The sequence below is a fragment of the Colias eurytheme genome, chromosome 15 (assembly GCF_061535395.1).
Source record: "Colias eurytheme isolate Ceu_HAF_F1 chromosome 15, ilColEury1 Martin Lab GWU primary, whole genome shotgun sequence".
Lineage (NCBI taxonomy): Eukaryota > Metazoa > Arthropoda > Insecta > Lepidoptera > Pieridae > Colias > Colias eurytheme.
In genome coordinates this window covers 12,327,115-12,399,203 of record NC_142994.1, presented here as the reverse complement: position 1 = coordinate 12,399,203, position 72,089 = coordinate 12,327,115, and the positions used below count along the sequence as shown (strand labels likewise).

Genomic DNA, 72,089 nt, shown 5'->3' with positions numbered 1-72,089 from the left:
TCGGCAGCTATATTGTCTTTTCTGTCCGTATTGAACAAACGTTCTACTTTCGTATGAATAAGTATCAGTAGGAAACATATTATAAAATTAATGTTATGTTCATTCGCCTAATTTCAGAACTTCCCACGGCCTTGCCGTATGCTCACAACGTATTTAACTATTTTCATGTATTCCTATTACAAAAGCAGTATTATCGTGACAGTGCAGTCTAATTGCATCTTAAATGGTCGTACAGAGCCCACTAAAAACTAATGTTGAAAGGTTCAAGCGATGCAGTGTGCAACGAGTCCCCTTTTAGTTGTTACATGTACGAACTTTTAGCAGTTTCAATGTAACTCCTGAACTTTGAAGTGCAGTTTGATGATGTTTACCGGATCACATGTGTGGAAGGTATCAGGTAAGTAATTCAAGTTCAATGAAATTTAATACGAAATGGCTGTAACATGGCTACATATTACGTAACAAACCACGTTATAATACTCGATTCTGTATTAGATTATAAGTTGTTTCTACGCAAAAGTTCAGAAATTTTGTAAAACATAATCAATTTTTATTAGCTTATTTAATCTAATATTAATCAACCTTGTCCTTATTATCAACGTAACACAAACTTTTGTACAGTTACACAAGACTCTTCAATGTACGCGCTTGAGCCCGTAATGAAATTTAATTCCAATATTCAACCCTCTTGACGGAGCGACCCGACGTTTTGACAATAATTCGCGGGCTGACGCGCAAAGTTACTTTAACGAGCGGCCATCGAGTTACCAAACAACGCCAATTCCGAAGTTCCAGCGGCCTCGCACTGCAGCGTCCACTAATGTCCGATGTACTGCGTCATCAGCATATAAATGTTTAGAAGCGCCTAAACGGAACGCGCTAATCGCAGACGTGTGCCGGAACGAGTTTAATTTTAAGCCCTATGGTAATTAGCAGAGAGCCGAATTTGCCGTAATGGCCGCTCGCTGCCAAATGAACCCGCATTAACTCCGATACCACACCCTCTCTATCTTACGTAATAAAAGTTTATGCATTATTAAAGCCTTAATCCAGTTTAATTTTGTCAGAATGTTATAACGGTAACGAGAATTTTATTTGCTCTACTTTGTACGTAGTTAAAGATGCAGAAATGTTCTTTGTTTAAGGTCTCTCGCGTAAGGGCGGGGGCACATAACTTATTCGTGAGGCCCTTGGACGTCCATTTATGTCTCCTGAGGCACCGTAGCTGTACACATAGCAACACTATTTTTTTCATCATATTAAATTTATACATTCTTCTAAAGTTTTACCAGGTGTTTTTGTACTTGTTCAGTTCATTAAATAGTTATTAGAGAAATAGCAATTAGGTACTCTGTGTTATAACTCTACTACAATGATCAAACCGAAACAGTAATTCATGGTATCTCTATAATAATATATTTCATGTTATATATTTCATAAAATAAACGAATGTTATTAGTTATAAAGCAACAACAATTGGCAGAGGAATGTCTGAGCAAGGTAATCCTATTTATTGGATCGCTCCGAACGTAATGTTAATCAATGTACCTGATCTCGTTTCGGAAAGCTATTAGGTCTTAGGTATTCTATAATTAAATTGTACCTTTATCAAAAAGCCTGACATGCGATACACAAAGGCTCTTTGTGACTTTGTCTCGATAGCGATACATAGGGAACCAATCTAATTCCGCTGGAGCGTCTCATACGGGCGGGGCCGCACAATGCCGCGACTACAAACAGAATAATCTCCTTTACTTTTATACATTTGTAAAAACGCTGATTCAATATACACAATATATACCTTATTCAAATATTGCGGTGACTCTAACCGCGAAACTGGAGCTACTATTGATCCCTTTCTTCAAATATCACGTTTTGATGAGAAAAGTTTTCACTGTGGTTTTTCAAGTTTAATAGCGTTATTTTCGACTTTGGAAACGGTGCACGTTTCATAAAGTTAATGTAACGAACTCCAGACTTTTTTATTTCATTTCTTGTAGGGTTTTAAGCACCCATTTAAAAACTCTTTTAATTAATGATAAGACTAATCTTTACTTTGTTTTAAGTCAAAGAGTTCTTCTATGTGTCTCTATAATTTAAATCAATGTTTCACATGACGAAGCTTAGTCATTTAAAGGTATATTATTTGAAACCAAAGTCACGTTTCGTGGTTAGTGTAGCAGTATGCAGGTGGGTCGCACATAATATATATAGAACGCTTACAGCATCACGGTTCCGTAATTTAAAGCCAAATCTCCTTACCGTAGATCCGGTCAGGTCCGTCGGTCGCTACTCGCTAGTCGAACCCATTTATTTCCGGAGCTGCTAAGCTTGACTTGAAATTCGATACAGTTTAGATTTATAACTGGGATCTAGGTTCATGGTTGGGTCATGGATATTGAGGTAGAACTAAACAATGAAGTGATTTTACTTTACAACTATTGTAAAGCTATTGTAAGCACTAGCTTAGTGATAGTATGTACCTAATTTCTAATTGTGTTTAAATATTACCATAATAAGCACGTGAATAGCAGACATTCAACTGGTTCGCATGCTTTATATTCTAATATTTTCCAACAGATAAATCTTTGAGTAGGTATCATTTCAGTAGGTATAAAAAACACGCATACTATATTTTTCTATGCTCAAAGTCAGTGTTTCAGTGATACAATGTTAGCTGGACCAGTATTAACATTGCCATGTTTCTGTCAATTAATCTAATTAACATTGCTGATATAATTAAATACGTTCCCACAGTGAATGCTATGAAATGTAATGTGTAATTGTAACGATATTTGCTTCAACAAATAAAGTAATAAAGACTCCTTCGAAAATAATTTGAGAAAATTTCCCAGGCCGTAGTCTTATTTCGGGCAATCTTGCTTGTTTTCGTGTTCGGAATAAATGAGATTTGCTGATGTCAGCTATGGATGTTTTGAGAAAAGTAGTCGTGTGTAATATTACGTTACTTACTTACTGGCGACTTATTTCTGGTTAAATGGAACGAAAAACTTTTCACATTTAATTGTATAATAAAAATATACTAGCGTTGAATAACTTTTGTTATTTGTCGTGCATGCTGTAGCGTTTTGCTAGACTGTAACCAAATAATATAATATCATACGACAAAGTAAACTGGTTTATGTTAATTAAATCAATTTTTTCATTCTGACTGTTCTTTGTTGAGTAATTTTACACTCATTTTGTAAATTGATTGGCTTCATAAGATTAGTAACATGAGCCCAGTCCGTTCTTCTAGATGACCAATTTATGCAGCATTTTTTTAAAATCTCAAAAATAAAGAAGCAATGTTGATGAAAATATGCAAACGGCACGGCCTCTACGTAAAGTCGCGGGATACAGGCAGTATTACTTTACGAACGTACACCTTTAGTATAAAAATAATTTTTCAACAGTGGACAAAAGCTTCCTTACATTTCTTAGCTATTTCTTTTCACGATACACACTATACAGTACATATATTTCGTTTTTGAACAAGAATTGGGGAACAGTTCGTGAACTCGATCGACCTCTTTAAATGGCGGCTTTTTCTTTTTCTCGTCGAGATAAAGTGACTTATGACGTTCACACTTTATGCCCGTGCTAATGGCCTGCTCCATATCACACGTGGCGTTATTTGTTGCTGATTGTTATCTAAGTTTCTACCTTGTCGCAAATTAGCGATCCCGAGTTAGGATAGGTTAGGAATATAATACCTACCTATAGGAACCGTCTGTTTGAAGTTTAATAATACTTAAGTACCTCCCTAATCTTAATGTGCGTCATAGTGTACCTACGTAGAAAGTAGAAACTACACTTGAGTCTTGAGAAATGGCTTTTATATTTCAATTTAGCAAACGGATAAAAATACAATTAAGTACTCCTTATATCCAAGGAACAATTCACTTTTTTGGAAATTATAGCGGTATCAAATGAAAGTTAAAATGCTTCCATTTTAATAATTATATAGAAGTCATAACGATTGAATTACTCGAGCAAAAACTCTACATAATATAATATAGATAATAATTGAAGCCGTAATGGACATGACTGGATAGATTTACTATTGCAAATGGCAAAAAGGCACAAAAACTTAATTCATGTATTAATATGATCGGGAACTTTAAACATAAAGAGGACCTAACTGTACCTATAAAAAATATAACAGGCGATATAATAAATAATATTATTAACAAAATATCTGGGAATATTTTCTATTTGTCTTTGCTTTTTTGACTCTATTTTTTTTCTACTTTTTTAACCTGAAAAAAATCATATTATGATGTTAAAAGCCTCAGATTACAGATATATTGTTTTAATCACCACTCTGAATTATAAAATAGCTTTCCACCCGCGGCTTCGCAAGCGTTTTCAAAGAAAAACCCACATAGTTCCCGTTTCCGTGGGATTTCCGGGACAAAACCTATCCTATGTGTTAATCCAAGTTACCGTATAGAATTTTGTGTGCTAAATTTCATTGTAATCGGTTCAGTAGTATTTGCGTGAGAGAGTAAAAACATACACACTGTGTTGGTCCATCACATCCATCATCACAAACTTTCGCATTTAAGTAGGATAATTCTAAAAACTGCTATACGTCAAGCCAATGAAAGATAATGAGCTCCATGTCTCAGTCTTAGTCCGGGATACATCGCCCATTTTTGCAAGTGATTACTATCAAGCTAATTTTTCGTGAGTAGGTAGCTTTATTTTGATGAGATGCCCAATAATTTCATGTACGAAACTCTCGATTGTGGTAGCTTACAGAGGTAACAAGGATAAAAATTTTTGATTTGACGGTTCTCAAATATTTATTACGCAATTTGTAGGACAATATGTCTGTTGAATTATATAAGTATTAAATAAGTGAAAATAAAAAAATCAGCTGGTTAGTAATCATTTATGATGACTTCGTTATCGATACACATTGGAAAGGGGGACTCTTTGATCAAACCATAGATTTTGTAGGACAAATATTTTTTCGAATAATTTAGATAATTATCTTGAGATTGAACAAAAAAAAAAACATTCAGTTAATAATTAATATTTGAGAACCATCAAATCAAAATATTTTATCCTTTTTTCCTCTGGTAGCTACCACAATCGAGAGTTTTGTACATGAAATTATTGGGCATCTCATCAAAATAAAGCTACTCACGAAAAATTAGCTTGATAGTAATCACTTGCAAAAATGGGCGATGTATCCCGGACTATCTGGACATTCGGGTCCAATACTAGCAATGTATTCATTCGAAGTGAATGTTCCGGCATTAATACATAGGTAATAGTAATTGCAACGCACACAGCACCTGCGGAAATGGAAGACATATACACACATACGGATATACTAGATTGTATGTATTATAGGGGTCATTTGAATTTGGCAATTTCCTTAGTAATATAATTATAATTCGAAAGTGTGTTTGTTTGTCCTTCTCTTACGTCGCAACGGAACGATTGTATGATATGGTTTTTATTTCTGAAGGTAATTAGGAGATTAGGGAATGACAGGCTACTGTTTACCGAAATGGAATATCTCATTGCTATGGTAATTTACTCTAAATATGCGGGCAAAACCGCGGGTCGTAAGCTAGTACTACAATAAAACACGGTAGGTGACTTTTCACCTTTGTCCTTACCAATTTATAGCATTTCGTTTATCAGGTTAAATCAAATGATTGGTTTTCGGAACTGAAAATGAAATAGCATACCTTTATAAACAATGAAATAAAAATGACTAATTTAGTATGGTATATATTTTTAGGTTTAATATCATTACAAATCTTAATACTTATTATAGAGGCGAAAGTTTGTATGGATGTATGGATGTATGGATGTTTGTTACTCTTTCACGTAAAAACTACTGAACCGATTACAATGAAATTTAGCACACATAATATAGAGGGTAACTTGGATTAACACATAGGATAGGTTTTATCCCGGAAATCCCACGGGAACGGGAACTATGCGGGTTTTCCTTTGAAAACGCGGGCGAAGCCGCGGGCGGAAATCTAGTGTATTATAAATCTACACTTCGAGCTCATGATATTAAAAATAATAACTTTAACATGACGATGATATTGATTTACAATCTGATTACTACGAATTTTCCTAGAAGGGGAAATTTATTTTTTTAATAAAATAACATCTCCCTTCCTGGCGATTTTTCGTGATAATAATTAAATTATGTTATTCATTTCGTTTTTATTGCGTAGAAACATGAACAAGGGTTTGAGGTAATAAACGTTTGTCATGCTTATGAACCAAATAAAACCAATGTTTTGGGCACACCCGATAAATTATAAAATTCATAAGTACTACAAACCCTGGGAGGGTATCAATATATTCACAATGTTATAATCTTGGTAACTTGTGAGAGCTCATAAAAGGACAAGTAGGAATAGGTTATAGCTTAGGGTTATACGCAAGTACTTTTCAAAAGTATCACATTGTGCAAGCGTTTATTTTCTTACTAAAATTACGTCGTCTCTGAATAAAATGCCACTTTTACCTTTACGTGAACAAATTAGCACAAGCTGGTGAAAAATATATTATCTCGTAATTGTACGTAAACGCAAAGATTAGCTTTCAGCTAGTTTAATGTCAAAATTGATTCGTAATTCACTTCGAAGAAATGGATTGGCATGTGTTGGAACATAGCGTGACCGGCGCACTCGAGCTGCAAGTTAAATTAACTCTTATTATCATGCGATAAGAGCTATAAAACGCGTTGCACAGTAATTGTATCGTCAGAGAATAACGTTCGCACTTAATTGTTCCTATTCTCCTGATTGGTGCTCCAACATTCTTGACTGGTGAGGCCGGAGCTCGCTGGCCTCTGTTTGTATACTATTATATCATCAGAACATGGCCAGATGGGTTGGTAAGTCTAAATACTATTAAAAATGTAGCTGTGTGAACTCATGTGTGCATGTTTTTGTTTGAGCAAGAAGTTATGTGATAGGTACTAAATATTATGACGTGGTAAATGTTAAAAATATGTTATGACGATTCAAAAGTGCTTCTAGAAGAAGTCTAATTGAATAAATAAATGTTTGAGTTGGAGTTTGAGTTAGAATTAATATTAATAATTGTACATTTGTTTGGGTATACAGGGTGTCCCACTGTTGGTATACTAAGCTCAAAGTAGGTTATAGTTTTGCATACGCGGAGTACGTAAAAATTACTTATAAAATTCCAGACGCATTTTTTTTTAAATATGTTTTCATAGACAAAATGCTCACATTAGAGAAGCGGTATATGCCGGCTGCGCGAAGCTAGAGAAGAAAACATGGATTTACAGGAAAAATTTAGCAAAAAAATTTTGACATAATTTTGTTGTTTAAGTATTTTTTACGTGATCAGTGTATGCAAAACTACAAGTCCCTTCGCGCTTAGTATACCAATAGTGGGACACCCTGTATATAACATCGAATCATCTGAAAAAAAAATTCATCCATTTATAAAAATCTCTTTATTCCAGTATTATACAAACGTCACGAACACCCATACCAAGTTTCTTTAACCCTTTTTACAGGCGACTTGTCCCGACTCCCGTAGGCGGAAACGTGCTAGTTTTGACAAATTTCCCGATGTTTCACAAACGTAGATCTGAAACGTCAAAGTTTCACTTCTCGCTTAGAAATTTAAACGCTCTTTCAGAAGAAATTCACCTTCAATACTGTTTAATTTACACGTAAGTGTGTGTTACGACCCAGTTTTATAGTGAACAGGGAACTTATAACAACGCTTTGTTTAGAAAATGTTCTTGTTTAACATTATAAGTGTGAGCGTATTTCTTAGTTAGTTGTTGTTTAGTCTGTTACTTGAGAAGAACATTTTATTTCAATTTTCAATCATTACACAATAAAAACTTAATAAGGAATAGTAGGGTCTTACTTACACACAAAACATGTGAAATAAGAGCTATAAATTGCACTATCCCTTCACTTCAATATGTTAAATTTAACCTTGGCTGAAGGGATCCTTTTTATACAAAAGCAATCGATATATCCTGAGTCCTTACCATCCTTACCACCACAACATGTGACCGAATGCGATTACACCCCTGTACAAGTGTACATGCATGTACATGTACAACTGTACGCCTGTTTCGGCCGGACGGATGTGGTTAAATGTCGACAAGGCTTACGATGTTCTAATATATTTAATACAGACTGATTTACACAGTACATTATTGTAGAAGTTATATTACTTATACAAATCATAATATTTTATTATAATGCATTACAAGCTTAATTTGTTAAAAGGTATCAATTATGATTTGTCGACATGTTAACATTTTAAATGGATATGTCACCGGAATATAACAAGATCCGCAAGTTTACAAATTTCCTAGGAAATTTATAAACCTTCGTAGGTTTATAAAGGAACGATAAATTGTATTATTTACTTGTTATTATTCGGTGATAGCTATATAACTATAATAATACACACTAATCATATGCTATTTTACGTTGAATGGAAACTTTTTTAAAGGTCGTTTAAGCTGACATATTACACTTTCATTTCTGAAATGTTACGATTTCCTCCAAGCGAAAACCAAAGCGACATCATTACACAAACGTCAAAACAATTGAAGGAACCAATAAGAAAATGTCAATAGATTTAAGCGAAAAGTCCTAAGTTAATTCCGAGCGGTGAGGAAAACATTCGGCAGTAAGATGTAGGTCGAGAGACGTCAAGTGGATGCTCGGAGTGTCTCCTGAATCACAAGCGACGTCGAAGCTTGGCTAACAATTATATTTTTGTTTTGTATGAGACGCTTGTAGAGTTTTTTAGAGATGCCATATACCTACGTATATACGTATTTTAGTGATTTATGAGCAAATAACCAAATCAGAAGACATAAACGGTAACATTCATGATATTAAGGTTCGATGGTTTGAATTTATAAAAGTCTTTTATATAATATATAGAGTCAAGAGTCATAAGTTGACCCGCATGCTCTTTTGTTAGCTGAGCTATAAAAGCCAACGCCTATGTCAGAGAGATAAAAGGAGGAGGAGAGGGTTAAACGATCTTCCGCAACGTGTGAGAAAAGATACTTGACTTCAACAATAATTATATTCTTGAGATTGACTTAGAGATTTTAAATAATAATAATTTTAAAATCATAGTTTTTACTGTACATAATTTGACGAATCCTAAACGGCGCGCGTGAAGACCGAGCTACGTATAAACAAAAAAACTAGCTAATAGATAATCCTTTTTAACATATATCGTATGCCCTATCTAATTTTAAACTATATTAAAATCATAGTGATTCGTCATATCTTTCAAGCAGGTAGTTCGGAATTTCAAGTGATGTAAATCAGAATGTACGCAACGTCGCGTGGCGTGGCGTGGGGTGGGACGGGACGTGGGTCGCGACGTTTGAGTTCAAGCGATTGAAACTATTTTCCTGAATTACGTACAAGATTTAGAGACACGTGGATTGAATGGCAATATTGAATGTGTTATTTATTTGATAGTAAATGGGGTACATGGATTTGTGTTCAGTGCAGAGGCGGCTCGCCCTAAGGAGCGCTGGTGCAGTGAACTCCCATAAATAATTATAATAAAATCATACTCCTTAATTTAATTATTAACATTAATTATTACTATTTAAAATCAATCGTAATCTTTAAAACTACTGTTAATACCCATGAATATATCCATCGTTCCATCATCCCATACACCTGTATAATACCTACTGTATTATGTAACGCGCGAAGCGGAGCGCTCACGATTGCGCTCCAATGAAAAAAGATTTAGTACATTTCCTAATACGAAATCCAATAGGAGTGAAAGAGAGGGTTTTGCCAGAGCCCTGCGCGTGAAACAGAAGATTTTCTATGAAAAAGGAGCAAAATTCGGAGCGCCGCACCCGCAAACGTTGCCGGTTCGTTTTTATCGCCCGGCAGGACAGCGATTGCGACGTTGCAAGTTGCCACTTCTATAATATAAACAAACACTCGAGTCAACTTCAATGCACGCGCGCGATTCATGCAATTTTCTAATTAAAATTATAAAATACGTGTTGAAATAGCCTGTAGTTATCAGTATTACTTGTGAGTGTTAAAATGAACAATAATTATAATGTGGCGTTCATTAAAAAGTGTGATAAAACGTTACAAATTCGGCTTGAATGTAAAGCTAAGGGACCGCCACGGCCTGAACTTGATCACGCAAAAATGTACGACAAAAACGAAAACATAATAATATACGCGTGTGTTTAAATCCGAACAATATTATGTGAAAACACCGTGGTTGTGTGGTTGTGATGAAAGCAACAACAGACATTTACGAATGTCTTGTCGCTTTAAGTTATAGATATTTTTGCACACCAAAAAGAAAGACGTATGTATTTCCTTTGTAATTTTTTTGATAAATGTACTGCTTTACACCATGTATTTTCAGTGTAGATTATCAAGCAAGTAAGTTACCTGAAAAGTACTCGAAACATTTTTATTTACAGGAAAAAATACGAGGACTTTTATACTTAGAATATCTTCGATATTGCTTCACGGAAGAAAAGTGGAATGCTATAAATATTTCCACAGTATTTTAAATAGTTGATAAAAAGCGAGGCGATTAACGGAGACGCTTCTGGAGATGAATGGGATAGCGGAGTATCGGTTACATTCCACTTGTAAGAAGTCTAAATGGCTATAAGAGGTTCGTTTAAATATTATGTTTATTTAAAAATATAGAATAAGGAATCTGATGGTTTACACCTGAAAAGACGGGATTTAGGTTAATTTAGAGACCCTAATTCATGGAAAATGGAAATTGTAGAGCTCAACAGAATGTTACCTTTTGACATATTATTATACCTTTCTCCCAAAATATAATATAATTTCCCGCTTTTTTAATTACTATCTAATGAAAACACAAATTATTTTTGCTTGGACGAGAAGCAACTTTTTAATAAGAGTGTACCTATATTATATATATAGCTATATTTAGCATACTACAAAAACATAATAATTCGCCGAATTTCAAAGTAAAAGCTGAAAATATACTCAACGTAGGTATTTCCCTCGTCTACTGCTCTCACGAGAATTGTTATATTAATTATGTTTTAATAAAACTAAGAAATAACGGACTAAGCGGAGGAAGTTTTCTCAAAATGCAAATTATATTCAACTCTCTGTAAGAAAGTTTATTCTCAAAACTAACACGTACACCGTTTCCTTCTTTATTGATTCTTTACTGATACTTCCAACGTTTATACACAGCGTTTTCTTAATTAAATGTTCACCTCTTGCTTAAAATAATTAAAATGAGTTCTTCGCTGGATCCGACCGTTAGACCCCAGTGGATATTATTTGTAACTTGTACATATTATAGCAGAGGGATTGTAGGATTATGGTCCGAAGCCTTTTCCAGTATTCGGTTGATAATTAATTGGGTTTGATTCATATTTATATTTATTATTAGAGGATTACACATAAACAAACTGCTTTATAGAATTACTGAAAGAGCAATAAATTTTATAAAATTCTGTGAAAAGGTCAAATAAAGGCTAACTAACCAATTAACCATTGCTGCTTAATTAGTAAACTGAAAACAATGATAGTTAGTGCGCTATAGTGGTTTGAACATACTCATAATAAAAACAGCGGTTTACTTGTCACCTTGCACCTTGACGTACATTACATACGTATATTGTATATGTAATAAATTGACCCTTATCAATGACAAAGGTTTTGAAGGTACGGCTCATAAGGGTTCGATGTAAATGGACACCAATGGAGCGATGTCAGAAAGGTTGCGATTTAAACTGACGTTTTATTTAGCCCGCGTAATTTTGTTATAAAAAAGAGATAAATAATATAATACAAAATAAGTATATTTAAGTGTAGAGCTATCTCTACAATTGAATATTTTTATTTTTATGAATGAAAATAAAATTATATCGACATACCTAATTTATGAATTTGATTGTCAATGTTGAAAATATAATATTACCATAAATAAATAAGACTAATTTGGAAGAATTTAAAACAGTTGCTAAACATTAAGTTATAACATGCTAATTTATCTTTTCTATAAATTTAAACAGTGAGAGACAAGTTGACAGCACAAATGATTACATTCATTATTATCTCACTCATTACCACTTCCTTAACTTTTATAGTCAGTTATATAAACCACAGCTTCTCAATAAATCTCGCACTAGAGTAATGATAGCGTTGATGTGTTTTTTCACGATAGTTGAACTTTCCTCGCTATGGGAACGGCGCCCGCGCCCGTGACGCAGCGCTCCAAGTGCTAATGGTAAGCTCGTGACGACAACAGATACACTGGGAATAGGGCTACCTCTTTATAGTATTAATGGATAATAAATAAATGAATATTTATTTAGGGCTTTTTTAGTTTTAGGAGTTTGAGTTGTTGTTGACTTTAATAAGACTTAGAATAAATATTATAATTTCAAGAAATGAAACATGAACAGAGATGAAATATTTATATTTAAACAAATTGATTATAAATAAACCACTGCAGCACAAATATTGCAGCTCATTATCCTTAATAAAGATATTTTTTAAATAACTTTTTTATTTACGTAGCATATATTATTCAGGGTCATAAAAGGTTCGCTTTTAATATAAATTTTAAAGCGATATCATGACAAAATTCCTGACATTTTTTTAACACATGCAGTTTCATCGCAAATTATTATTGTGGTTTCATGAAACTTAATTAGTATTTTGTTATAAATGCATTATTATAAAACCACTGTACTTAGTTACTTGTGGCAGCCCTACTCAAACGTAACTAAGTTTCTTAGCGGGTTCATTAGAGGCGAGATGACAGGCAAACTAATGTTTGAATATAAATTAACGAAAATCTTTTGTTTCGACATAACTCCAAGTTATTTCTTACTTTTAATTTCTGTGAATCTCCAGGGATGGGTATTATAATTTGAAAAAGTTGTTCTATCAAAATATTCAAAACTTTTCAAGAGAATAAACCAATTAAGTATTTAACCTGAACCACAGAATACATAATAGTAGCTAAACGCTACAGAACGGACACTCTCCACCTCCCGCCAAAATTAAACTTACCTCACCCCCGCGCGATCAGACATAAAATGGGACATATTTTTCTGCAAGGACGATACGCAACGAAGATTGACAACATTAATCAAATTGACTTAAAGTAATTTTATTATTTTGGATTTGTGATTATCGTTTTTCGTAGAAAATGGTTAGATATTGTTCTGTTTACGGATGTATTTCATCAGAAAAACGCGAATTTTTTTTTACGCTAGTCAAAAATTTGCCAACCATAAAGCGTTAACACACACATTTGCAGTCTCTACAGTGTGACTGTCAAAACGATCATTTTGTATGGAGTGTCCGGGGTGTGCCTGAACTGTGGTCATGTCAAAATAAATTCATTGATATTATGATTCAATATAAAGTTTCATTTAAAAATAAAATTTCTGAAATAAATTGACTAACAAAATAAGCTTTTATTAAATGTGTGTCAGGCTAATAAATAGGATGATAATTTAAATGAATTCAATTAAATGTGCTCGAAAGTTAATTAAACGTTTGGTAAATTGATTTTTCTGTGAATGATATTAATATTCAATGGAATCTTAAATGTATACAAAAATGATAGGAGTACCCAACATAACTTAGAATACAGCCATAATTCCATTGTTCATGAAAAACAAAATGAAAATTCGAAGCATCCAAATAATTAGAATTTAACGAATTGCCATTTTAATTTGAAATATTCCTAGCTTGAACCGGCACTAGAATGCGCGGGCAAATAGAACGCAAATTAATCTATCAAAATATTTTATTCAAAATTTCAGTGCAATATTAAAATGTACCGTTTAGCGAAAACAAAAAGCTCGGCATAATGAGTGTTTTCCTACAAACGCAGATAGCCTAATGAATGTGGAACGTTTACATCGTATTATTTGCATGCAAAGTGAAATTCACATTTTTAATATCCACTTTGCATGTTGGTTTGTTGGACTGCGGACCCAACTCGCTTGTAAGCGCTGCGACGCTGACGGCTGTAGCTCCGGCTTTTGCGATACCAGCTGTTAATGAATTTAGTATATTTTTTTGAGTATTTACCGTTGTTCATTGAAAAAATGTTTTCTTTGAAGTATTGGAGTAGTAGCAAGTTAGATCTTTGTATAAATCTCAAGTAGACTTTTTTTAGGTAAGTATAAGACTTGTGCATAAATACACATGATCTGGAAATTCTAAATATTTACATTAAAACTAGCATAAAGTCATACACATAAAAAAGTAACAAGTTCAAATTCAGATAAGCGTAACCGAAACGTTATAATTGAATAGCAAGCGTGACCCAATTGAGGCTAATATTCTCTCTAAATTTCCAACAGTACCTAAACTTAGTTCAGTACATTTTTCAGCAGTAAGCCGGCGCGGATTATGACGCGCTGCATAATGCTCGCAAACTCAACTTGGAACAATTTATTTACCTGCTCGTGGCAGTTCCGAGCTAGATGCATTCTAGTGCATTTGCTCTAAGTGTGTTAGAGACAATGGCAGATGTGTGGGTTTTTATACTCTGTATCGTCTTTGTGATCATTTCTATGTTAGATGACATGGCGTTGCTGCTTTTTAGTAAAGTGGGTAATCAGTATGTTTCCTTAACAAAGAAAGGCTTTTGATTTTATACAGTAGGTTACTTCGCGGATCAGACCCAACGCCTCTATGATAAAACGTGTTAAAAGTAAAATGTAGAGCTATTTATTCAATTTTGCTATTGTATTGTTGTATTATGTTGCTATTTATTTACATTTACTGCTGATTATACGTTTACGACTTATATAGAGTTTATGAAACAATTGTTGTGGTAAAACTGAAAGGGCGGTTAGTTAAATATTAATATTAATAAAGAATGTTTAATATCCTAAGAAAGTTGATGCTAAGGCAAAACAAATAACCTCGATACAGAAAGACCCTTTATCCGGAAAGTTCCAGACGTTATTTACGTTTTTATATAATTATCATAACAATTTGCCAGAACTTTTTCATTTCGCCATTAATCATTTTGAACGGCCGAAAACAAAAACAACTTTTACCATCTTGCCTTTAAGACTAAATTGACTATTCTTTTGCACTTAGCCGATGTATTTGGAGTTAGAAAGTTGATGAAATTATTTTATGATTATGAGAAATATGGTAACAGTAATGTGAGATACAACTAACGGGATTATCGAACGCTTGGTAATGTGATAAACTAGCTGTTACAGGTATGTCTTGTGTGGAAAGTGTATTCCTTTTAGTTTTCTCTAAAACATGAATAATATTAAACTCATGATAGAGTTTAGGATGCGGTATACCGGAGCATTTTCCTGAACAGTAGGTGGTGGATACCATTTTAAAATTACATAGGTATATTATATATGTTTAAAACTTTTACATTTATTACTCATAAGAACGTTGACATAACTTTAAATCAATCTAAAAATACTCAGCACGACCCACTTAAAAGTTAAAACATTAACATTAAAGAAAATTTCGACGTAAACATTTTTCATAAGGTCACATAAAATTACTTCTCGACCCAATTTATAAGTGTATAAATAAGTCGTTTGCAAATATGTGCTGCTTCAAGTGCACCTGACCGATGGTATTAGCTAAAAGCAAGCTCTCGCGTGTTCTGACAGCCTGGTACCTAGTACCTATTGTCTCGCACTTAGATTATAAATTGTTCTAGACTAGAAACGATATTTTAACGTTATTTTCTGAGAGAATCTAATAAAATTTTAACGCGAAGCCGGGTGTGTTAATTGGATTCAATTTACCACAAAAATACTCCACGATATTTTATTATTAAAAGAAAACTACGGTACAATCTGATATTTTCAATTTATTTGTTCAATTTAATATTGACTATAAAATCTGCGAATATATTTTTTTCAGGTTTGAAATAATAGAGAAGTGAACATAAAACCAATAGTATTAAATATTCAAACCCGTACTGAACCTTTTCCAGTATTAGGTATTATATACCGAATCATATTACTCATACATTATTGTGTTGAGATCAAACACGCTCTTGTTTATGCGAATAAAAACAAAAATTAATGTGTATGACAGCTGTTGTGCTCTCTCTTTCTAATTTAAAAGTTTCAATGAAATACAATTATAATTACTAATTTAATTTCACTAAACACAACACATTCGAAGTTAACAAAAGTCATTAAAACATTTGATTGCTCAAGCTACGTACACAAGCACATTGGTATATTCTAGCGAATCTAGCGGAGTCTGTGCCAACGCTCCATTCATCTTTACCGCTCGTCGCTTGACATTTGCGAGTAACGAGACAGCTCGCCTGTCGCCTGTAGCCGTAAATACACAGCTAAATAGACCGAACATTATTATTGCTTTACTAATTCAGTATTAATAACTGACTCCTTGTTTGCGATTGGCGCCTGACCGATGTCATTTTAGATTATACAATCTACAAGAGTTTTTAAAAAGATATATAATTATTAAAAGTTCGAGTTTAATAAATTGTAAAGGCTAGGCAGGATGTGTAATCATATGGTTAATAGAGCAAATTATGCTTTATATTATGTGTACTCTTCGTCTGGAAGAATTGTCGTGATGATGTAAAAAATAATCACGTTAATGTAACAATTTCGTGCTTCCTTGTAAATCAAGACATTTTTTATACCAAGTTACTAACGAAGTAATATCATTTCAAAAATCGTATTACATTCTTTTCTCATCCTATTCAGTCTTAATAATGTCTAAAATAACCATCGCTAAATGTTAAAAGCCTGTAGATAGAGCGGTAACACGGACTAATTCAAGTGAAGGTCAAGCATTCGTGACAGCGCCCGCGTCTCCGACCTTTTTTACTGAGCGGGGTTGTATGGCATTATCGTGGGGCAAGTCCCGCAAATGGCCCTTAAGCCGGGACCTTGACTTTGACCCGGCACACATTGGGGGACTTAGCGCGAGGTCCCAGTAATCTTATGATTTATCTCGCTGTCTTATGGAGTGTTCTAAATGAATTATTGCGATGCTATCGATTTATGTATCGTTCGGGGGTAAAAATTTACGGTGGAATAGATTTTTATAGGTAACTAGCGGTCCGCCCCGGCTTCGCCCGTGGTACATATGAAAAATAGATGTTGGCCGATTCTCAGACTTACCCGACATGCACAGAAAATTTCATGAGAATCGGTCCACCCGTTTCGGAGGAGTATGCAGACTAACATTGTGACACGAGAATTTTATATATAAGATTTACTAAATTACTATTCGTTAATACTTGAAATTTTCAAAAGTTTGCATAAAGCATGAATTGAAAAGTTTTAATTAATTTGACTTGCATGAATATGAATTAGTTACAAAATAATTTAATAATTTATTCTTTAGGTTTTATAATAATCACACATGCATTAAAATATTCCTAAATCATTAATCACTTCTTGCCATATCGAAGGGGATGTCTCTTTGGTAAGAGATGTGAAAGTACAGGCAAAAAACTAAAATTTAAAACGCAAATAACCTTCATAATCACATATACATAGTTAAAAATTTCACGACAAGAAAGTTTTCCCGCAGCACGAAGATTAGGTAATTTTTGTAGCCAGAATTAATTACATTTTAAAACAATTCCGGGGACCTACATTTGGGCATCTCATAACTAAGCCTTAGGGGAAGTGACGTAATCGTATGAAGCACTCCTGAGCACTATTTTAGACCTCTAAGTACTGGAGCGGGCGACAGCTTTATAGCCTAGGGCTTAAAAACGCGCTGACACGAAATGTACTGCGATAAAATTAATGGTAACATAAAGAAAAACCGCTTTTTTTAACAATGCCGCTGTTAATGACAGGTAGCTTTCTGTTTAATTCGTAAACCTTTTGTTTTCTGAAAATATAATTTTCAAATTTCTGTAGAAAATGTTACATGTTTAATTTATGTTGAAGTTTTATTCCGTTCTTTCAAGTACCTATTGATTTTAAACTATAACTGATATAAAATTGAGAGCTCCGTTTAAGTGAGAATTTGAAAGAATATTATTTTAAAAACAATTTCAAAACATAGGTATTCTGTGCTAACAATTCTAATCCTATTATAAATGCAAAAGTATCTCTATCTGTCTGCCTCTTAAGATTTTACGCCTCAACCACTGAACTAGTATAGGCTATAAGCCAATTAGAATAGAGCACCAATTAAACAAAATACACGCTATAATATCACATAAGGGTACAAGTTCCACAATCAGCAAGCCCTTCGTATGTTTGTTCGCGCAGCTTCATTACTGACGCAACCTAAACGCCATCAATTGTTGTCGCGTTAACATCTTCATGAATTTCAACGAGACTACCCCCCCCTCCCCTCTCTAGCCAACCTCCCCCCTCCCCCCTCCGCCCACTCGCTACTGTTCAATATTGAACTGTGTACTTAGTGTTTGGGAATCAAATGTTACATTTCCAATCGCCACGCCGTTTGTCTTTAGCTTCTGTGTCAAATGTTAAGGGAAGTGAAAGCAAATACGTTTGTATAGAGGATAGAGTATCTGTAATATGTTGGATAATAATGAACTTTGAGTAGGTACACCGTATATTATTATATATTTCCACGTAAAAGTGGAATTAGTAGAAAAAGTTATAACGAATTTCAGTTACCTACATTCGTCATGTTTGTTATTTACAAAACACAACTCAAACTTTTCTATTTTTATTCAAATGCCCGTTTACAAAATAGGTACCTACATGAGTTTATTTATATTTCACTGTCAATCAATCACATTCATCTGAAAGATTTTTATTCATTTATAAAGTATTTAAGGAAAAAAGCTCCATAAATAAATACGCCTGGCTATAACGACCTTCATGTAGATTACGTGTATGTAATTTCATTTTTCGATAATCATTTTAACGAACATCGATTTTTAAAACAATATTCCTTGAAAACAAACATATCATTTAAATGAAATCACATTTCTTTTTTTAATCAAACAATAGCCACATCAGAATGCAGATAGTATACAAGAACCACGCGTAACAACACTGCCACTGTTCTAGATATATTCTAACGTATTGTTTAAAACAATGACTTATAAATACTAGAAAACAAAGAGCTTCGTGAGCTAGGTGCTGTCAAAGTTACAACTCGTAAGCGGATCATAGAACTTGGCACAAAGTGAAGATGTACGAACTAACTAATGCTGTTACAAATTTAACGGGGCACGTAGTCTGCTTGTATAGATCTTTGAAATTACTAAATAATCATAATAGGAGTCATTAAAAATCTATACGATCTAACGATAAAATATTTAAAATTATTACAACAAATATAATTGATATTTAACGATTATAAATTTGATTTTGGTCATTCAAAAATGTATATGTAGGTATAGACAGTAGACATGCCAACCATTATGTTTAGATTATATATTCTCCTGTTTTACCTTAAAATATATTTTAAAAGAAACTTAAATCGCTCAATAGAGAGATACTTAATCCAAATGATGCGAGAACATTGAGCTGAAGTCAAGCTTAGTTTCTAGGCCATACAAGTTTAAGCCTAGGTAACCTTTAGCAAATTGTGCCTGAGTGCATCCGACTGTCTGAGAGGCTTAAGAGCAGCTCCAAATAGATACATATTTAAATGTACTACTTCGACTTTTCTTGTGGATTTTGTACTTCTTATCTTTAAAATTTAAAGTCCTGTTTTATACGTGTGTTTACATACTGAAATAAACGAAAGAGCTGGTTAGAATGGGTTGAAAGTGATAAAAATATATTGTGGTTGTTAACAAGTGACATCCAGTCGCTATGTTTTAATTTGCATATGTATTAGCTTGTTTGTCTAGCTTTGATGCGAAATATTAAACCATCGTACATTAGAAAAATAATGGTATTATTTTCTCTACCTAATTATATTTTGGTAGGATAATCATACAGACAGTGACTAAAAATTTTGTTTACCGATTACAGATTTATTAAGATGCTAATTACAAAAGAAATACTGCATAAAAGGTAGAAATAAATATCTTACCCTTTATATTATAATATCCTAAATTATCCGCACATTCCTATTGCTTTTCATCTCAATGTTAACGATTAACTCAGAATAACGTAGGAAAATATTTTGCTGCGAATTCATTTGAACATGAAGTAATTATAATTCGTGTACGTTATCTACGTGTAAGTAAATGAAGTTCGCGTGTTCCCCAAATTTGAGATGGGTCTCTAAATTATCAGTAGAGTCGTAACGTAATGAAGTCGTGTTTTACAAGGATGGTAAAGTATATGCAAACGAGTCGACCGTCAAGATGTTTCAGAGCAATCGCGGCGAGCGTTCCGCGGTCCCCAAATCTCGAATTGGGCGAATCGTACTGAATTCTTGCCCATCTATTTGTTACGAAATGAGTTTTTTATGCGAAGGGCCTGTCCTATCCGCGGATCTCCATTGAAGAATGATCCTCCCCTCGTAAATTCACTTGATTACGTTTCCCGAAACAACCCTTGTGCCGGCGAAAAAATTGTTACTTAATTTATCATGAAATTCGGCGACGCTTTTATGAATAATAAACGAACACTATAAAATGGGAATAAATATTTTTAATTCAATTTGCCGACGCGGAGAGACAGGCAATGCAACTCTAGAGTAATCAAAAACAAAATAAAAAGCTTACGGTAGGGCTCCGGCACCCGGGCTTGCAAAACGCTACGATTGCTATGCAGAAATGTAAATTTATTGAAAATTTTAATAAAAATTATTGTCAATTAGGGGAATGTAATTACATATACATTCTGTCTATTGCGTGACTTTTAGTTTAAGGATAAATGGAATCGCAGAAGGGTACTCGTAGAGGCTTTTGGTCACGAAAAGAAAACTTGAGCTTGAAAGGGGAAAGGAAAGGTTATCTCGAGATAACGTCGAGTGAAGGTTCTACATAATTAACTTAGTTTAAGGTCAGTGTGTGTGTTGAACCGAGTAACTCTATTATCTCTATTGCAAGTTTCTACCCGCCACACGATCATATTTTTCTATCCTGTAAAAGTTTAAAAATAACTAGAATAAAATAATTTTTTTTTCATGAAATATCAGCATATTTTGCGGCGTACTTTAAGTTAATTTTCATTGATACACTAGATTGTTTTTGTAAACATAATGTACCAATGTTTTTATTGGTAAAAATGGTTAAATTTTGAACGCATAGTGTATAAAAAGCTTAACCTTCATACGCAACGGGACTCAACTGCGACAGCTGAAAATGCGCTTTAATTGAAATGTTTTTGTGTTTACATTCGACCCTATTTCATTCAAAAGCATTGTTAACTTCTTTTCATATATTATGAACATTAATTCTCTATTGCATTCGAAGTTAGAGCCACAAGATAATTATCCTAAAAGTTCTTTTGTTATATTATTTTGTGACTAAAAATTGCGAACATGTTATGTGTATGTCGAAACTTTGTTTTCTTTTCTGGCCCTGAGTTTCGCACATGAAATGAATTTGCAGGGAAGCATTTCTTGTTTTAAATTACTTAAATTCATGGATTAGATTTTAGATTTCCATCGATACTACTATCGAATCAACGCTTAGGTAGTTAATTTTAGTAGGATATAAATTTACGGAAATGTTTATTTTTACCATATTTTTACCCAAACTTCATTCACCACATATTATGTACTACAATAGAAGACATTTATTTCCTTGCCAATTAATATCCATTGCAAACAGTATCTGTGCTAATGACGTCATAACCCAGAAAGACTGTTAGTTCCAAATAATATCCGAGCCGATTTGTTTGCGGAGCCCTTTACGATTAATTGCTCCAAGTTCCGACCGCCGTAATAAGCTGAACGTGATTCGTTTGATCATTTTAATTGAAGCAAACTTATAATCAAGCAGTTAGTTGGAGACACCTCGGCTTTCACGGACTTAACGAATCGAATTCATTATCTTATCTACCGCTTACCACTTACCGCTTACCGCTTACATCGCTGGTTGGCAGATGGACTGGGTCTGCGCTAAATGTTATACGAGGTTGTAATGACTCATCACTCAAGAGTTCGGAACTTTGGAGTTTGAACGTTAGATTAATATCTGCGGAAAACTAATGCATTGTTTGGCGGCCATCTGCTATTCGTTACGTTGTTTGTTTGATATTTTAAATTAGATACTTACATACAAAGCTTCATCGGTAATGACATCTAGTTCGTTTAGTTGATAACTTACTCAATAAACACAAATGTTATTATTTATTTCGAATATTTGTGTACTTAAATCACCAAAAACTACATTAACTCTGTCGATTACTAAAGAGAATATTATAACGTCCATTGTAAGTTGGTTAGTACATTATATAACAGTTAGAAAAATTACCATACGTTTATTCCAAGAAAAAATGACATTAATTAAAAAATACATATTGTATGTAAAAGTGTAATTAGAAACGGGTCCATTCAGGTACGCACCGCTACGTTTGTCGAGATCTAGATTATAAAAACTTGCCTGTGACCTAACTACGACTAGCATCCTAGTACAGAGTTTAATTATGCAACTGTATCATCAGAACCTGTTTTACTGATAAGGTAGATAATATTATGTTTTATATGATTGTATTATTAAAAGTAATAGTGTATGTGTTTTAATAAATTATAACACTTTCATCGTGTTAAATTTAATATAAATAGAGAACAAGTAACAATATTACCTACTCATGAACAGTTAGAATAATAAAATTATCTTATTTTGATTTTCTATTTTTTAATAAAAGTCCGATTTACAAAAATGTAATAGAAATAGAACTATGTCAAGAAAAATTTTAACAAACAGCAATACCACTTTCAAAGCGAATTTCGAGGTTTGGAATATTGTGTTGGTTTTAGAAGGAAAGTGTAGTTGAAGTAACAATACGGTTAATAAATGATAAAAAGCGGGGAATTGAAAAGCAACATAAACACTGCGAGGCGGGCTGGGGGCAAATATTTGGGTTTTATGGCGAGCGGCCGGCGCGAGGCGCTGGCGGAAAGGCATGTTATAGACCAGCGACTATGTCGAATGTAAATCTACAATTAAACGAACTTGCTTGAAGTGCAGTGGCACACAATGCGAAGGAAGCCGAACTGTGAAGTTAATTTAGAAGAATAATGTATTATATTGTTATACCATAGCATACAATTAAACGAACTTTCTTGAAGTGCAGTGGCACACAATGCGAAGGAAGCCGAACTGTGAAGTTAATTTAGAAGAATAATGTATAATATTGTTATAACAATATTTCTTCTAAATAGTGGTGACAATTAATTATGCAAAATATTATGTATAGTAAAGTATATCAATAATTATAGTGAGAGTACTGGGATGATTAATATTAAGAGGTTTCAAGATAACGAGCCGTGTAGTTCTAATTCTTCATTGCATTTTTCTGTTTTAATAAACTACTGAAGTAAGAACGTGTTAAAATATTGTCATAAAATATTTAGAATTGAGTTATAGATTACTTTAGGATTAAGCTTAGATTTAGGAGTTATTTCACTACTCAGTCGCGTCTTCATTCGTGTATCGTGGGCCTTAGCATCAGAGGCGAATTTCCCAAATATTCGCTCACTGATACAACTTCAAGCTTTCATGAAAAGTACTGAAGTTTGTAGCTTTCTACGTTTCTACAATGAAATAATTTATCTTGTAAACAAAAATACTTTATATTTAAAAAAAAAATATCAAAATTTCGATTGATAAGATAAGTAACTACACAGATCTATAAAAAAAATTAAGTTCATTGTCAATTTTAATATTTAAAGGTACCTATACAGGATGAAAGGTAAGACGTTTGACGAATTTAGACAGGAGCTTCTACTCATGAAACTGAACAACTTTTGTTCTACAACTTTGCTGAATTCGTAAAAAAAAATTGGACTTTGTAAGGAAACTTCGCTAATCAGCTGACCGATTTCCATACAAAGTCCAATTTTTTTTCTACGAATTCAGCAAAGTTGTAGAACAAAAGTTGTTCAGATTCATGAGTAAAATCTCCTGTCTAAATTCGTCAAACGTCTTACCTTTCACCCTGTATGTATACAAGTGTTGTATCTTCGGACACATACAGTATTCACATCAAGAAAAAGCTTAGAACCAATAAGTCAGTTTCGAAGCACTTATAATATGAGCTAACGTGTGTCTAAACTATGAATATCGCCAGTCGGGTAAACCTCTGGTGTAAAGTTGAACATGATAAGGGAACCGGGTTCACCTAACTGAGACACGGCTGAAGTTAGACAATACATGATATTTATGATGTGCTGGAATAATCTGTCGTTTTGTTTTAGGAAGCTGTGAAGAAAAAGAAAAGAGACTATGAGAAGAATTAATACATTTTTTTTGTGAAATTACATATTCCGAACACGAATGCATTCATTGATATAAATTATCTGAAATCTATATAAGTGTCAAAAGCCGCTATCTCTACATAAAGTACCTTATTAGAGTTTACCGGAGATTTAAACACTATATTTTTATCTAGTTATTTACGCAAATTTATTTGGTCATGATATTGCCCATAAACAAAATATTTTTTGTAAAACATATTGTGGTTTTGCACGAATACTGAGAGCATGACTAAAAATTGTTATATATCCTTGAAATTGACGCAATTTGAAAACGAAATTTCACGCTTCAATAATAAAAAAAAAAAAACTATTGTTTCGTCAACAATACGTCAACCATTTCACATTGAATGAATTGTCGTTAGTTCAAAAAATTGGATATGACGATTGAATACGTCGCATTTGTTTGGAAATGAGTAATATTCTAAAATATTCGAGATAGCTGAACGCACCTTGATGTGGCTTCTGATGCGGTTGGCAATAGCTTGAACCTCCTGACACCGCAAAATAGCGGTCTAGTGTTTGAAATATTTTTGGTATGATAGATGCAAGAAATCTATCGTAATATTTGGTAAGAAAAGTTTAAAGGTAGTACCTACTCAATGTGAGCGTTTTCTAGAATGTTTATAAATAAATAAACAAATATGTATTATAATAATTATGTTCACGTGTTAATTAAATTTTCATGAGATATTTAAATAATTTAATATTAACAAATATCTCATCATTATGAAATCATAAAAGACGTTAAAACTCAATATTTAATGATCACTCACAATGTTTAATTAAAATAATTCGTATCAGCGATAATTTATTTCTCGATTCACATTTAAAACGATACAAAGTTAAATTCCATTATGTTCGTAATACGCTATTAATCCTCGCCAAGGGCTTATAAATGAGAGATTTCGATGGACCGAAGCTTTTCATCATTGATACACGAACATGAATATTATTTTAAATAAGTAATAATCATAATTACTACTGACTTATATTTTAATTCATATCGACATACATACGTACGATACATAAGACATAGGTACGACCTTTTAATATTATTATTAAGATGCTTTGTTTTGACCTCGATGTTATGGTGATTGCCAGGCAAATATTTCGTCTATGTTTCTGAACGTCCAATCTCGATTTCCGATAATTTATTTTATCTATTATGACATTTTTTTTAGATTGACATGGTGAATATCCGTTGCATATTTCAGAGCTTTCACTAATCTTAAATAACAGTCCTATTTTCACACCAAGCTCGAGCCCCTCAAAGCCTCGTCATTGTAATTCCGACTCGGACTGCACTCTTCCTCATCTTACTTTGTGAACAGATAAACCTCACGAACTTTCAGCGTTGTCTACTTTGGAATACGATTTTATTCTAAACTTAGTGTCTTCCGAGTTACGGATGTTTCCTTTGCAGATAAATTCGAAAATCCTTTTAGTTCAATGTGTCAATGTTGTTTATGTTTAACGTTTGAGTGTAATAAAATATTGATGACTATAGTAGAGATCTCGTAAAGGTAATAAAAGATGTATCTTATGTCATACTTTTTCATCTTAATATAACGATATCATAATATTATGATGTGAACTGGCAAACTGTGCCTAATACAGTCACAAAAATTTTTGGGCGAATGACTAATTCACGTTGCTAATTGGCATAAAAATTAAGCCCCATAGACAGAGTATGTGATATTTTAAACAATTTTAGTGAATCACTGAGAGGACTCATCGCATTACCGTTTTTACTATGTCGCGTAAATTATATGATGATGCACCTTGTGGGGCAAAACTGGGCAAAATTTTTAATAAGTTAAATCACTAATAAGAAAGTATATTTGAAAAATTATATACACAATTAAATAACAATTTGTACACTAAAATATACCAATTTGAATATTCAATATGAGTTTACATTCTTCCTTTTATTAAATTGTTTTCATAGATATCCAACTACTGTAACTTTAAACTATTGTCTATCAAATTGAATAATATGAACTTTACAGATCAATTTCAATATCCAAGTAGCCATTATAAATTCTATGTATTTCACTATAAATACCAAGAACGTTAATTATAAAACGCTTGAAGCAATTCAATAAACAAACGATTGAACAAAACCCTTTCATTTCATTCGAAGCATCACAGAATTGGTTTGAATGAAAGCTAAATAAAATAAGTGTAGCTTCGAACAGCGTATAGCGCGTACCTTTTAGAAGTGAAACTGCAAATTTGTTTGTAGCTCGTTATACCGGGACCAGCTAACTCTGCATTCACGGCTTGTAACTCGCCGTCGCGTTGTTAGGCTCAAATGCTAAATATATTATTTCATTTCAACCTTGCTCGAGGCTTTTACCAATTATATACGTTTCTGATTACTTTTTCTTTGAGGGGAATGAAGATGAATTTTGATAATTGGCTTGCTTTTGGCGTGTTAGGTTGTAGCAGTACAAATATTTGCAGTGAACTTGTAAATGTTGTAAAATGAAAACAGTTTAGTTGGAAAAATCTAGGTTATTGATCTGGACGACAAAACCGTTATTTCGGTAATAATAACATACTGAAACTATAAGATAAGCAAATTGAACGCACACCATTTCATTATTACTTGGTCATTAAAGATGACCTAAATAAATAAAATCCACTGTTTCATCGGATTTTTGCTCCAATTTCTGTTTTGATGTCTGTTGCAAGACGGGTCGTTAGCGGTGTATAAAACTCCCAAAACTAATTGAAATGAGTTCGTTACACAAAGTTCGAAGCATAGTTTTGAACTGACCTATCCCATTAGTGAGTTATTGTTTCGGAAAACTGAACTGAAGCATGGACCGCACCACTGGTTTGTTTTTGTTATTTTATGAAAAGGAAACTAACAAACTTTTAACACCATTTGCCTGGAAATTGTTGATCATTAAGATACGAATGCGAGAGATGTACCTACCAAAGTTACAGAAATAGAAATTAAATTCGAATATTATTTTGAACAGTTCCTTTAATATAAATTTATAAAGAATAGAAAAAATTCGATCACGAGGCGGGACTCGAACCCGCATCCTTCGCGCCATTCCGGGGCGGATGCCTCACCAACTCAGCCACTCGTGACCCGCCCGAGTGATCGAATTTATTCTATTCTTTCAGTTTTATGTGTCTGAAGGGACACACCGCGCGCCATCTATTGAGATGATTAACAACCATTTCAACCAATATGAAGCACTTTTCAGTGAATACAATATTGTAACGATGGAACACGACCTTTTTTGTTGAATTTATATTTTTGGTTTTATGGCATTCAAATGCTTTATAAATATAAATTTATAAAGAATAGAAAAAATTCGATCACGAGGCGGGACTCGAACCCGCATCCTTCGCGCCATTCCGGGGCGGATGCCTCACCAACTCAGCCACTCGTGACCCGCCCGAGTGATCGAATTTATTCTATTCTTTCAGTTTTATGTGTCTGAAGGGAGTAGGGACACACCGCGCGCCATCTATTGAGATGATTAACAACCATTTCAACCAATATGAAGCACTTTTCAGTGAATACAATATTGTAACGATGGAACACGACTTTTTTGTTGAATTTATATTTTTGGTTTTATGGCATTCAAATGCTTTATAAATATAAATTTATAAAGAATAGAAAAAATAGAAAAAATTCGATCACGAGGCGGGACTCGAACCCGCATCCTTCGCGCCATTCCGGGGCGGATGCCTCACCAACTCAGCCAGAAGGATGCGGGTTCGAGTCCCGCCTCGTGATCGAATTTTTTCTATTCTTTATAAATTTATATTTATAAAGCATTTGAATGCCATAAAACCAAAAATACAAGTTCCTTTAATATTTTATTTTCATTGCGATTTAACGGCCACATTACTGAAGCAATAATTAAATTAGGAACAATTAGGAACAAAAAATCACATTAATACATAGTTTCGAGGAAATGCATAGACAAACGTATTAACCTATTATGAAACTTAAAATCACGAAAAGATTAATCTATGACCTGGTCATACATTGGATAAATCTCCCAAAGCGCATTAAAACACTATTATAGTACAAGTTGTAGAGGGGGTAACTAGAATAGCATTTAACCCGTCAGTCTGGGTCATGGGTGATAGTTATAAAAGTGGAATCAATTGAAATTAGTGGCAAAGTTGAGCGCAAGCTGTAACTGACCTACGGCACGGGTCGACTTGGCGCGCCGCCATGTGACACGGATTACGATATCCCAAACTAATATTACTCACTACCCGCATTTGTCGGAACACAGGATGTTTAGCACCACGCTGTAGGGTTAATGGTGTTTAGAAATATCGCCATTGTCTAATGTGCTGTAACTCTTGTTTACAGTGTGTGTGTTTACTTGGCATACATTGTGCTGAAAATAATTTGGTAATGTTTGGACATAATTTTTTGATTGATTGGGAATGGATTATGAAAGAAAAATAATACTAAACATGAATGTTTGGTTTCGCTGTTTAAATATTTGTTTAATCATGCGAACGAAATGGGTTAAAATTATATTCTGTTCAAAATATGATGATTATTATTGTTGGCGTTTCAGCTAAAGCAAATACAAACGCTTCATAATAAAATAGACTGCAAAGGCACTAATAGCTTTTCATAAAGTTTCACAATAAGTATAAAATGAGGAACTTTAAGCATAAAAATGTTAAATTAAAACCTCACACAGGAACTATTAAGGTGACAAAAGCTGAGAATTAAGCGCAACTTAATGACGACATCGCTGTCCGCAAGTTAAGGCGATAAATTAGTCCTTGTGGGTCATCCTCAGATTTACAGTCCTTCCTTATTTATACGAGGAGCCAAGCGACCCCAGGCGGTTGTTCTGACCTCACGGCTGAATTTATTGTTTGACAATTTTTGGGCGCGTTATGTATTAGGTTACATGTGAGCATTTCAAAAATTGATGAAATTATTGTCTGGACACTATATATTTATATATTTCATTATATAGTCGTAATGCACACATTATTTTTAAATTTTGAATATTCTACCAAATAAAATATAATATTTCTTAAACAGTTTTTTAATACAAAACAATATTGAACTAATTGGGCATTGACACATAAAGTCTAGACGTATTTACTACTACCAAAGTCACAAATTGTTATTCCTTTTTTACTGAAAAGTTAAACGTTAGCATGTAGCAAACAGTCCTAAAGAAAGTAATGTCCACGTACAATAATATCGATTCTTTGTAACCACTTACCAGCTGCTACGGTTCATTTAGGGCAATAAGGGCTCCTAGATTTGAAATTGGTATGTCAAGAAGTTTTTGTTTGATCCTAGTAATAATAGTATAAGAATTTTTTTGTATAGGTTTGGGTTGCTTTATTCTTTTCTTTATTTAATAAATCTTTCAGAAATTGAAGACTCTTTTTGCTTCATAATTGTGCACTAAGAAATACTTAAGTATAAGCTATAAACACTGCTTCTTTGAAAAGTTAATAGCTTGTTCTGCAATTTCGTTTTCAAAAGAATCATAAAAGACGCGAATGTTGTGCGAGAAACGTGTTCCCTTTAGACCTAATTAGAACAAGTCATGTTATACGGAATATTATTTATCCTTCCTCAAAATGTATTAACCTTAGCTGTCAATATGATGTCAAGGGAAATACATAAATATAAGGAAAGGTAAGATTAGTAAAATAATTTGTTGAATATTTTTCCCGCATTTCCCTTCTACTAATTGATTATTTTCATTTCGGAAGAAAAAAACCTTAATAACGTACTGCTGTACTCTAGTCTAGCACTAGTGCCTTTTGTCTTTTAGCAACAAATCAATACTTATTTATCCTGCAAGCTGTCAGACCACGGCATCATAAGAACTGCGCCAAACTCGGCTAGTTAGTGATAAATTGAATTTAAATTCCACCGCAAGACTTTCGTAACGGAAACATTCCAAGACGAGGGGATGGGGGGAGGTCACTTGAATTATGTATGTCCGGGTCAGAGCTTGGTAAAAGTACTTTAGACAAAGGTAATTTCAAGTTTGCAAACAAGATTCTTCGCCTCCAAAGGAACCGAAATGGTAATTTTAATCGTGTTTAATAAATGTTGCAAGAAGTGATAATAGAAGTTCCCTTTTTAGGCTCGGAGCATTTGTGGTTACGAACTGTATTATTATCCAGACATCAACATCTAATACGTGGTAAAGTAACAGTTGGTGAAATGGTAATGGGTTACCAGTCGTACATTTAATGTTTAGATTATATTCATTAGTTAGTCTAAATATCATTAGAATATTCAGACTAAGACATTACAACGTTATCTAAATGTTATGTTGTAATTTAATGATATACTAATTACGACAATTTAACTCCTCTTTAACATTCAGATGAGTCGTGAGATAATATATTTTCTATTTTCGTTTCCACTATATTAGCTTTGCAATCAGTATGAAGCTCGAGTCATTAGCGTATCTACAATCAGCATGGATCTATCTACGATCCAGCGCAAAAACTTCATAATGTAGTCGAGAACATAAGAAACGTCCGCGATTTCCCCCGTTATCATTCATAAAGAGATGTGTATATTTTCCGGGCAGATAAATTTGCCAGCCGTAATGGTGTGCCGTGATGGATGGCAGGCCGGGACTAATGAACCCGCGCTGATACCCGACCTCGATTGTATCTTCATAACGATATATCTTGCATGTGCTGTGGAGTGCGGCTACTTTTATATCGTTTTCTAATCACCGAAGAATGTGATAAAATAGAGGGAAAAGGGGTAAAGGAAATAAGAAGAGCAAAGTCAGATAGTAATTAGATGATAAAGGATCACCTCAATTAGTTGTATTTATTGTTTTAGTCAGTAATTTCACTCAATTTTGTTATCTCAAGAAATTTTAACTTATTGCAAACTAAATGAATGGGAATTAACAAAATTAGGATGAGTTTCAAGAACTTTGCGCCGCATGACATTATAATATGTTTCGCTAACGTGACCTAATTTATGCTTTTGAGTTAATGCTTCTTTACAGAAAACTTATTACTTAATCTAATTATAGGAGTTTTGTTTATAATACATAGAGTATGTTCTTGAATTGGCTATTCACTCGTACCATAAAATGTATGATTAGGGACAACGATTAAAACAAAATGAAGGTTTCAAAACATTTAACACAAAATGTGCGACATAATATTGTGCGATGTGTAAAATTTGGCACCACACTGTGTTTACTCGTTAAAAAAATAATAAATACCTATATTCATGTACAGTGTAGCAGCATTCACTATGCGGCTCATTCGAGAACTTGATTTTCCCGTAGTAATTTCCCTGGAACTTCCCGAAACTAAGGAGATTTCTTCGATCTGGGAAGAAGTTAGGAAAGTTGAACAGTTCAAGTTGGAGATTCGTATCGGATGCAATAATCCATCAAGGGCTCGCCGACTCAAATGCGGTAAATTTTCCGAATGATATTGACGTATCTTGCTAGATGTTGGTCGGTTTGTTGTTTGCGATGGAATCGCTTCTAGAAGTTGCATGTTATTAGAAATGAAGTAGGGAAGGAAATAGGAGATTTTCAAGTTTTAATGCATCAAATAATACTTTAATTGTTGAACCTACCTTGATTATAAAGATGATCCGTATGACGACAAACTGACATTAATATTGTTAGATAAAAGTAAATTTATTAAATGTTCATTATTAAAGGGACATCGAATTCGTAAACGTTATGCTGTAAACGTCCTAGCAATAACAAAAACAAATAATTTGTTTCATTTGTTTAATTTAACATATTTTATTACTAAAATCTCGAATTCTATCTAATTATTCGCGGAGTTATTTTTTGGACAATGTAAAGAAAACCATATCTCCTACAAGTGTGAGCTGAGAGGGCGCCAAGTGTGCTGAGAGGTCGGTTGTCGCTCACCGACACCTCTCCACCTTCCCGACCGACCCTCGAGGGCCTTTTATATTCATATCGCTCTTTACGTATTTTATAAGATACTAGCAAACGTTGTTCTACTGTTATCTTGTCACTTAGGTGAATGAAAAATAGATGTTGGCCGATCCTCAAGCAAACAAAATTCCATGAGAATCAGCAAAGCCGCTTCGGAGGAGTATGATGGTGGTGTGTCGTCTCATATCAGGCGTCGTCGTAGTTGTTAAAGCAAACGAATTTATAATTAACTAGCGGTCCGCCCCGGCTTCGCCCGTGGTACATATTTACGTTTTCTATATAAGAACCATCCTTGTACTTCAAGGAATATAATAAAAAAAGAATTATCGAAATCGGTTCAGCCGTTCTCGAGTTATGCGCTTACCAACACATTTTGCGATTCATTTTTATATATAAGACTAGCGGTCCGCCCCGGCTTCGCCCGTGGTACATATTTACGTTGTCTCTACATAAAAACCATCCTCGTACTTCAAGGAATATAATAAAAAAAGAATTATCGAAATCGGTTCAGCCGTTCTCGAGTTATGCGCTTACCAACACATTTTGCGATTCATTTTTATATATAAGATTTAAGGTAAGTAATAATATTTATTTTTAAATTTGATGATTTGTCAAGAATGTCGAAATGCAAAAATATTCAGTCAATCTTTTTTTTTCACACGACGTTAGAAGCTAGGAAGGATAACAGACTATTTTGATTCAAGAATGATGGAATTCGTTAGCTCCAATCATGTTTGAGTGTCTAGAAATCTTACATGATTGTTACATCCCGACCTTAACAGCAAAGTGCTGACTACGCCGTTCGCATGGGAATGGAATGCGAGCGTAGTTTTGCTGTGTTAGTTTTAAGATTTCTTTAGAATAAAAATATTGTTTAATGATTCTTTAACTCCGGTCTGCATCGTGCAGACATGGGTGTAAAAGTCTCACTTAAGTTATTAAATGTAGTTTTAAAGTAAATCTGGTTTTTCTTTTGGGGCCTCCGTCTGTGGGATATGTAATTTGTTACAAAATTATAAGGTAACTATGACTTAGCATAATAAATAATATCATAATATACACAGCATAATATCTAGTGATTTAATACATATTGTGTCTTAGAGAAATTGAGACAACATGCAAACTCTGTTGTAGAGAAACGTATGTCACGTCTGGCAGGGTTGCTACATAATATATTATCTGTAGTAGTTTCTTGTGTTATGTAATATAGCTCTTAGTATTATTATAATAGATTTATATTGATATTAAAATAAACATCACTTATTGCGACTCTTATGGAGAAAACTTAATAAATAATCGTAAAGATAACTAGAATTGAGAACATGACAATCATATTTTGAACATCAATATAATAATGAGAGAACACATTTTTCATAGATAGATAGACTATCCGTCCATTATATTATTATTATCTATCAATTTCTATAAATGTAAATATCATTCAAGTTCCACAACACAATATTATGTAACTTAGACACGATTGTTCTGCGAAATGGACTTCAGCTATTCCATTTGGTACATACGTATTAATATTCTTGAATGAAAATCTTTATATGAATTAAAACATCGAGCCTGATCTTGTTTTCCATATATATTCTTGCCAAGTAACTTGACGTAAGATCGATCAGCGGTCACGACCCATTTTTGGAATAAAACGTCTCTTGACATTAACGAGTCGTAATTAATACGTGTTTACTTGCTGCTTAAACGTTGGGTCGGCGTAGTGTGACATGACAGAGCTGGATGAGTTCAATATTGAACCATATCACTTGTATATAGAGCTTATTATCCACTACCTTGTTGGACTTCTACTTGAGCAGGTTTAGGTTATAGTTATTCTCCAGTCAGTTGACCGAACTGTGACTGGAAAATGGGTATTTAATGATCTTATTTCCACGAAATAAATATTATATTGAGATTGATGTATTGCTACTGAAACGCCTCGTTCACACAGTCCCGTTTAAATTTAGGAAATATTGTATTGTACAGATCTAAGACCACACAAAAAGACGGCAAGAAAAAAATTGGCCACGAAAACGATGATCGTCATTATCGATGATGACAATGTGTTATTGAATAATACTATACAATATACATATATACGATAGTCTAGTAAAATAATAAACGGGCAACATGACTAAAAATTTAGCGTGTTAACAATAATATAAAATACATTCTAGGGAACGAATTTATAAATTGTAAAGCATTGGTTTTAAAAATACATTCACGTAATTGAATAAAATATTTCTCTCTTAAAATCAATTCATATTCCATGTATATGTCGCAAATAAACGTATCAGAGATGCTGAGATGTCCCGAGGGATCGTCCCAAATCGGGCTTCCCTAATATTCTAATAGATTACCTCTCCTCGCTCAAACCATTTACTTATATTCTCTTGACATCATTATTAACTTTGATGTTTAATCATCTAAATCTTCAAAAGAATAAATACATTCGTACAAGATATTTATGGCATTTTTTTCTTTTTTTTTTGGTAATAGGGAAGCGCTTGACCACAATCTCGCCTGATGTTAAGCTGAGATGTGGTCTAAGATGGAACGCGCTTCCCTAGAAGGTACCTGTTCACTCTACGCTTGAAGACCCCCATATCGTACTCGTCGGGGAACACAGACTCAGGAAGCATGATCCAGTCCCTCGCGGTTCTGTTTATCCTTCTGACACTACCGTACTTGTTTTCTAGAACTTTTTGGATTTGTTCACATCGACGTTTGCCAATAAGTGTGGTGAAGAAAATGAAGTAAAGTGTTCATTTGACCAGATACATAATGCTGATTATCTGAAAATAATTATTTAACCTACGACTGTAATAATTAATGTGAAATCCTAATCGTCTAATGGTTCAGAGACCATCAAATCATTTATAGTTCTCCTTTGAAAGAAATTTCACCTTCTATGCTCTTCCATAATGAGACTTTTTGTAATTACTTAAATAAAATCCCGAACTATTGTAAGTAAGTATTAACTTCCAAGTCAGGGTAGCCAATTAGAAAATAGGGGAGGTCAAATGGAGATTAAGATATTCTGCCCATTTATTGTAAACAGGACAAAGTCCAACACGCGCTATCGTTGCAAAGGATCAGTGTCAATAAATTACATTAATGTTCAACAAGATCTTTAGAAGCTGAATAATGTGGCACAACCCTGAAGGAGCCTCGATACCTTTGATGTGATACAATAAAATCCATTAGCCGTACATTTGTGAATTTGTCAATGTCACTAAGTCAAATACTGTCGGTAATACGTTTGCTGAATGATTTATTGTTCAAGGGCTCCTAATGAATTTTGTACTTATGTATGGATTTGACGTATTGGAGGTTTTAATATAGCAATCATTAGGAATTAAGAGGTATAGCTTGTAGGCCATTGGTAAGGTAATATTTTGCGATTGAGGTAGTTTGGCATGCTTCGGGCGAATTGGGTCAGGCTCCGGAGAAGCTAACACGCCTTTGAGGAAGATAAACCATATTTATAGCATATTGTCTCATTAAGTAGGATATAGGAGATGTCCGGAAAATCAGACAGAGGTAGGATATAGCATATTGCCTACCTACAATTGCCAATTATTATTTGACTAGCGACCCGCCCCGGCTTCGCACGGGTGCAATGCTGATACTAAATACACTACAGAAAAACTGTGAACGTTGTATATAAAAACATAGCGGCCCGCTCCGACTTCGTATAGATAGCCTGGCGGCCGGCCGGTACCGCCGCAAACGCTATAGGTATATTAAGAAGAGCTGGCACGTCAACACATTTACACATTGCACATGTTAGGCCGGGAGATACTGACACAAAATTTCGGGTCATTTGTAACAGGATGGCGGTCTAGAGGGGTCTTAGTACGCAATGCAATACACTAGACAAATTTTGTAACTGGAAACCACACATTGCAAAAATTATAAATAAATTGGATCGTTTTGTGTATGTACTAAAAAAGTTGAAACAGACGATTAATTTAGATGTTGCTATGATCGCTTATCACGCGTACGTATCATCGGTACTTAGATACGGCATAATAATATGGGGTAACTCTGTAGCAATACAACCAATATTTAAATTACAAAAAAAATGTATTAGAGCAATGTGTGGAGTACATTTTATGGATAGCTGCAAACCCCTCTTTAAAAAATTAAAAATCTTGCCATTACCTTGTCTATACATTTTGGAAATATGTTTATTTGTTAAAAAAAATATGATCTTCTTTGAAAAATATGATGAAACAAATACTACACGACACAAAGAAAGGTTACGCTCACCTAAGATCCGCCTTGCACTATATAGAAATAATGCGTATTGCATGGCTATAACTATTTATAACCACTTACCCATAAACGTTAAAGAATTGAAACTGAATTTTTTCAAAAATAAACTGTATAGACTGCTACTAGCTAAAAATTATTATAGTGTTAAGGAATATTTAAATGATCGTGACATTAATGTATGAATCCTAATTGAATTTAATTGTAATTTTATGTGTAATTTTTAGTGTTAAGGAATATTATTTTATATGATCGTGACATTAATGTATGAATCTTATTTTAATTTAATTTTAATTTTATGTGTAATTGTTGTTGTAATTGTTTATTAATGTATTTTGTGGGTAATTTTGTAATTGTCTATTAATGTATTTTATAACTTGACTGTATTAATTTGTAAATTTTTGCACGCCATTTAAAATGGCAGTCTAATATGCGATAAAAAAAATTTTTGTGTAACACCCTTATGTACCATATACGAGCAAATAAATATATTTGAATTTGAATTTGAATTTGAATGACAAAAAGAAAAATGATGGTCAGAACGCTGGTACCTACCGGCGGACTAGTCGCGTGGGCGTTAGTCACACTCGTCGGATAAATAGCGAAAGTCCAACGATTTGTAACACAAAAATTTTAGAATTTACCGATAGCCCTTAAAAAAGATGTAGGCGGTAGTGTCATGCCATACTTTTACGATGTGACTTACAGTCCGCCATACCGACGTGAATGCGTTGATTTAAAAAAAAACAATTCAACCATTTGTACCGGGCTCACTTTTGGACAGGTAACCATCGTCGTGCAGCCATTTACTAAAATCGCCATGCCATACTTTTCGGACGATTCCAAATGGTCGCCATACCGCGGAAAATCTGCAAATTTTTGAATTTTTTTTTCTCGCCAAACGATTTGTACCACCCTACATTTTTTTTTCAACAACTCCTGAATGATTATAAATAGAAGTGTGATAATGCCATACCTGTGGGAGGTGGCGAATGTGTATAAGTTTTTTTTCTTATTGTAAGATTTTATTCGTAGTTTGAACGATTTGTAGCAGTATGGCACTAATTTTTCCCTCTATTAAAAGTATGGCAAATATAATAATGGTCACGTTGCATCATCCTCATACTTTCCAAAAATGCCGTACTGGTACAAATCGCCAATTCTTTTCATTTTTTTTTTACGTTTTGGCTTAAGTCTTACAATCATCCACCCCATGTTTGCAATCTGCGATATTTTTTTCTAGGTAGAATTGTATACAAACAAACAGAATATAATGATCCCATACTGTAAAAAATTATTTTACGTATTGTACAGTCGTATTTTTGAAACGTGACGAATAAATTAATTTTCAAGTATGGCAGCACTTTTTCCCCCTACTAGAAGTATGGCAAATATAATAATGGTCACATTTTATCAAATACTCTCCAAAAATCCAAATGCAATACTGGTACAAATTGTTTGGCGAAAAAAAATTTTTTTTTTGCAGATTTTCGGCCGTATGGTGGCCATTTGGAATCGTCCGAAAAGTATGGCATGGCGATTTTCGTAAATGTCTGCACGATGATGATTACCTGTGCAAAAGTTAGCCTGGTACAAATGTTTGAATTGTTTTTTTTTTTTAATCAACGCATCGCGTCGGTATGGGGGGCTGTAAGTTACACCGGAAAAGTATGGCATGACACTACCGCCTACATCTTTTTTATGGGCTATCGGTGAATTCTAAAATTTTTGTGTTACAAATCGTTTGACTTTCGCTATTTATCCGACGAGTTCGACTAACGCCCACGCGACTAGTCCACCGGTACCAGCGTTCTGAGTACTGACCATCATTTTTCTTTTAGTCATTGCGTAATAAGACCTCTGTAGAACCGCCATTCTGTTACAAATGACCCGAAATTTTGTGTCAGTATCTCCCGGCCTATGTATGTGTCATATTTTGCAATTGTTTATAAATACAGGGTGATGTAATTGGTGTAGTACGAATATCTAAAAATCTATGAAGAATTTTGTGATACAGTAAATGGAAGAATTATAGACTATTTTACAGTATTTAATAAAATCATTTAATTTTTTGTTCATTTTCATTAGAAATGTCAATTTTTCTCACTAAGGTGGAAATTTGGATGATAAGGATCTTGTTAGAAAAATATAAATTTTGACTAAAATCGGCATTTTTTTTTTTCAAAAATCAAATTACTAATTAATAATCAGAGTTATCACATTATTAAAAAAACGCCCGTTATTTAAATCATTATCAAAACAACCATCCGTGTGCGCACGTAAGTGTTATTTGTAGCGCACGTGTTATTTGTATTGTTTTTATGACCTGAAATTTAATTATTATTTGATAATTGAATGATTACTAATACTTTTATCCAATTGATTATTATTAGAATAAATAATTAACTTCATCAATTGATTTACTTTTAAATTATAATTTTACAGGTAAATTATGAGAGCTTTCATAATTATATTTGCATATATTTATCTACAACGCACCATTTTACAATTCAAGTCTAAAATGAAACTAGAGTCGCATTTATTTTTGAACATACTGTAAGTGAAATTGCATAAGTGTGAGTACTGTGAACATGCCAGCTTTCCTTAATTGACCGATACGTCCCGCAATTTTTAAATCTGTAAAGGCTTTGTCAGACAGGACGCGTACTTAGCGCGCGTCAGAGCGTTAAGTTGACGCCGCGATATGACGCTAAGATGTGTTCTACTACCATCGTCGAATACCGTCAAACAGAGTGCCGGCGCTAGCAGTACGCAACGCTCTGTCGCGGCGTTAGGACGCTTTAACGTCGGGTGATTTTATTTTAGCGTCGGAGTTAATAGGCGTAAAATAATAATAAAATACTGCATAATGACCGAAAATTTGATAGAATTGATTAGAAAATATCCATGCTTATATAATACGAAGGAAAGTTCATATAAACTATAAAGATATATCAATGAAGGCAAAATTGTGGGCACAAATCGGAGAAGAAATTAATGAAACTGGTAAGTAAAAAATTCTTCCGACTCCGGAGTTAATATCGCTGTACCTTGTTTTGTTTGTAAGTAATAATTATGTAAACAACATGCAGCTTTAATAATATCAATTGCTGTGTCCTAACGCGCGCTAAAGCGTTCTGTTTGACGAAGCCTCGCGCGACGTTAAAACAGGACGCTGTAGCGCTACTACGCAGCGCTAAAATACGCGTCCTATCTGACAAAGCCTTAATATCTTCGAAAATATTCACTTAAATCATACGGTGTAGAGGGCCATATAGATCTATATTAAACGAACAATGTATTCAAGGTATTTAATTGGTGAAGGATTAATGCTGTATTGGTTAAAATCGCATCGAAAATTAGGCATTATTTTTCGTAAAAAGTAAATGACAAAAAAATGTTATCGTGGGTTATCCATAAGAGATAGACATATACCATCGTGGACTTTTCTATAGACCTTTTCAATGTGTATAAAACTTAGTACATTATTTTGATAAAACTCGTAGGGTTCAGCCTGCGTTTGCAATGTAAGCGGAAAAAATGTAATTTTTTACGACATCACTTTAGAAACCTCAAAAATAACAGTACTTCTCCACTATTTAATGGATGTTATTATACATATAAACCTTCCTCTTGAATCACTCTATCTATTAAAAAAAACCGCTTCAAAATCCGTTGCGTAGTTTCAAAGATGTAAGCGTACAAAGGGACATAGGGACATAAGGACATAGGGACAGGGAAATCGACTTTGTTTTATACTTTTTTTTTTTTTTTTTTTTTTTATAAAGGCACCCGTCATCACAGGGTGTTCGCGCCACCTCTGGAATATTGTCCAGAGACATTATTTTCATTTTTTATTTGTTTACAAATACATAATTTTCAGCCACATAATAAATTAAAAATAAAATTATTACTAAATTAAAAATATTACAAATACAAAGTATTAAAATACTGGGTAAATAAAATAAATGCTATAAAATTGAAACTATCCTAATACTAATATCACAGAATCACATCACACGCCATTGTTACGCTTATTGACTACTTCTACAATATATTTACAATATTTAAAGAAAGTATCCCTACACTTGTCCCCCAGGGCGGAAGGCAGATTCTCACCCGTCATCGCCATGCCCAATTTTTGCTCAATAGCATATCTATTGCTTGCAAAAATCGGGCACTCGAGTAACAGGTGAGGAACCGTCTCCTCTACTCCGGGCTGACATAGACACGACGGATTCTCCTTCAGCTTGAATCTGTTCAAGTAGAAGGCGAATCCGCCGTGACCAGTCAGTACTTGTGTGGTGTGGTGTGTGATGTCTATTTTCCCGACTACCTTGTATGCAGCAGCAGCGCTTGGGAAAAAGAGCTTCGTGACTCCGGCCGTTCCTCCTACATCGTATCTCCTATCCCATTCGCTGATCGTATCCTGTCTCAAAATACGCTTGACGAATGAAACAGGACACAGATCGTAATCCGGTTTCTTCCTCAACCCCAGAGCGGCCTCCTTGGCTAACTCGTCTGCCCTTTCGTTCCCCCTAAGCCCTGCGTGCGCCTTAATCCAAAACAGGGAGACCTCCCGCCTCTGCAATGCAGCATTTCGGAGGGCCGCCCGTGTTTGCACAGCCAGGGGATGACGGGAACTCAGGGTAACCGCCTGGAGCGCCGATCTGGAGTCGCTAAAGACACCGACCTTTGCCGCTCCGCTCTTGCAGGCTATGTCTACTGCTCTTTTGAGCGCTAGGAGCTCAGCCTGATAGACGGTACAATACGGTGGCAACGCAAGCTTAACGGCCTTTGTCTCGGCCTCACCTTTCCATACGGAAAGGGCGGCTCCGACGCGACCCTCAATCTTGCTGCCGTCCGTATAGACCCTGTGGACGTGGCTGTCAACCACGTCGGCATAGGTGTCCTCATCTACCAAGCCGAACCCCAGCTCTACCTGCTCTGCCGGATGTGGGTCCTCAATCGCGGGTGCCATTCGTTCCACCTCCCTGTCCCTCAACACCGCCGGGTGCGACACACCCCTCCCGATCTCATAAAGCCTCGAAGCTTCGAGTATCCTGAGATCAAGAGGGAGAATCCCAGCCAGCAGCATCGCAGAGTTCAGGGAGACAGTCCGATATGCTCTGCAGATCTTCTGGGCAAAACCCCGTTGAACGGTGTTAAGCCTCTTTTGGACCCCCATCTTTTCCGCTGTGGGTGCCCACGCTGCTGATGCATACAAGATAGTCGGTTCTATAACGGCGATATATATGGTCTTAACTACTTGGGGGTTAAGCCCCCAACTTACTCTGGCTGCTCTCGCTAACAACTTGTAGCGGGCGATTGCCTTCTTGCAAACGCTCCCGACATGGTCGTTGAACGTCAGGCCGCCGTCAATAATAAGGCCCAGTATCTTAATATTATCGTAATACTGGATGTCCACACTACCCATTGTAAGTCGTGGCTTGTCATATTTTAGTTTTCGTGTCGAGAGCAGGGCACATGTCTTATGTGGCGCGAATTTCAGCTTATTTTTGACACCCCATTCGTCAATTATTCCTAATATGCGGTTTGCCTTGACCTCTATTTCTAAACCCGTATCTCCATCAAACACTAACACTATGTCATCGGCAAACGCCTGACAGAACACTTTCATCTCCTCTAACATCCACAGCAGGGGATCCAACAAGAGGTCCCACAGGAGCGGTCCACCTATGGACCCCTGTACGCACCCCTTATTGGTTTCCCTACTCACTTCCACACCTGCATACCTTACATTCACTCCCCTTTCACTCAGGTAGCTGCTAATCACCCGCCTCAAGTTCACCGGACACCCAACTTCGGCCAACCGCACCTTTATGGCTGGCCACCAGGCGCTGTCGAAAGCTCCCTCTATGTCCAGCGAAACCACAACAGAAATCTTCTTCTCCTCCCTCTTATTTCTGATATGGTTCACTAGTCTATAGAGGGCGTCCTCGGTGCTCCTCTGTGGCATGAAACCATACTGATGGGGGCTTATTTTGGGCAGCAAGTAGAACCTGAGTCGGGCGACCAACATCTTTTCGAAGATTTTGCCGAGAACAGGTAAGAGACCGATCGGTCGATAGGCTTTCGGTACCCGGTATGATTCCCTGCCCGGCTTTCTCAGGACCACCACAGTCGCCCACTTCCACTGTTTGGGGAAGTAGGCGACAGTGAGGCACTTGTTCAACAGCGCAAGGAACCACTCCGGGTTACAATCTACAGCGTGCTGGCAGATGTCGGCCGTGAGGCCATCCGCCCCGGGGGCCTTCTTGGGATTGAAGGACCTAACGGCTCCCTTCAACTACTCCATGATGAAAGGAGGATCGTCCGGACCCATCGGCAGTTCGGTGTCCAAGGACTTCGCCCGCCGGCGCGTCAAACGATGCTCTTCACTTTCACCACTCTCCAGGTCCACGGGGTAGAAGGTCTCCGCCAACAGTTCCGCAGAGCTTCGGGCATTGAGGGTTTCACCGCCCCTCGTAAGGGGCAGATCCTCCACTCTCCCTGTGGCCCTGTTCAGCACCCTGTAGATGCCTTCCCAGACCCCCTCCCTATCCTGTTTCCGGCAAAACTCCTTCCAGCTCTCACATTGCGCATCTTTCACCGCCTTTTCATACTTCTCCTTTTGTTCCAAATACAATCCAACAACGCGGTCTCTGCGTACAGGTGCTGCGTTGCGGATCCTGCGTCTCCTCGTGGCAACTTCCTTTTTCATCTGCGCGAGCTCATCATTCCACCACGACAAGGTGTATTTCTGTGTGTGTTTTTTGGTCGGCATTGTGTCTCTGCATGTGTGTGTGATTGCTTGTGTGTATCTGTCTATTACCTCGTCTATTTGTTGTGTGCTGTGTATTGTGTCTATGTCGTGTGTCGCTGCGTACACTGTCACTAATTCACTATACTTGGATTCACTAATAAAACACCACTGCTGTTGTAAGGCATTTAATTAATCAACACACAGTAGTATACATGATATAACAAAAACAAAACACTAGCCAGTTATAAGATCGAACAATTCTAACGTGGCGCCATCTAGTTTGCGATAAGGAACTAAACGTAACTAACGACGGTATTGAACATCCCGCCCACCAAAAGCACCTAGTGCTTTTCTAAACAAAAGAAACATAAACAACAATTCAGTTGAAGAGTACATTTTAACCTAATAAACACAAAGTAATTCTTATAACATCTCAACGTAAACAATAGAAACTCTTGTTACATACATCTAAACTCAACGTAAACAATATAAACTTGAGAGTGAACTAAAACAACATTTTTCAATGTAAAAAATAGGAACAAAAAATACTGCTACATTAACTTTACTAAGAACTCTACACAATAACTAATGAGCTAGGCCTTTGGTAAAATGCATAACTTATTACAAGGACGTTTACAAAGACCGTTCTTCGTTTTAATTGTTACAACTCGGGTAAGGTCGTCTTTACCCGGATGTTTTTCAACGATTTTTCCTAATAACCATTTAGCTGGAGGAATATTATGGTCCCTTATAATAACAATATCGTCAACGTCAGGTTCTGTCTTTTTTGAAAACCATTTGTACCTATTATTTAACGTCACTAAATACTCATTTGACCACGTCTTCCAAAAATTATTAACCATCCGTTGAGTAAGTTTCCACCTTTGAAGACCTGTGAGAGAGGTCTTTGAATAATCACTTTCAGGAATTAAGACTAATGGTTCACCGACTAAGAAGTGCCCAGGTGTGAGGGGCATCTCATCACCTGGATTATCACTAATTGCAGAAATTGGACGGGAGTTTAAGCACGCTTCTACTTGGGTCAACACAGTTGTCAGTTCTTCGAAGGTAAGTATTGCGTCTCCTACAATTCTTTTCAGGTGTGTTTTCGCTGAACGAACACCAGCTTCCCACAGCCCTCCAAAGTTAGGCGCGTGTGGGGGTATAAAATGCCAAGTGGTTCCGTCCTGGGTAAGTAAATTAGCAATTTCGTCGGCCAACTCTGATTTCGCTTGACATAACATCTTACGCAGCTCTTTATCCGCACCAACGAAATTAGTCCCATTGTCGCTGTACAGATCGCGGCAGTGCCCTCTTCGAGACACAAAGCGTTTGAATGCAGCTATGAATCCAGAACTGGTAAGGTCTGACACAGCTTCTAAGTGGATCGCCTTAGTCGCCATACACACAAATAGGCAAATATAGCCTTTATAGGATTTCGATCCTCTACCAGGCGAAAACCTTATATCTATGTACCCGGTAAAATCAACACCTGATGACCTAAACGGTTTATCCGGAGTCAATCTAACCTTAGGTAACTGGCCCATTAATTGGTTGTTATCCTGGCGAGAATAACGTAGGCAAGTCATGCATTCTCTGTAGCACTTCTTCACCTTATCTCTAATTCGTAAGATCCAAAATTTACTTCTCAAGAAGTTTATCATAAGTTGTGGACCCCCGTGAAGTGTTCTATGGTGCGCATCCAATATTAATAATCTAGTGAGATGAGACTCACTGGGCATTATTAGAGGATGTTTCTTATCAAACTGCACAGAAGACAGTTGTATTCGACCGCCCACCCTTAGCAACCCTTTTTCATCAAGAAAGGGTGCAAGAGTGTGCAGTGGACTTCCTTTAGTAACACTTCCGGTTCGAGACATTAGCTTATTAATTTCATCTCCAAAATATAGTCTCTGGGTAGCCTTTACAATTGTATCTAATGTAGTGTTCATTTCATTGGTCGTAATTATTTTATTAATATCTCTTAATTCTTTAGGTTCTCTTAGTTTTAGGAATTTTCTACAATAAGATAAAACTCGTAACATTCTAGTTAGATTTGAAAACCGCTCCCATATAAATTCTTCAGCAGATCGCGTCGTATTGGTAAGTACCTTTAACGGTCGTACTTCAACATCAGTGTCAACATCTAAATGTGTACTATAAACATGGTTTTCGTGTAGGCTCTTAGGACCATGCCACCAAAGATCATTATGTATTAGTTCTCGAGAGGATATACCTCTAGAGGCACAATCGGCTGGATTTTGGTCTGTGGCAACATGGTTCCATTGATCACTATCCAAAACAGTCAAAATCTCGGAGACCCTGTTGCTTACAAACGTCGTCCAACGGCTGGGTTCTCCACGGAGCCAAGCAAGCACTATGGTCGAATCGGACCAGGCAAACAACTTATCTTTAGGTACCTGCAGTACTTGTGCAACCTCAGAAATTAATTTGGCAGCCAACAACGCCGCGCATAGTTCCATTCTCGGAATGGATATCTCCTTCTGAATTGGGGCGACTTTAGTTTTGGATGTGACTACATTTACGTGAGTATTACCTTCGGTGTCCATGGTTTTCAGATAGACGACAGCAGCATAAGCTACCTGAGAAGCGTCAGCAAATACGTGAAGCTCAACTGGATCATCATTCGTTGTAGAAAGCCACCTAGGAACAGCTATACCTCGAATACCATCTAACTCTTTTCTAAAATGTAGCCATTGATTTAATAATTCTGACGAAAGATTTTCATCCCAATTCAATCCAGATTTCCACAGTGTTTGCATAAAGATCTTCGCCGTAATAAGGATAGGAGCAACCCAACCCAAAGGGTCGTAAAGTCGCGCAATATCAGATAACACTTTCCGTTTGGTTACAGGCTCATCTAACTCCGGTAAATTGTAAGTATACTCAAATTTATCTATGTTTTTATTCCAGGAAATACCCAACACTTTAATTGTATCATTGATTTTAAAAATAAATGTATCTTTTGAAGATTGATTATCATTTTCGATATGATTCAATAATTTTGGACAATTACTGCACCACTTTTGGAGCTTAAATCCACCCCTTGACATTAATTGATTCATCTCTTTATAAATATCTATAGCTTTCTCCTCTGAATTACAACCGGTCAACAAATCGTCCATATAAAAATCTTCAAGTGTAATTTTTGCGGCAAGTGGATATCTCAACTCTTCATCTCGAGCCAATTGTTGCAGTGACTTAACCGCCAAATACGGTGCACAAGCAGTACCGAAGGTAAGTCGCGATAGCTTAAAATGCTGCATGGGTTGTGATGGATCAGCCCGCCATAAAATTCTTTGGAAATTTGAATCATCTTCATGTACCACTATTTGTCTATACATCTGTACGATGTCTGCCACAATACAATAAATATGCGTTCGCCACCTCATTATAATGTGGCGCAAATCTTGTTGAATTTTAGGTCCAACGAGTAACGTGTCATTCAATGATACGTTATTATTCCCCTTGCACGACGCATCAAAAACAACACGAAATTTGGTGGTTTCCTTGTCTTCCCTTATCACGGCGTGATGAGGTAGGTAACAGGAAAATGGATACTCAATATCCTCCTTACTTAAAATCGGTTCCATGTGTTTCTGATTCTGGTAGTCAACTATAACCTTCTCATATTCAGCGTGCAAGTCAGAATTCTTTTCAAACTTTCTTTCTAATACCTTAAACCTCTTCAAAGCAACTTCCTTGGAATTTCCGTACACACACCTTGGATCTGGTTCCTTAAATGGCAATCTCACTACGTAACGACCTTCTTCATTTCTTGTGGTAGTACTCTCATAAATTTCTTCACATCTGATTTCTTCCTTCGTAAGTTTCTTTCCAATTAAATCTGGTTCTCTTTCAATTTCCCAAAACTGTGTCAAAATCTTATCTTCTCTTACCTGTAAATGTAAATTTACTACTCTAGGATTTGATTCTTCATTTTCGCCTATTCTTCCAGACAAGATCCAGCCAAGATGAGTATTCTGTGCAATAGGACCGTCATGTATGGGATGTTTCAAGAAACCACTCAACATTATTTGACTGAAAATATCTACTCCTAAAATAATATCTATCTTACCAGGTGAACCATATTTGGGATCTGCTAACGGTAGATTATTGAGCTCTGGCCAATCAAAAATGGAAACCTTACTCGACGGAAGAAAAGATGTTAAAGATGGCAACACATATGCATTTACTGAAACAGAAAATTCGTGATTATGTAGTGATTCTAACTCAAATGAAACAATGTGCTTAGATCTAAGTTTACCATCACCTACTCCAGTTATTAAACCATTTATTGGTTTACGCTTAAGACATAAATATTGTACAGTACTTTCGGTAATAAAAGAGGCCTCAGAGCCTTGATCGATTAATATTCGCGCAGTTTGGACACAGCCATTTGCGGATTTAATTCTAGCTAATGCGGTAGCTAATAGCACTTTGACTTGATGTTTATCTTTCGCAAAATGAGCTACTACTTTCTTATCATACTGGCGATTCTCATCTAAGCTCGTCGGTTGGTGGGTAGTACTCGTACTTGGTTCCCCAGACACAGGGGGAGGATCTCTTTCTATGTGCAGCAGGGTGTGGTGTCGTCTGCCACAACGCCGGCAACACGTCGACTGGTGACAGCTCCTCACGTTGTGGTTGGATGAGAAACAATTGAAGCAAAGTCTCTTGGCTTGAATAAACTCATATCTCTCTTCGGGAGACTTGCCTCCAAATTGTTTACATTGGTATAATAAATGAGCATCTGAACAGCATACGCAGACTTTACTATTTTCTTTGTAAGTATCCTTTTTACTATCTTGTATAATATGAAACGTCTTTTGTCTTGTTTGCTTTGGACTTACACTATTCTTCATGTTTTGTTTCGATTCACCTACTAGCATCTCCAATGTTCTAAATCTACTTTCCAGGAAGGTTACGAGCTCACTCCATTTTGGGATGCTGTCGGTTTGAGATCGGCCAGCCTCGGTCTCCCACTGGCGGCGGGACTCTAAATCTAATTTTGACACTATTAAAAAATTAATGATCGCATCCCACGAAGACACCTCAATATCTAAATTCTTTAGAGCCTTCAAACATGCCTCCGTGGTATCGATAAGATGTTTGATTGCTGTAGCCGACTCGCTAGACATAGGCTTTTGACCGACCAAACGTTTTAGAATTTCGTTGACATTGAATCTTTTGTTATTATACCTGCGCTTCAATCTATCCCACGCCTCTTCATAATTTGTATCGGTAGTCGATAAGCTCCTTAATAAATTCTCTGGTTCGCCTTTTAAACTACATTTCAGGTAATGCAACTTCTGAACCTGGCTTAATGATGGATTTCTATCGATCAAAGAGACAAACATGTCATGGAAGCTCTGCCATTCTTCATAATTACCCGAAAATGTGGGTAACTGTATTTGTGGGAGCTTCACTTCACTACCTGCACAGGTGACGTTCGATGGACCGACTTTAGAAGAACCCGCTGAGCTGGAACCAAGATCAACCTTCATTTTTGATTTGTAACTAATATAAATTTCTTCTAGGTTATCATAAATCTCTTCGGTAAAATAGGGGGTTTTTTCGCGTTCCCTTTTTGATGCAACTGATATAATATTCAAATGATTCTCGGTAAACTTCTTCCAACTTGCTTCTAAACATTCTAATTTTATTTCTATGTAAACGTTTGTCAGTCTCTCTTTTGGGGTCTTTTTATAATTTGAAAAACTTTTATTTATTTGTTCATGTATCTCTACTTGCTGAGCAACGAATGGATCCATTTCTTCTATCTTTAATTTTATTCAAAATTTTTCTAAGTACAAAGTGTATACAAATTTTTATGAAATTTTTCTAAGTCCAGTATTCATACAAATTTTAATCAAATTTTTCTAAGTCCCATATGCATACTAATTTTTATCAAATTTTTCTAAGTCCCATATGCATACTAATTTTTACGAATTTTTCTAAGTCCAATATTTAACCAAATTTTTCTAAGTTAATATTTAAGCTAATTTTTCTAAGTCCAAGTTATCACAACACTGAATTTTTACAAGTCTTTATTGTCCACTTAGTTCACTTTACTCACGGTTTTTACAAGTCCTTATTCCTTTATTCCCGGGTTTCGGCACCAGATGTCGCTGCGTACACTGTCACTAATTCACTATACTTGGATTCACTAATAAAACACCACTGCTGTTGTAAGGCATTTAATTAATCAACACACAGTAGTATACATGATATAACAAAAACAAAACACTAGCCAGTTATAAGATCGAACAATTCTAACGTGGCGCCATCTAGTTTGCGATAAGGAACTAAACGTAACTAACGACGGTATTGAACATCGTGTGAAGTCAATTGTCCGTCTGACATCAGCTGGGTCAGTTTCTCATGAAACTGAGTCCAGTTTGCCTTGCGTGTGTTAAATATGCGTGTAGTTCGTATTATGTTCGTGCCTGTGGATTTCTGTTGTCTGATGCCGAATGATATGCGGTTGTGGTCCGAGTTCGTGAGACCCTCCTCTACTCTCCAGTCGCCCACTCGGTTCAGCAGATCGTCGGAGCATGCTGTCACATCCACGTAGCTGGAGTATCTTTTCCCCCCTCTGATGGTATCGAATGTCGGGATGTCCCCGGTGTTGAGTATGTGCATACCCATTGCTTCCAGTACAGCAGACACATCCCTACCTCGCTGGTCTTCCTTGTCACCACCCCACCACGGGCTCTTTGCATTCGCATCACCTCCCAGGACCATCCTATTGGAACCTAACTTTCTTCCTATCCGCATAAGATTGTCCAGGTAGGGCCCTACTGGCTTATCGGGCTCGAAGTAGAAGGACACTACAATCATCTCCCATGCTTTGGTTCTGAGGGTGGCCACAACAATGTTGTTGTTGCTAAGGCGTGCGTGTAGCTCGACGTCCATTGTTTCTTCCGTCCTTTGTTTTATACTATGTAGTGATACGACAACACGTGTACAAATATTCGTTACGAAGGCTTCTGAGGATCATTAAATTTCATCCAATTAATATGTGTAAACAATAATCGCAAATACGTATGTGATATTTGTATAGATATCGTATGACTTTAAATAATCGTATCATTATAAGCTACTGCGAATTTCCTTCTCGTTATAGTTTCGCCATGATTTATGCTTCAGTCACGACCTCATAATTAATACAAAGTCATTACAATTTGCATGTGACGTCACACGACATGTGATATTTATCAACTTACATTTTGACAGCGTAGTGGACATTATTTTCTACTATCCGTGATCCTGCCACTTATTTACATTATAAAAATGAAAATTTGTATGTTTGCATGTTGAATTAAAAAATCAAAGTATCCTTCACACTTCCCAATACTTTCCTTTATTCCTTCCATCAATCCTTTTTAATGGGGATTAAAATGCAAATGTTCATGGGCGGTGGTACCGTGGTAGCGCTTCCTATCAGCCTTGGATTCTACGCAGAAGGGGATAAACTATACATACTATAAATTACTTTTAGCAAATACTATTTCAATCTGGCGTTTTAAAATATCAAAACTAGTTATACAGAACAATGTGTAACTTGTGCCTGGTGGCCTGATACAGCGCAAAGGTTTCATCCTGCCAGCATTGCGGGGACGCCTTTGACATGCTAATGAAGGGCCGCATCACATGCTCGCTGGCCGCAAGCTCTGATTGCGTTACGTCTACCACGGCACGTAATGTATGCTAATCGCTGCTTTGATGACAAATTGGAGTCAGTCACGGTGACTGATACCTTCGATGTAAGTTTTGGTTATGTGGTCAAATTGATGGATATCGATAACCATTCGATGCAGAAAACGACGGTTTTACATAAATATTGTTGCTAAATTGTGTTGAACCAGTAATATGAATAATGATAAAAGTGTGATTACATCACGATACACCCTCGTGTGTTTGTTTGTGTGTGTGTCTTGTGTCTTGAGCACATGTAGAGAACTGCAATTTTTACGTTTTATGAACGATCTCGTATTTTTTTTGCATCAAAATATAATCAATACGAGAAATCATTAAAAATAAATAGGTAATCGACTAATCTACTGTAATTTAAACGTATCCAATATACATCATAACACAACACGATTTGGTATTGAACTTTGAATATTAATGTTTAATTTACATTAATTACTCACAGTGATGAAGATTGATTAAATGCATAGACAAATAATTAATATTCGGGAAAGTGGCATTCAGTTCTTAGCTAATATTACATGTAGAGCTAGTATAAGAGCTTTGTAAAATTATTTTTAATTTAAATTACCTCCTTTTAACATCTCTCCTTACCTGTAGCCTGGAAGAAATCGCTACCTTTCTCTTATTTTATGTTCTTTCTGTGTCTCTATTTCTTATATTTGTGCAATAAAGTGTTATATAAATAAATAAAATAACACGTGTATAAGAGAAATTCTAAATCGTACATATAAACCCCTTCCTATTTCTATATAATAATCCCCTTCAGATCAAATGCAAACAATACATCTTGGCAGAACAATTGAAGCACTCATGTTTATGCCCTATTATTGGATCCTTATTCACAAATAGCTCTCCAATACAAGATTATTTTGCTGTAAAATTCAATGAATTAAATTCTGAAATAAAGCACTCAACTCGAAACATCAGTGAAATCTCATAAAATATCTCAATCTGTGAATTGTATTTTTAGAGAGATGGAAAACGGGAATCTTCCGGTCGGAAAGTGGTTTGTATTGAGCCATTACTGTGCGTATTTTTTATCATATACAAATATACTTTATTCATTTAAAGTCATGTTTCAACGTATTGTAGAAATACCTATATGATAACATAACATACATACATATGCAAACACAGTTTACTCGTTGTATTTGATATTTAGTTTTATAGCATTCAAATGCTTTATCGCCTTAGCCGAAGGACACGGGTTCGACTCCTGCCTCGTGATCTAATTTTTTATATTCTTTAAAATTTTCTCATACACTATATTTTCAGCTTACAAAATTACCGACCTCAATGTATCAATAGTTTATAAGGAATGTGTACTAAGCCTTATGTAAATATTAACATTATAGTTTGCAAATACTATGAACATAATATTCTTTTAAACAATGTTTGTTTTTATTACATTTAATTATAGCTGTCAACGCCATCGTTATTTATAAACAATGCTCTTAAAAAGTTAAACATTAAACCGACTAAATTAATGTTCATAAACATTACTTACTTAATTATAAAGTAGGTAATAGATATTATGTAAACATAGAAAATTTCCACGAACATTATTTCATAGATATGTCTGTAGAATTCATACATTGTTTTATGTACCGAAAATGAACATAATTACGAAGTTAGTATGACAAGATTGGTTTTGTGCCTTGAATACGTTTGCTGAAGGCCGCCAGCCGCCTGACTTACGATTCAATCTGCGGTTACATCATTCCATTACAGGCTGAATTATTCATCCGTGTCAGCTATGTACAAAACACTTAGCTTTAGACATCGCTTCTTTATGAAATTTGCTCTATTTCTTAAACTTTGAAATAATATACAACGTTAAATTACATTAGATGTCTTTTCATAACATCTGTTGATTCAGACTTGAAATTCACAATCTAAATATTGCTGTAACGTTTATTATACCTATATCTACTACATATTATGAACTAGCTTCCGCCCTCGTCTTTGTTTACTTAGTCTAAAACTTAACAAAATAATTATAGGTAATCACTAAAACCTCCATCGAGAACCAAGTGTTCTAAAAACTGCATCAAAATCCGTTGCGCTGCAGATTTTAAGATCTAAGCATACATAGGTAGAGACAGGCAGACAACATGTTTTATACTATGATAGTGATAAATGTTAATTAGATGTATATATCGCTCATTTGCTTCTATAACGTGACAAAGTCAAAATCTCAATTGTTGGGAAAACGCATTTGAAAGTTTAAAATTCCTGTAACTTTTTAATTATTATGCTTAGACTATTCAGCTCAATACAACATATTAAAACGTTCTCGTTTTTTTGAATCAAATTGTATTCAGAACAATAAGTCGGTTATTAAATTTATTATGATTATTTATTTCAGAAAGGTCCCTTCTTGTTGCGTTTTTCTTGTAAAAAGTGTGCAGTATTGCGTTACAAACAGATATGTATCATTTTTCTTGAAAAAAAAAATTGAATAAAAATCTAAAACTTTACAAGTTATGTCGTATTGTTACGTTTTATTGATAATCAGTAATCTAAATGTATTGGAAATTTTAATTAAAACGTGTTACTGTAGTAGAAATCTTTTTATTTTTGTACTTTGTTTTACAAAATGAAAGATATTTTTGCGAAATTATTGCGTAACTTTCCTTGAAATAAGAGTAATATACACATTTAAAAAAAAATATACAATTATAACCAGACATTAATATTTTTATCGGGTATTTTGACGGGTCCCGGTCATACATAAATCAAATAAACATATTAGCAAAACAAATCACAGGTTCTTGTCTCGAGACAGCTTCTTGATCTCTCCTAAATTCCAGTAATCTTTCAGTATTTCACGGTGTTGTTCTTCGGAAAAAAAAATTGACACTTGAAAATGCAGGTTTCCTTGCAGGATTCTCTTTTAGTTGACGGGGCGGCACAGTTTTTTTTGTGATGCTTTCGATTCGTAGGACTGTCTTGCATTTTTTAACTGATTTGTAATATTTTTTTTTTCATATTTCTTTCTTCAGTGGTATTTTTTACTCGTTTATGCTATAAAATAAATTGATTGTTTAATTCGAGAATCGGTTTGATCTTTTCGTTTTTCTAACTTAAGTGAATGTAAAATAAAATAATTTGGAAAATCCAAAAGTGCACGCCTCATAATTTTTTTTTAATAAATATTTATTAATTATTATTTTTGTTTATTTAATAACAATTAAACCACATCGAATCAGACCCTGAAAAATGAAAGGGTTCTATTCCTGAGCATACTCAAGCGTAAGAGAAAAAAAAAGACTCGATTAGTAAAGTATTTCGGTCGCTATCGTGTTAACAAGAAAAAGGATCCGCACATACAGACACACGGACGTCCAAGACAGAACTTTTTTAAACTGTTTTTTAACTAGTTTAAATAACAAAAATGACATCAAAAATATCATGAACGTTAAAAATAGTGTTTTTTCTTAATATGTGTGTGTATGTATTATCTTACAAGTGCAATGTATGATACATAAAGACATTTTAAGTTTGAAAAATCAGATGTTTTGCGCGAAGTGACAGTAGTACCCACCTCAACGCTTCGCTTATGAGGCGTGCAATAATGAATATTTTCTCGTACAAGATTTACAAGCTTCCTAGACCGTGATTCCATCTGAAAAATAAATTAAGTAATCAGACAACATTTTTATCATTTATAATGCAACATTGTAGCGTATTCGTTGTAAAAATGTATTATTTTTTATCAAGAATGTGTTAACTTGAGATAACCAACATAAATACCAAACATTTTGTACTTTTATTATCAACTGTAACGGAACATCTTAAATTAACCAACAAAAAACATTGTTTATTTCAGCAACAACGGGACAATCCTATGTAAACCGTCGCATGCGAATACTATTTTTACTACAATAATGACCCACATACAAATGTCCCGTTATAGCTGCAAATATAAATCAGTAAAAAAACAAAAAGCTGTACTTACCTTTCAGCAAAACCGTGATACAATAAGCTGTTACGTTTTTACCGCAATCGGGCAGCAGTTTCCTTCTCAAGGGAGCAGCGACAACTGACTTAAACCGTTCTTGCATTAAATTCAAGAGCAAAAAGAGATTTCGCTAAACCGATAGTCGCCGACCTTTTCCCTCATAACTCGGTCATTTTTGGAGCCAGAAATATCGCGTTTTAGCAGCAGGTAGAGCGCGATGCGACGGATTCTACTGTATCATTATTCCATAACGATACATATGCTCGTTAACACGTTCTTGTCGCAAATGAGCGATATGTAGATAGTTTAAATGATTTAACAAAACGATACATGTCTGTTTGAACTTATCGATGTTTGTTAAGGGTCCGTAATGGCGTACTTCGGTATCCCAAAATTGTTTAATAGTTTCTAAGTAGTTAAGTTTCAACAAAGGGATATGCAAGGTATGCTCTAGTGATAAATTTCAAGCTTGTTTGCTTAAAATAAAGGGACATGTAACCTAAAACAAAAGCGCAGATAAGTAAGGCGTTTCTTATCATTGTTTATACAAATAATTTTAATTGCAGACCAATACAAAATAACATTGTTACATAATTACGTTAATAGGAAACATTTTTCAATTAGATTTCATCTTATGTATAGAATTGATCGATCATATTGCGCACGTAATCATCAGCTCATTAGCAAGACTCAGTTGCAGCAACAGATAATAGATAATAGCCAATTAGGACGGAGCTTAGCGCAATCGCCTTATTTGTAGCAACTCCGTAAATTACCTGCAACCGATGTTAATTCGGGCCGGATAACCTATTACGGTCCCCGATTAATTCACTGGCCCTCATGTCGGAATCCCATTTCAATTGGCGTGCAAATGGGTGAAATTGGAGCAAACCGTAAACAATACAAGTTGGACCATTAGCGGCTCGCAGACCCGCCGGGAGATTTACTCGCCCGTCCCCGAATATATTTGTCCAGCTTAATGCGGCCCCCGGAGTTCTGCCCGTCGCCCGTCGCCCGAGCGCCCGGCGTCGCTCCGCCATAAATTCACAGTATCTGGACGGAACTGCGACTCGTTTTTAACTTCTCCAAGTGTTCCAAAATCCAGTTACAGTTCGAGATGGTTTATCTTTGGGAGGAGTTTAAATTTTGAAGGAGGCAGCCAAGTTTAGCATGTGTGTGCACTCTCGTGATCTAAGTCTGTTCTTGAGTAAACTGAAGTGAAAATTTATTTCTAGAAACATGCGTCATGGCATGTATAACTACATAATAATATATCTAAAAACATAACACAAAACGGAATATCCGTAAATAACATAATGCAATTAGCGAATTCTTGCAAGAATTACAATAAAGTGTGAATATTTCAAGGAAAACATTGCTTAAAGTTAAAAGCCGCTAACTTAATTCAAATTTGATAAGCTTACCGCCGACTATCAAAGTGGTGAGTATGGTATTTTACATTTTGGTAAGCTTTGGTAACGTTTCACGTTTTACTTAGCCGCAAGCTTGTTTCATAGGCCATAGCATTTAAATATCTGTAATTAAACCACAACAACAAAGCACGCAGCAGACCCTTATCAAATATCAAATGACGAGTACACAATAAAGCAAAACATCATTCGAAGGAACGCTTTAAACGTGACGTATAATAATATAACTACAGCCAAGTCGCTCAACAAGAAGGGAAATAATTCATAGCTTCTTACGAAAAATGGAATAAACAAACAATGTGAGGTAATTGGCCCGCAAAACCCAGATGGCATTTGAGTGGATTCTCCCACGGCCTCTCGTACCAAGGACCATCGGGCACCTAACTGATCGATTAGCTTCCAATACCGTTGATTGCACCCACTGCCCTATAATTGAATCGAGCGCCTCTACTGTTCGGAAACACTCCAGCCATATTTGAATTTTAAAAGCTCTCGAACAAAACTAGCTTCGATTTATTTCCAGAATATCAGAGCATTTCGCGAGCGCATTAATGTCTGCGTCAGGGACTGTTCCTTGCAGTGTGCACTTCGAGATTGTTTTGTCATAATATTATTTACTATTTACATCATATTGGTGCTTTCTTTTCTTGAGTTTGAAGTATATATAACAATGGGATATATAGAACTATATAAGGATGAGTATAATATCTGTAGGTACATTAATTTATTGATTAATTTCATATTAATAATTTCATTTAAATGTAAGATACAGAGGAATTCACTTCGGTTTTAAGGATTTATGTTAGAAAGTATAACCTGCGATGATCTAGTAGAGAACAGGTTTTACTTATTTCCACTGAATTTATTTTTACTATTAAAAAAAGCTTAAATTTATAATAAGAATAGCTTTATCTTCAATAATAACTATACTAAGATCCTATTGGAGGATAGTAAAAAGCTCTTTGTTAAAATATACACTAGATCTATCGCCGTAAACAGAAGAAATAATCGTTCTTAGTCAATGATCAATGTAAAATTATTTAGTAGAATTAGTTAAGAGAAGTGTAATAATCATTACAATGATGGTAACGATGTAATTATATGAAAATAAAACTAATCTATACTAATATTATAAAGTTGAAGAGTTTGTTTGTTTGTTTGTTTGTTTGTTTGAACGCGTTAATCTCGGGAACCACTGGTCCGATTTGAAAAATTATCTCGGTGTTCGATAGCTCATTTCATCAACAGGAGAGGAGCCGCGGGGATGAAACCGCGCGGAGCAGCTAGTCGTACAAAAAAGTACCTGTGTGCTATGTCTAACTTTTACATACGTCGATTCAGACAGCTAAATAAAATTTAGAAAGAGAACTGACGATATAATCGAACGAATTTCAAGCCATTGAAAGCCTGATTTTACTCGACGGCTCTTTGTTTTGAAATAAACACAAACAATGTGCTACACATTGAAACAATATTCCAAAGGTTTTGCACCTTTTATCCGCCGAGTTTTGGTTTTGTTATTTCTATAATATGTGAAACACAAGCTCAGCCTGATTATTTTGTGAAAAATCCAATTTATCTTTTAAATGAAATTTGTTATTGTTTTGAATTTTGTATACTTAAAATTAATGTTTTTGTTATTTCTTCTTCTTCTTTATTGTATAATTGAAGTCTATATTGTTGTAAATATTGTCACGATTTATTTATCTTTTTTAATTCTGACCAAAATTAGAGAAAAATATTATATATTATCAAAAATAATATCTAATTTAAATTACATAGATTGTTTTAGGTGGCTTTGGCATAGAAAAACAACTAAGTACATAATATGTATATAATGCGATATTATGTCTCAAGTAAATTAATGTATGAATGACATACGTATAGACAATATCAAATTTTGTATCTCAACATGGAAAACTAAAAATGTTAAAAGCGAACGATGACTCTGATGAATTACATAAAATAAATAAGTAAATAATATACGCGCTCACATAATATTACAATATTCTTATTACTTAAATTTCTTATTCAGTTAATTAGCGTATCTGCATTGCGACCATAGATAATTCGCAAGTGATATTTCCCGCGAGCGCCCTACATCGGGCGACCATAAACAAAGCCAGGCGTCGCGTGCAAATCAATCAGAGCACCTGCCTTACTACGAGCCTATGGGCCAGGGAAAGGGAGGTTCTTTAGTATTAAGAGTTTAATCATTTGGGTAAGTTCTATAAAAAATAGGTTATTATGTCAATTGTTTAACAGACTTAGCTTAAGTTGGTTATGAAAAGCATAACATATTATTAATTGTTTCATTTTAACTATAGAATATTAAAGAAATACTTTTATTACAAAATTCACTTTGTTTGGCATAATATGTTGAATAAAAATGGAATAAAATGAGTTTTGTAAAGCATCAATCAAATTTAGTACCTATAAGTTTCGTTTTTATGCAATTAACTAGCTATAGCATCTATATGGTTTTTGAGTTAATTGTTTCAGCTTAGAAATTAATTATTAAAGTCATTATAATGGACTTGCATTAAATTTATATTCAAAGCTGCTATCCCGTGTAGTGGCTCGCTCCTGACAAGTATACGAACGATTAAGCGCCTGCAGGAGCCAGGAGCCGATGCAGCGACTTAGCTTTCGACCCAGTTTTGCCTCCACTCTTCCTAATTATACACATTGTTTATCACAACCATTTATATAGATAGGAGATAAAACATCTGTCAATAGAACGATGGGTGGAGTCTTTCATTTGTTTACTATGATATCTTTTAGAATGAGAAGTAGTTACCTAAATAATGAATAGATCAGCTATAGATTTTTCTATAACAAAACTAATTAATAAGGATAAGTAGATAGTTTTGAAGTAATTCTACGCAAAGTTGGTATTTAAGTTAAAAATACATGGCTACGAAGATATTCCAACAAACAATGGTTTTGCGATTGTCGAATAATAATAATTAGGTAGTTATAATTAAGACTAATTAAAACGATAATATTTTGCTTTGAGATACTACAGTACAAGAAACTAATTTGCTAATTAAAAGCAAGTCAAATAACCACAATAAGGAATAAATTATGAAACCTCTCAGTAAATTTTGCTTTGATAAAATATCAGGTAGATATTCTATTTTCTGTTTTGCTATAAAGTTCCCTTTGGTTTGTGGAAAATTTTCATATTTCCATTTATTAGTTACTTAGTCTGTTTAATTTCCATGAAGAATTTTAATATAAATATCAAATATTCATTTCAAACAGTTTAATCATTTTGTTACCGATATTAGTTTAGTGTAGATTTTTCTTTAAATGTAGACTTTATTTTCTAAATCTGTTTATCTTACGAGGCGAACATTTTAAATGCAATTTTCTTTGTATACTTTGAATATCTTAAATGAGATTATCTGAGAAGACGGATTAATTTATAAAATTTAGAGTTTATTCTGTGAACATTTTAATTGAAAAAAAGTTTGCACGAACAAATTGAAAATTGCTATTGAGTAAATCTGATGAAAAATAAGTAAAATTACAGATAGATACATCAAGAAATTTATCTCAGATCTTTACTCTGAGCTCGTTAGTTCTTACACCTAGTGTTCTGTGTTTCCTATCTATATACAAAAACTACACCCAGACATATATAAATCTACGAAACCAGCAACGATTCAACCAAAATACTCCACCTTTTTACGGAAATTTCACAGTCGATTTCCCCAAAGCCACTTATGCGCATCCATAAAAAAGTATATGCAATTTGTGTCACCACAAGTTGAAAGCCATACGAAATAGGGAATTCAGCGATAATGTATGAGCGTCGTAAATAAGTGGTGTGGGAATGGCTGCCACTTGGCGCGCTCGCATCAATATGGCGCGATGTTGGCCGATTTGTTGCTCATATTATGACATTTATTCCCATATTGCACTTCTTAGTGAGGTTATTGATGAGTTCAATGGAAAACATATTTTTTTATTAGGTAGATATGGATTTTTTTGTTATATACAATGGTTTATGATCAGAATACAGGAGCAATGTTTGAGCAATAATTTGTCAACGGCACTGACCGGGCTGACACATTATCTTCTTGACGCGTTCAGAACTGCAAGAATAAAAATAATATGCGTTAATTGCACTTGTACCTATTAATTAATATGACTATTTTCGATACAAACCGTTATTTTATATAAAATGAGTGTCCTACAGTGCTTAGTATTAAGTACAATGTAAGTACGTAATTGCGCCCAACATTGTTAGTCAATGAATATGTAATAGCTACTTAAAATCCAGGCATGCTAATTGCTAGGCAAATTAAAGGTTCGCAAAAACAAAAGCTATGATAGAGCAATTTTAAAAATAATTACAAAAATATCATGAAACGCGGCGAGTGTTTTTAAAAAATAAGCAAAATCTTTATTCAAAAATAAATAGATGACTGGCAAGTCAGAACAATGGAAATAAAGGAGTAGACGGCCGCCAGTGCTTGAATAAAACAAAGGTCTCCATAATTATTAATGAGTTTTCGGCAAGGGATAAGGTACAAAGTTGTAGGTAAGCGGAAAACTCGGCTTCGCTCCAACCGCCCGCGCCGCGCGAGATCGATTTCACGGAGTTTCACGTCTAATATGTTTTGCATTATTAATGGTTAATGCGAAGCAGCATTATTAGCGAATTTGTTTAGTCACTTTTAATTGGGTTTCGCTTATTGCTTGAATATTAAAGTATATTTTGTAATTAAACAACCCTCAGAACTTCGTCTGCTCTGGATACGAAACTTCTCCATTTGAAAAAGGTTTCAATGATGTTCTGCTTCTAGTAGTCGCTGCGTGTCTTATATTTAATTAATTTTTCGATTCAAACCAGTACTTTCTATGACACAAATATCCACACGTGGTGAATTAATTATGTTTTTCTGCTTGTTCGTCTCCACGCATAAAATATGCAACACTGATTTGAATTCTTTCTGCTATAAAAATATTTCCAGGTAATTTTGTATATTTCAGAAACATATTGTCCTATTTTATTAAACCAACAGTTTAAAATGAAAGTCATTGAAATGTTTTATTCGTATTTTAAACTAGCTTCCGCCCACGACTTTATACGTGCATCCCCGTTTTTCCCCGTTCCCGCAAGAGTTTCGGGAAATCCTTTCTTAGCGGATGCCTACGACCTAACATCTAGATTTTATGTTTTTACGTGAGTATTAAACATTTAGAAATTAAATACTATTTAAGGGATTTTAAACGTGATTTACTCACTGTATTATTTATCTTTGTTAAAAGGGTTTCGAGAAAGCACTAGACTTATTGTTCTCGTCAGTTGTTGTCTGTTTGTATCAGCTAAGTAATAAGCGTTTAAATCTAGATTCATTTATTACTACGTTTATTTTTGTTAAATACACATTATTTCGAGGGCTTTTTCTGAGAGAAAAGTAATTTTGCTTAGTAACAGGGCTTCACCATTAGTTCTAATAAAAAATCAATTAGAATCAATTCAATTAGGTACTTATAAAATGTGTATTTTTTGATCATAATAAGTGGAATGCTAATTAAGCGAAAAAGTTATTGTAAATAAAGATAATAATATTGAACATAATGTTGCAGTATTGCATTTTCCATTAGGACAATGAAAAAGTTGTTTTAAAAATAAAGTATTTTCTATAGTTAACCAGTGTTCTACTATCTTATCCATTTGTAATAAACTTTAGCTATACACAATAATAATGTCACACTACGATGATAAATGAAGCTAAATAAACCCATTCCAGAATATTCTACCAACCTTACACTTCTGACCATATTATTGTCCTTTATTAGCGGACCCTTCATAAAAGTTAATATCACTAATTTCTGTTACGTCTCACGCTTGTTACTGTATTATATAAAAGTTTCGCGAACGACGGAATTATGAATGCCTCTCAGTACCAAGATCTTATTTCCATTTTGAATTCCATACCAAAAACCGAGTGAAATGACTGCGAAGAAAACGTGAACTTTAATTAAAAACTGAACTAAACTAATTACGAATACTTGTCAAAGCAATTTTTTAGTCGGTAAATACTAAGATTTGCGGATTTATTTGTGGAACTTTGGCAATCGCGATACTAATTTTATGTCCAGTAATAATTTCATGAAAATATTTTAAAGTACGTACGATTAACTTTTTAGTAGCAGGTTTATTTGTTTTAAAAATAATTATGCATTTTGTGTAATTTATCCAATTCTACTCGGGAGTGAATTTAAAAATAAATAGAGGAAAATGAACTGCTTATTCTAAGTGTGTAAGTCCCTGTTATCTATGAGTATAATATTATATCGTTGGTGTAAGTAGTTACTGCACCTAAGTGGTGTCATATTGGGCAAATAAATATGTCTATTTGAACACGAAAAGCATTCGCAGCGTAGCGTTGTCAAGTTAAATTTTGTGATATATTTATAAGTGAGCAGGGGAAGGCCGTTTGGCAGCCCGCTGCACCGCAAGCACTACGTAAATAACGTAATATCGTGACAGCCATTCAATACAATGGAGACTTTTATGGAATAACGAGCTCGGATCATAAAGCGGTAACTTCTCTAACAAGTTTGATACTCTCGCATTCTGAGGGTTTGTTAGAGTGATCTTGTTTGCGAATTTCACAATTTGTCGGATGTCAATAGAAAGTTTTAGTAGGCGTCCAGTGTGCTTCACGAATTGGGACGAACTTGTATGTCACAGAAGTGTCTGGTATTTCGGGAATGTTGTCGCATTTCGCACCTTTGATGAACTCGATGCCTGAATGTATGTTACCGAAGAATAGGTGCACGCTTTGACAATGTTACCTAAACATTCGCTTGGACATATTATTGAAAAGCAAAAGCGGATTAAGTTTTATTATTAACTAGCTTTTGCAAGTAAAATTTAAATCAGGTAATACTGTAACATGTATCCTTAGGATCTCTATTGATATAGACGGATAATATAATATTTACGAATATCCCAAATACGTTTGTACGTTCGCTAAATTCAAAGATTGGAAGTAATACGAGTGGTGATAATGCAAACGGTCGCATCGAAATAAAGCCGACGCGAGGCCGCAATCCGGCCGATTTTATAAAATATTCCGATCCAAACGAATCCAATCTTCTGCCTTCCCTGGAGCCGAATATTCGGGCGATGTTATTTGCTCCGCTGATCCTATTTAGCGAGTCCAGTGTAGGCTTTGTGCCTCCTTTGAGAATTTGTCAAAAAGAATTCCTTTATATCTTTAATTAAAGGGTTACGTGCTCTGAAAGGCACAATAGTTGCTTTGGACGTGTTGTACTTTGATGAATTCGTTGTTTGTGATGTTTGCGAATAGTTGATGTTACATTTTGATAGTTTTAACAAAGCTTGAATGAAACACATCGATGTGTGAGCTTTATATTTTATTTTAAAAGCAATTTGTTAATATAGTTAGTGATTAAGAATGTAAAATTCAACATCTGTTTATGGTTTATTTTATCGTTATACTAGTTGCGCCCTGCGTTCCCACTCCGTCATACATCAAACAACTTCTTTTATTTATATGTAGGAATAAGTGTCATATCTAAGAATCGTTTTATGTAGACTCTGGGGAACTGTTTGAAATTTCTGAACAAAAGGTATCCTATTTATTAAGCCGCAGTGTGGTCTATTTACCAAACTTCGAGACTCTGATTGAGTTACTCAAACAAATATCAAAGAACTTAATACTGAAAGTTTGAAGTCCGTAAATATTAGTTTATTTCGTTTTATGTAAAGCTGGAGACTTCGAAATGACTTTCGTTTTGGTTTTACATAAAATTGCTCGACAGAAGAAAAATACATCTTTGTTTTTATTCGTAATACTAGTTGTGCTCCGCGGTTTTACCCGCAGTGCTCCGCTCCTGTTGATCTAAGCGAGATGATAAATTATAGCCTATAGCCTTCCTCGATAAATGGGCTATCTAACACCGAAATATTTTTTTAAATCGGACCAGTAGTTCTCGAGATGAGAACAGCATGCGGCTTTATAATATTAAGTACTAGGTTTCCGCCCGCGGCTTCGCCCGCGCAGTCAAAGAAAAACCCGCATAGTTCGCGTTCCCGTGGGATTTCCGGGATTGCGTCATTTTCCCGGGATAAAAAGTAGTCTATGTCCTTTCTCGGGTATCAAAATATCTCCATACCAAATTTCATGAAAATTGGTTCAGTAGTTTAGACGTGATTGAGTAACAGACAGACAGAGAGAGTTACTTTCGCATTTATAATATTAGTATAATATTAGTATGGATAGATTAGTACAATATTCTTATCCATGCATTCGTGCATTCTTACAATCTTTCGCATTTGTAATAGCATATAGTACTAGGATAGCTTGGCTAGTGGGAGTCACGTGTTAGCCGTGACGCCGTGACATCGGTCACGTATTTACAATTCAGCGTGGCGTGCCGGCGTCGGTGAAATATGCAGTCATAGAGACAGCGCAGGATATGAATATTATTTCAAACTCCAATGTTTTTAATCTTCTATGCTATCTGTGGAATAAATGAATGGTAATAAATGGTAGAGACAGAAAGCTTTATTTTTATTGTAATCTTTAGTTTGTCGTTATAATCGTTGGAAAACTGTAATCCCTTGCATAATATTGTACATATTATTAAGAATAAGCCATTCAAAATTATGTTTTATTTATGTAAGTATTTCATGTCAGGATAATTTGAATATACTCACAGGTATACGTACAAATAAGGAGGTACATATTACAAATAAATAGGTACTTAGTGAAGAAGATACACGAAAATAAATATACATTGTAAATATACAACTATTTAAGTGTATGGCATTGCAGTATATCCCTAAAAGAAAGGAACCTTACATTACATTAAAGAAAGTATTAATTTTGATAAGAAACCAATTTAGTGGCTATTTCGGTCATCGACCTCTACGTAACTTCCCCGAACGAGGTATTAAACCGTTTTCTTGGCTTATTACGAACGACTATTGCCATAGCGTGATGTTACATTTTCCACGAGAATTGATTTATTAATTTCATATTATAAGTAGAGTAGGTATTCAAAATCCAATTACCTACTTAGAGATATATTTCTAAAGTCAATATTATATTGCTGCTCTTTTGTTTTAAACACATTTAGAAATTAAAGAGTAACTCGCTCATAATGTGCGAAACAGAATAAATTTAATGAAACAACCGTTCAAATCCAATAAAAGAGCCTCACATTTCTGTAACAAAAAATTCTGTTTTTTAGTTGTATGTAACTTTCACGAGAATTTCCATGCGTATTTTTCACTTTCACGTACAAATTTTTAACAGAAACAAAATAGTCAAATCGATGCAGATGTTTTGTAGTGTAGCGCTTTAATTTTGAAATTGATTTATTTATTCATGTATAATATGTACAGTCAAAACCTTTAATCAGTCAAAAACCTTATTGACCGTTAAAATTAGTCAATAAGGTTATTTAGTATTATCTTTATATATAAAAATGAATCGCAAAATGTGTTGGTAAGCGCATAACTCGAGAACGGCTGAACCGATTTCAATAATTCTTTTTTTATTATATTCCCTGAAGTACGAGGATGGTTCTTATGTAGAGAAAACGTAAACATGTACCACGGGCGAAGCCGGGGCGGACCGCTAGTATAATATATATTTAATAGTGTGTTAAAAAAACATTTGTGTAGTAAAGACACGAACCTAACCTAACCCACAATAACCTTATTAACCAATAATATAGTTAATAACCTTATTGACTAATTTCACCGTTCAATAAGTTTTTTGACTGGAAGGGTTTTCACTGTAGCATATAGATTGAACATACAAATCTGTGTTCGAATTAAATTTGTATTAACCGCGTGGCATACAATAAAGAAATTAAATATTGAAGCTGATATTAGTAGTGAAATCCTTTGAAAGGATCCACACAGCTCTACGAATGCAGGCAAATAGCGCTTATGTTACCGGCTTACTCGATATTAACCGACAAGCGCTTGTTAACATTTGGTGCGGTTTTTATTCACATTTATGTATTTATTTCATTTCCTATGAAATGTAATGCTGAATATTAATTATTACATCCGATATCAATGAGTTAAAAGGCTTTCAATGGAATCAATTATATTGTATTGTAGCTCAGATTTTAATGTTCTTCATAATTGCCATTTTTCATTTTCATGTGGTTTCGTTTTATTTTAATTACTCATCACTATACACTCGTGATCTTTACTTGTATGTAATTGATGCAAGGTCGAATAGTAATAAAATGGACGTCTTTAATTGTCATAAGAGGTGATTTTCAATGAATTAAAGAAAAAGTTCTAAACCAAAAATTACGTTGAGTTTTATCGAATTAATGGTGAAAATTTTATTAAATTATTGGTATCTTATTAAATTTTTAAGCGGATTACTTTATGGCGATTTAATAAATAATGTTTCCTGACGAAGAAATTAGCTTTAAATATTTCCTTAATTCTTTAATTATGAGTCCTAGGGTTTTGGTTAATATTATCAAAGTACTCAGTAAATTTATTCAGTTCAATTTAATTATTGGTTTCGATTATTATAAGCGGATAATTAAATTCACGTTAAATTTTATTGCGTGATGTTCAATAGCTTTCATTCTTCTTAATAATCTTTGAATCAATCGTTAACGAGGCCGAAAACCATTTGATATTCAAAACCATATTTTTAGTTAGTACGTATTTTTATTAAATTATGATACTAAAATTGTAATAAAATTAAAAACGCATGTAATATTAAAAAAAGAAATATTCAAAGCTTACAACAATTAATACTATATTTAATTTATTTTTTTACAAATAGATATAGTTTGAAAAACTATAAAACACGCTTTTCACGCTCACTCACGCTCACTCAAGCTAACTCACGCTCACTCACGCTAACTCACTCTCACTCAGGCTAAGTCACGCTCACTCACGCTCACTCAGGCTAACTCACACTCACTCAGGCTCACTCAGGCTAACTCACGCTAACTTACACTAACTCACGCACACTCAAGCTCACTCAGGCTAACTCACGCTAACTCACGCCAACTACTTACACGCACTCACGCTAACTCAAGCTAAGTCACGCTCACTCACGCTCACTCAGGCTAACTCACACTCACTCACGCCAACTCACGCTCACTCAGGCTAACTCAGGCTAACTCACGCTCACTCACGCTAACTCACGCTCACTCGAGCTAACTCACGCTAAATCACGCTCACTCACGCTCACTCACGCTCACTCACGCTCACTCACGCTCACTCACGCTCACTCACGCTCATTCACGCTCACTCACGCTCACTCAGGCAGACTCACGCTCACTCACGCTCACTCACGCTAACTCACACCAACTACTCACACGCACTCACGCTAACTTAGGCTAACTCAGACTAACTCACGCTCACTCACGCTCACTCACGCTCACTCATGCTAAATCACGCTAACTCACGCTCACTCGAGCTAAATCACGCTCACTCACGCTAACTACTCACACGCACTCACGCTAACTCAGGCTAACTCACGCTCACTCACGCTAGCTCACGCTCACCCACGCTCACTCAGGCTAACTCGAACTAACTCACGCTCACTCAGGCTAACTCACGCTCACTCTAGCTAACGCACGCTCACTCACGCTAACTCATGCTCACTCACGCTCACTCAGACTAACTCACGCTTACTCAGACTAACTCACGCTAACTCAGAATAACTCAGACTAACTCACGCTAACACAGGCAGACTCACGCTCACTCACGCTAACTCAGACTAAATCACGCTAACTCACGCTCACTCAAGCTAACTCACGCTAATTCACGCTCACTCAGGCTAAGTCACGCTCACTCAGGCTAAGTCACGCTCACTCACGCCCACTCAGGCTAACTCACGCTCACTCAGGCTCACTCAGGCTAACTCACGCTCACTCACGCTAGCTCAGGCTCACTCACGCTAACTTACGCTAACTCACGCTCGCTCACGCTTACTCACGCTCGCTTTGTTATATTAAGTCTCTCTACTCCCCATAACCCGTTGGTAAGTAGTGACTTACGGGACACTGTATAATGTGTATAATTGTATATGCATAGAGCTTTAACACTACGCAACGAATTTTAATTCAGTTTATTTAAATAGATATTATGACGATTTCAAATGAGTTTATCATGTATTAAGATTTTGTACAAATTACCAAAATATACCTTATGACTGTTTAAATTTATCTTATCTAGGAAAAAAAAATAGGCGTACAGGGGCTGTCGACTAAAATGCTTTCTAAACACTTTCAGATAATACCTATAACGAAATAATGTTTGCTGAAATTGTGTATTATAATATATAGGTTTCTAGAAAAATCCGCTATGGGACATGTGTATCTCTAAAGAGAACATCCATTTTATTACTTTAAAAAATTTGCAATTACAAAGCAGTAATTGGAAAGCTACTTACAGAAATACGGTACTAAATATTATCATTTTAAATACGTAATTAGCTCGAGTATTTCATACAGATTATTTTTTTATTTTTCATCTTTCATATTATTAAATTAATAATTTTGGAGTTAAAATAATGCGTCACGAAATGATTTTCTGTCGTTGTGATAGGAACGGCGCCCTACGTCAGGCGTGCGACAAGCTGTGCATTATTACTTTTTTAGTCGATAATAAGAAAAACTCATAAAATTATTGTAAAGTCACCAATAAATATATTATTGATAAGTGTACAAATTTTGAATTACAACTGACTGTATAAAGTGGGTCAAAAAAGGAGTCGGTTACATACAAACATACAGGTGAATCTTGTTAAAAACATTGTTAAGGTTGTCAACCGCTGAGTAAGAACATAAATAATAAAACTAGCAGTGGAGGTGCGTGTTTGCGCGTCACGTGGGATCAGTATTTTGGGACGCTCCTCTAAACTCCGAACGCTGTCAGGTTAACTGCGACTGCTGAAATTAAATGTGCATTTTTTAGTTGTTCGTTTTAGATATGAAATGAGTTTTATTGTTTACTCATTCATTATGTTACTAGCTTTCCGCCCGCGGCTTCACCCGCATTTTCAAAGATAAACCCGCATAGTTACAGTTCCCGTGGGATTTCCGGGATAAAACCTATCCTATGTGTTAATCCAAGTTACCCTCTATATGTGTACTAAAATTCATTGTAATCGGTTCAGTAGTTTTTCGTGAAAGAGTAACAAACATCCATACAAACTTTCACATTTATAATATTAATAGGAATTATCATAAATGTTATTTTCATATATGAAAAAGTGAACACTGTAAATACAAATTAACCTACACTACACACTACACAGTACTAAAATATGCAACAAAAATGCTGTATCTAGTTTTTTTTCTGTTTTAATTTAATTAATAGACATACCCTTATTTTTTGCGAAATAAATAATATAAACTTAAAACTTAGCCAGTTCTTACCCCAATTCCCTGATTAATAGCAGCGTCACCAACCAGAACACGAGTTTCAGCCAAAAAACAGTAAAATTTCGCAACAAACAGCTGGGAACAAAAGTTTTGGCAACACTAGGCCAAAACTTTTTACTTAAGAGATAACATAAATCCTTCACTGACTGCGAAGTACTTTGCTATATTAGAAATGTATTTTGAAACAATATGTGTGATGTTTACGGATGTTAAAGATGTCGTTTGAAGATTATTTTCTAAAATAACGACGTGAATATGTTATTTATATCTATATTCTTAGCTAGACAATAAGGGATGAAATCTAAATCCTTTATCTATGTAGTTGTAGCTAATTTTTAGCTTCTAGGTTTGAGTCATGTTAAGTCCTATAAGTCCTTCGAGGATTTTGTTTTGTTCAAGTTTTTCGTTTTAGATTATTCTTATTCAATAGATGTACGGATTTTGCCTTTAATACCAATCCAGTTCGCAAAAAGGGGTTTTTACAACTATACTATTATAGTGAACATGTATACAGTTATACGCTCAACTCAATCACTCTGAAAATACATAAGTGGTGAAAACCACAACATATTTGTTCAATAACATCAATCAATTCTATCATAGTGGATTTGGAATTTTATGTAAATAGAATTATAGGATTGAAATATTGAATTGCAAATATATTTAAAATATTGAAAATAGAAACGTGAGTGCCATTTAAAAATCACATCACGTTCTCAACTAATCCAAAACATTGTGATCAATAATATTTTGAACATGGCTGCCGCTAGACAGAAACATGAATATGTAGCTTCCTCTGGGAATTACTTTTGTAATCCTTTACGTCTCTGAGCGTACGATCCAATGGATTCCTTTAATTTATTTAAGATGATCCGAAAATTACGTGACATTCGAATAAACCTTCCGAATGTGGGGAATGGAAGAAATAATTAATTATGAAACGTGGAACATCAATTTCGCTGCGTGCTCACTGCTCAAGCTTCTTTTCAATATCTTAATTTTTCACCAATGATTTTAAATTTTTTCCATCTACCTTAACCAAACCTATGGAGGTTCTCAAACAGTATTTTAAGTTTTTAATCGAAGCTATTTTGATAATTTAATATTTAATGTGTGTATTAGCACAGATTAGATACAACGTATTAGCTGCATAACCAGTTTTTGGTGAGCTTTTCTTTACAACCTAGATATTATACACATCTACAGTGAATTCCAATCTTATCCAATGCCCCATATAACAGACTAACAAATATATTATTCTCTCCGTTAAAAACAGTTCTAAAACGTGCAGCGAACAATACGTGTGAAGCAAATAACAACGTGGAGCGGAGTTACAGTACAAAGTTGTTCGATACCGGATATCAGGAAAGTTGAATGAATATGTGATAATGGCACCAACTTGTGTTATTTAAAGTCGGTTTCCACGCTGGGTAATCTCTTTACGCTGGGAGCACAGTAATGTGTCCGATTGCGCTAGATAAGGAAGATAATGTTGTAGGTAACGTAGTATGTAGGTAAGCTGTTTGTAGAGTGTGGAAGATTTGTATATGGTAAAGCGATATATTATTTTGAAATACCTTTTAAGGAATTTTATTTGGATTTATTTTTTAATACTTTACAGCGAGCATGATCAATGATCATAAGGAAATTGTAAACAATTTTAGAAGTATGTATACATTTTTAAGCATTTTCCAATTAAACTGCATTCGTGGTCGATCATATTAGTTTATGTCTTCTTTTGTTGCTCGTGGTTCCTTTATTTCTATACTTAAAGTTCTCTATGAATGAACTGCCAGCACACACAAGTTTGCAAATCAAACACTCCAACAAGTACACATTGTTGCAAGGAATGAATAGCGCCTCCCGTTACATTTGGATCAATGGTCCAGCGGCACACTGTCGGGAACTTCGCGCCTTGCGTGACAATGCAGTGGGTTATAGTACTGGATGTTTTAGGAATGATATTATGTTAGAAGACATGTTTTTGTTTTTGGTGATAATAAGGTTTGGATAGTGGTGAACGTCTTATTGCACCTATTTAATATTTTCCCACGTATGTTTTCATACATTTCAACAGCTAATAAAAGAAGATAATATATACTTACGCATTTTTAATACATTTCAAAAGACAGCGAAACTAAAAAATATATTCGGATTAGT

The 72,089-nt window shown here is 34.9% G+C and overlaps 2 protein-coding genes across 2 annotated transcripts; both read right to left on the bottom strand.

The window, feature by feature from the left end:
• Positions 1-40,589: 40,589 nt before the first annotated feature.
• LOC149902628 (uncharacterized) lies at positions 40,590-42,185 on the bottom strand. Its single transcript, XM_090110303.1, has one exon. It carries the CDS (start codon positions 42,030-42,032, stop codon positions 40,611-40,613), a length of 1,422 nt encoding a protein of 473 aa, XP_089966429.1. The 5' UTR covers positions 42,033-42,185; the 3' UTR covers positions 40,590-40,610.
• A 720-nt stretch (positions 42,186-42,905) lies between these two features.
• Positions 42,906-48,889, bottom strand: LOC149902627 (uncharacterized). Its single transcript, XM_090110266.1, has 2 exons — positions 44,050-48,889; positions 42,906-43,477 (listed from the first exon to the last, which is right to left on the bottom strand). Exons 1-2 carry the CDS (start codon positions 48,887-48,889, stop codon positions 42,906-42,908), a joined length of 5,412 nt encoding a protein of 1,803 aa, XP_089966392.1.
• Between the last annotated feature and the right edge of the window lie 23,200 nt (positions 48,890-72,089).

What these genes read in the sequence shown, in the direction of transcription:
- LOC149902627 (XM_090110266.1), bottom strand. Translation starts at nt 48,889, where the DNA reads ATGAAGGTTGATCTTGGTTCCAGCTCAGCGGGTTCTTCTAAAGTCGGT. An exon ending in AATCGTTGAAAAACATCCGG is followed by an intron (nt 43,478 to 44,049) that starts GTAAAGACGACC and finishes CAGTGTACGCAG; the next exon opens with CGACACACGACATAGACACA.
- LOC149902628 (XM_090110303.1), bottom strand. Translation starts at nt 42,032, where the DNA reads ATGGGTAGTGTGGACATCCAGTATTACGATAATATTAAGATACTGGGC.